Source organism: Bos grunniens, chromosome 29, assembly GCF_055505025.1.
Source record: "Bos grunniens cultivar Pamir isolate PY7600 chromosome 29, Bosgru_T2T1.0, whole genome shotgun sequence".
In the NCBI taxonomy this organism is placed as follows: Eukaryota; Metazoa; Chordata; class Mammalia; order Artiodactyla; family Bovidae; genus Bos; species Bos grunniens.
In genome coordinates this window covers 24,734,319-24,794,688 of record NC_141193.1, presented here as the reverse complement: position 1 = coordinate 24,794,688, position 60,370 = coordinate 24,734,319, and the positions used below count along the sequence as shown (strand labels likewise).

The 60,370-nt window shown below is 44.8% G+C and overlaps 4 protein-coding genes across 6 annotated transcripts; 2 read left to right on the top strand and 2 right to left on the bottom strand.

Moving 5' to 3' along the window:
* Positions 1 to 6,911: 6,911 nt before the first annotated feature.
* On the bottom strand, positions 6,912 to 18,105 carry LOC147342402 (serum amyloid A protein). 3 transcript variants are annotated; one of them, XM_086385110.1, is made up of 5 exons: positions 17,930 to 18,105; positions 10,207 to 10,368; positions 9,543 to 9,634; positions 7,581 to 7,719; positions 6,912 to 7,195 (listed from the first exon to the last, which is right to left on the bottom strand). In XM_086385110.1, exons 2-5 carry the CDS (start codon positions 10,227 to 10,229, stop codon positions 7,030 to 7,032), a joined length of 420 nt encoding a protein of 139 aa, XP_086241236.1. In that variant the 5' UTR covers positions 10,230 to 10,368; positions 17,930 to 18,105; the 3' UTR covers positions 6,912 to 7,029. The 3 variants fall into 3 exon arrangements, with proteins under 3 accessions (XP_086241236.1, XP_086241237.1, XP_086241238.1); XM_086385111.1 differs by having other exon boundaries at positions 10,207 to 10,452; positions 17,930 to 18,103; XM_086385112.1 differs by lacking the exons at positions 10,207 to 10,368; positions 17,930 to 18,105 and adding an exon at positions 10,039 to 10,071.
* A 7,066-nt stretch (positions 18,106 to 25,171) lies between these two features.
* Positions 25,172 to 28,464, top strand: LOC147342401 (serum amyloid A protein-like). The gene is made up of 4 exons (XM_086385109.1): positions 25,172 to 25,323; positions 25,728 to 25,819; positions 27,649 to 27,787; positions 28,181 to 28,464. Exons 1-4 carry the CDS (start codon positions 25,187 to 25,189, stop codon positions 28,344 to 28,346), a joined length of 534 nt encoding a protein of 177 aa, XP_086241235.1. The 5' UTR covers positions 25,172 to 25,186; the 3' UTR covers positions 28,347 to 28,464.
* A 4,580-nt stretch (positions 28,465 to 33,044) lies between these two features.
* LOC147342400 (mas-related G protein-coupled receptor member X2-like) lies at positions 33,045 to 38,099 on the bottom strand. Its single transcript, XM_086384135.1, has 5 exons — positions 38,061 to 38,099; positions 33,969 to 34,129; positions 33,588 to 33,780; positions 33,466 to 33,531; positions 33,045 to 33,248 (listed from the first exon to the last, which is right to left on the bottom strand). The coding sequence occupies exons 1-5, from the start codon at positions 38,097 to 38,099 to the stop codon at positions 33,045 to 33,047; spliced, it is 663 nt and encodes a 220-aa protein (XP_086240261.1).
* A 2,858-nt stretch (positions 38,100 to 40,957) lies between these two features.
* LOC147342399 (serum amyloid A-4 protein) lies at positions 40,958 to 48,611 on the top strand. The gene is made up of 4 exons (XM_086385108.1): positions 40,958 to 41,107; positions 41,528 to 41,622; positions 47,786 to 47,924; positions 48,308 to 48,611. Exons 1-4 carry the CDS (start codon positions 40,971 to 40,973, stop codon positions 48,465 to 48,467), a joined length of 531 nt encoding a protein of 176 aa, XP_086241234.1. The 5' UTR covers positions 40,958 to 40,970; the 3' UTR covers positions 48,468 to 48,611.
* The last annotated feature ends 11,759 nt before the right edge of the window (positions 48,612 to 60,370 follow it).

Sequence of the window (60,370 nt, the reverse complement as noted above, 5' to 3'; positions counted from 1 at the left end):
TCTATTTCCCATGAAGTGATGGGACTGGATGCCATGATCTTCGTTTTCTGAATGTTGAGCTTTAAGTCAACTTTTTCACTCTCCACTTTCACTTTCATCAAGAGGCTTTTGAGTTCCTCTTCACTTTCTGCCATAAGGGTGGTGTCATCTGCATATCTGAGGTTATTGATATTTCTCCCGGCAATCTTGATTCCAGCTTGTGTTTCTTCCAGTCCAGCATTTCTCATGATGTACTCTGCATATAAGTTAAATAAACAGGGTGACAATATACAGCCTTGACGTACTCCCTTTCCTATTTGGAACCAGCCTGTTGTTCCATGTCCAGTTCTAATTGTTGCTTCCTGACCTGCATACAGATTTCTCAAGAGGCAGATCAGGTGGTCTGGTATTGCCATCTCTTTCAGAATTTTCCACAGTTTATTGTGATCCACACAGTCAAAGGCTTTGGCATAGTCAATAAAGCAGAAATAGATGTTTTTCTGGAACTCTCTTGCTTTTTCCATGATCCAGCGGATGTTGGCAATTTGATCTCTGGTTCCTCTGCCTTTCCTTTTTTTTTTTAAATGTAATTTTATTTTTTAACTTTACAATATTGTACTGGTTTTGCCATATATCAAAATGAATCTGCCACAGGTATACATGTGTTCCCCATCCTGAACCCTCCTCCCTCCCCATACCATCCCTCTGGGTCGTCCCAGTGCACCAGCCCCAAGCATCCAGTATCGTGCATCGAACCTGGACTGGCGACTCGTTTCATATATGATATTATACATATTTCAATGCCATTCTCCCAAATCATCCCACCCTCTCCCTCTCCCACAGAGTCCAAAAGACTGTTCTATACATCTGTGTCTCTTTTGCTGTCTCATATAGGGTTATTGTTACCATCTTTCTAAATTCCATATATATGCATTAGTATACTGTATTGGTGTTTTTCTTTCTGGCTTACTTCACTCTGTAGAATAGGCTCCAGTTTCATCCACCTCATTAGAACTGATTCAAATGTATTCTTTTTAATGGCTGATTAATACTCCATTGTGTATATGTACCACAGCTTTCTTATCCATTCATCTGCTGATGGACATCTAGGTTGCTTCCATGTCCTGGCTATTATAAACAGTGCTGCGATGAACATTGGGGTACACGTGTGTCTTTCAATTCTGGTTTCCTCAGTGTGTATGCCCAGCAGTGGGATTGCTGGATCATAAGGCAGTTCTATTTCCAGTTTTTTAAGGAATCTCCACACTGTTCTCCATAGTGGCTGTACTAGTTTGCATTCCCACCAACAGTGTAAGAGGGTTCCCTTTTCTCCACACCCTCTCCAGCATTTATTGCTTGTAGACTTTTGGATCGCAGCCATTCTGACTGCCTCTGCCTTTTCTAAAACCAGCTTTAACATCAGGAAGTTCATGGTTCACCTATTGCTGAAGCCTGGCTTGGAGAATTGTGAGCATTACTTTACTAGCATGTGAGATGAGTGCAATTGTGCAGTAATTTGAGCATTCTTTGGCATTGCCTTTCTTTGGAATTGGAATGAAAACTGACCTTTTCCAGTCCTGTGGCCACTGCTGAGTTTTCCAAATTTGCTGGCATATTGAGTGCAGCACTTTCATAGCATCATCTTTCAGGATTTGGACTAGCTCAACTGGAATTCCATCACCTCCACTAGCTTTGTTCGTAGTGATGATTTCTAAGGCCCACTTGACTTCACATTCCAGGATGTCTGGCTCTAGATAAGTGATCATATCATCGTGATTATCTGGGTTCTGAAGATCTTTTTTGTATAGTTCTTCTGTGTATTCTTGCCACCTCTTCTTGATATCTTCTGCTTCTGTTAGGTCCATACCATTTCTGTCCTTTATCAAGCCCATCTTTGCATGAAATGTCCCCTTGGTATCTCTAATTTTCTTGAAGAGATCTCTAGTCTTTCCCATTCTGTTGTTTTCCTCTATTTCTTTGCATTGATCACTGAGGAAGGCTTTCTTATCTCTCCTTGCTATTCTTTGGAACCCTGCATACAGATACTTATATCTTTCCTTTTTTCCTTTGCTTTTCGCTTGTCTTCTTTTCACAGCTATTTGTAAGGCCTCCCCAGACAGCCATTTTGCTGTTTTGCATTTCTTTTCCATGGGGATGGTCTTGATCCCTGTCTCCTGTACAATGTCATGAACCTCATTCCATAGTTCATCAGGCTCTCTATCTATCAGATCTAGGCCCTTAAATCTATTTCTCATTTCCACTGTAGAATCATAAGGGATTTGATTTAGGTCATACCTGAATGGTCTAGTAGTTTTCTCTACTTTCTTCAATTTAGGTCTGAATTTGGTAATAAGGAGTTCATGATCTGAGCCACAGTCAGCTCCTGGTCTTGTTTTTGTTGACTGTATAGAGTTTCTCTATCTTTGGCTGCAAAGAATATAATCAATCTGATTTCGGTGTTGACCATCTGGTGATGTCCATGTGTAGAGTCTTCTCTTGTGTTGTTGGAAGAGGGTGTTTGCTATGACCAGTGCATCTTCTTGGCAAAACTCTATTAGTCTTTGCCCTGCTTCATAAGTGTAAAATAAACATATAAAGTGATAAGAAAACGTTGTGTCTGAACATTGTGCCTGAATCTAAATGGTAACATCTTTTTTCTTGGTGATGTGTAAATAATAATGCATCTTTCAATCTAGAGGTCCTAGACTCAGAGACATGCAGTGTGACCCTTTTCCCTTCCTCTATTCTCACAGAGTAGGAGAAGGCAATGGCACCCCACTCCAGTACTCTCGCCTGGAAAATCCCATGGACAGAGGAGCCTGGTAGGCTGCAGTCCATGGGGTGGCTAAGAGTCGGACACAACTGAGCGACTTCACTTTCACTTTTCACTTTCATGCATTGGAGAAGGAAATGGCAACCCACTCCAGTGTTCTTGCCTGGAGAATCTCAGGGATGGGGGAGCCTGGTGGGCTGCCATCTGTGGGGTCGCAGAGAGTCGGATACGACTGAAGTGACTTAGCAGCAGCAGCAGCAGTCTCACAGAATGTTCTCTGCTAACTTGCCCCTTTGTTAGTCAACAAAATACTTTGGAAATTCAAAATATTCTTTCCTTTCTCCCAAGGCTTCTCTTCAGCTACTACAGTGACTAATAGTTTATTTGCATATGGGTTTCTAATTTTTATTTCTATGAGTGTGAAAAGCATTGCTAGAGAAAATTAAATATTTTCTATGATGGAGTAAAATTATATCATTTTGACTGGTAGCTTAGTATGATATTGGTGCAGATTTAGCAGTCACCTCAGTGTGAGCCATTACCACATTTTGCAGATCCAAACCACATCTATACTTTGTACAACCCCCAACCCCCCTCACAGTTCTGACCACTTCTGAACAGCACCTCTTTTCAGACTACATTCATTCATTTCACCAGATATTCATAAAGCAACTACTATCTGTGAGGCACTGTGGATACAAGGATGAGACACATGCCTTTGGCTTTGGATTTCCTACCTACTTGCTCTAAAAACAGACAAGAAAATGGGCAGACACCCTGGAGTGTAATGAGTCCCAGGGATAGTCACCTGTAATAACAGCAGGTACAAATGGCTTCTCACAAGTTCCATGTCCTCCTCTCCCATGTGCTGCTTCCCCCACCCCAGTATCTTCACCTTCCTTCCTCCCTCAGAGCCAGAGAGGTTTCTGCTCCCCTGGGGGTCCACCATCCCTTGTGGGCTTGATCCTCTGCCTCCCGCTTCTCCTGACTCTACTGTAACTTCTTTATCTTCAGTGTCTCCCTCTTCCTTAGCTCCTTTCTGTTTCTAAAGCTAGCCTCACCTTCTTTGAAAGAAAACTTTTTACTAATAAACAATACATGAATTCAATTATTCATTTATTAATTTCCAATAAGTACTCGTTGAAATTCCATTATGTGCCAGGACTGGATATTCAGATATAAACAAGGAAGAAATGGTCACTTCTTTCACTGATTCTATAATAGAAGGGAGGAAGATGGACTGAAACAAACAAACAAACAAAAAATTCAGAAGAATAAGCCAAAAATTTAGTACAGGAATCCCACATATTGAAATTGGCAAAAAGTACAGAATAACCAGAGTAGATCGGCCAGGATGACCAGGAAGGCCTCTCTCAAGAAAGAGTGATCTCAGGAGAGACAGGTGAGAAACACCCAGTCATGTGAAGACCAAGCAGAAGAGTGTTCTGAGCAGAGAAAATGTCATATGCAAAGGTCCTGTGCCAAATAAAAGCTTGGCTTGTTGGTGAGATGGAAGGATGGGGAGCCTGGGAGGGTGTGGCATGAGATGATACTGGAGGGTGGCCAGGGACAGCTCACACTGGATTACATTCTGAGGGAAATGGGAACCCAGGGAAGAATTTAAGCAGGGGAGAGACATGATCTGAATATAATTTGTACACTAGACTGAGAGGTAGGGTAAATACATGCTCTCTTTTACCCAGGACGGTTTCAGTTTATTCCTGCCATCCATGTATAATCATCAACAAGGCCCTTTTCCTCAGTGGAAAGTGACTTGGTTTAGATGAAAAATTGTACAGTCAACTTAAGCAGAGTGGGAAGCCATGAAGATGGGGAGACTAGATAGACAGCTGTTGCAGAAACCCAGGTGAGAAATGGTGTGGCCAGGAACATGGAGATGCATATGAAAGCAGGCTGACGGACTAGAGATGAATTTTGGAAGTTGAATCACAGGACTTGTTAGTGGACTGGATGTGGGGTAAAGGGAAGGGAAGCATCAAGGACATGCCTCAATTTCTGGGCTGAGCAACAGAGGGAATAATCGGATCATTTACTTAAATGGAGGGGCCTGAGTGTGAAGAATTCTGGTGGGGGAGATGGGAGCTCCCTTTGGAATACATTGAGTGTGAAATCTCTGGAAGTCATCAAATCAGAGATGTCTAGAGGGAAATCAGATATATAAGCATGGAGCTCGGAAATGAGGTTCTCAGGAGGAGAAATAATTTTCAGAGCCATCAACATATAGATACTGTTTTCTTCCAAAAAGGAGGGAGAGGACAATTGTGCTGAGCGTGGCTCAGAGTCCTTCTGATACAGGAAGGGAAACACATCGATTGTCTTGGCACCTGAGAGGTCAGCGGTGACCAGAGCTGTTTTGCTGAGCGGTGGGGACAGAGGTCAGACTGGTGGGGTTCTAGTGTGAGACAGAAGAGGGAGCAGAACATGCAAGTGGGCAGACTCTCAGGTTTGACGATAAAGAAGAAGAGGAAAAGGTGCCAGAGTGAAATGAAGAGTGACATGGATTGAAGTCAGGGTTTTCAATGTGGGAATTTATTCAGGAAGCAGTTACTGAGGGTAAGGACTCTGCGAGGCAATGTTCACATGATGAGAACAAGCTGTGGTGTGTCTGTAACCAGTCAGGCATCTCTTGGGCACAAGGGCTCTCACTCTGGAGATCCGGGGAGGAGAGAGTTCCCGCCTCTGAACCTCTCGGTCTTGACAACACATCCCTGCTCTCCTGGAGTCAGCCACACCAGCCTGCAGTCCTGGCTGCTCACCTACTACAGGTGTGACCTGGAGCAAGGTCCAGATCACTTACCTCCAAGCCTCATTTCTTCAACTGAGACCTGCAAAGCCTTTGTGGTAAATCAAATAACGCACACAGAGTTAGAACATTTACAATGAAAGAAAATGACGGCCTCTATAATTACTATGCCTCAGCTTCCCACATCCCAGAGTTTGGCTCGCCATTGGTCTGTGCTTCTGAGGAGGCTTCTCTTAAACTGCATTGGAAGTGTGTATCCATATAGCTGACATTCACTCTAGAAGTGAAAATAGTATTTTGTTTGACCCAAATATAGTGAGGATAAAGGTAAGGGAAACTCATCTGAGAATGATTTCTTAGGTTAAATGAGCTGAGACCAGTTAACAGTTGAGTCAGGGGTAGGCTCTGGTGTTGATGAGAAATAACTGGAGTCTAAGATGCAGTTTCCAGGACAGGTGTCATGGGACTCGTCTTCCCAAAGCAAATGTGCCTTCTTGATTTGGGAAGAGATCCCTGGGGATAAGGCCCGGCGTGAGGTGGGTCAGGATGCAACTGGCTGGGCAGTGGAGAGTCGGGACACAGAGAGGCCTGAGGCAGCAACACAGTGACTGGGGCGGAAGAAGTGGGGATGGGGCTGCCCAGGCGTGTGCCAGAGTCAGGCCCCGGCCACTGAGGAGCGCAGCATGATGGCCAGTGCTCTCCCAGCACAGGCTTACTCAGGAGGAGAAATGGGGTCCTGAGAGTCCCAGGGCTCAACGGGCTCATGTGGGCACAGGGCAGGGTCCAGGTCGCCAGGGATTCCTGGGGCCCTGTGGTCACAGGCTTGTCCTCCACAGAGCTTTAACTGTCCATATGGTGCCAGCAGGCCTTTCTCCCGAGTCTGACTCGAAGACTCCAGCTTCCATCAACATGTTCAGTTCCACAAACATTTATTGGGCACCTCTGGGTACCTGTCTCAGTTCCTGGGGAGACAGAGTTCTGTCTCACTCTTTCCCTGTTTGGAGGGAAGTGATGTGTGACTCATAGCTTAGTCCCAAGAGAATTCTACAGTCCCACCTTCTAGGACAGTGTCCCTTGACCCCACACAGAGAGCTCTGATGACAAACTTAGGGGACTAGACTTGGGGACAGAGAAGGGGACAGGACACAACTGCAGGGAGTGAGAAGGACTGACTGAGAAGGGCCTGGAAATGGCCCCCGTGTAACCAGAGGGGCCTGGGGAGGGAGTGGGTCTGATTAGGGAAGGCTGGAGAGGGCGTCTGTCCTGAATGATGCTGAGATTCTATCCCAGAACCAAACACACAAGCACAGGCTCAGCCTTCACGTTGGTGTCCGGCCATCAGTCCTGGAACTAACAGGCTGTCCTTATACCAAAGAATGACACACAGTCTCAGTATTCCATCTCTTGAGCATTTATTAGATCTGCTGCCTTCTGAGGACAGAGAACTCTCTAGGTCAGCATCCCTGCCCTTGGGGACTCACTTCGCCATCCCCTGAGCAGAGAGAGAGGCAGCTCAGTACTTGTCAGGCAGGCCAGCAGGTCTGAAGTGGTTGGGGTCTTTGCCGCTCCGGCCCCATTCGTTGGCAGCCTGGTCGGCCCTCGAGTCCTCCTGACCCTGGCCACTGGTCGTACCCTTAAACAGAGGGTCTGTGAATCTCTGAATATTTTCTCTGGCATCACTGGAAAGGAGGAGGGCAGGGAGGGGATTAATCCAGGACTATGAGCCACAGCCTCACCCCTCCCATCTCTCCTCTTTCCAAGGGATCAATGACTCTGAGAGGAGCCAAGGAAAGAGGGGCTACAACCCTGAGGCTCCCTGGGCTCAGCCCACCTCAGCCCTGTGCTGAGTGAACAGCACCCATAGAGGGAGGGTAGTCACCTGTCTCACCAAGTTGCTCTGCTCTTCAGCCCCTCAGACCTCACACTGGACACAGAGCAGGAGGGTGGGTAAGAGAAGGAGGGCCCACAGACTACAGGAAAGTTCTCCAGGGCTTGGCCCCTCCAGGTTGTCCTAGGCAGCCAAGCTCTGCTCACCCATCCCTGCATCCCCAGGGACCCTGGTACCTGATCACTTTAGCAGCCCAGGCACCCCCAGGTCCCCTTCGGGCAGCGTCATAGTTTCCGCGGGCGTGGAAGTATTTGTCTGCACCCTTGTAGTTGGCTTCTCTCATGTCAGAGTAGGCTCGCCACATGTCTTTAGCCCCTGGAAAGCAAAGCATATGGAGTAAGGATTATCAGGGGAGAGAAAACGGTGACACTGCTTACAGAAGAATCAAGGAATGAAACATCTTCCACTGACTCGGTTTCAGCCTGTGGTCATAGCACCACGGATGCCGTATGAGAAGAGCATTCCTTATGCCCAGTTGCCTGCTCCTGGTACTGGAATGAGAGTCATTGGGGTGGGGTAGGGGAGGGGCTACAGTTGTGGGACCTGTTTGTCTGACCCCTGTGATGCTGTCTCTGCTGCATGTCAATGAGGGCTCTACCTGATATGTTTAAGGACAGAGAGAGTTATTACAGGACAGGATTCCTCAACAGCATTCTATTGAAATTTGAGACCAGGTACATTGTTGCTGTTCAGGGCTGTCCTGGATATTATAACATGTCTAACAGCATCCTTGACCTCTCAAACTATTCCCCAGTGTGACAACCGAAAATGCACCCAAACATCACCAAACGTCCCCAGGACACAAAGTTGCCCTGGGTCCAGAACCACTGTTGTAGACAAAGCTGCATAGGATAAGCTCCAGGGCACGTGGGTGAGTGAGGAGGTGACATGCGAGACAGATTCTGAGAAAGGGGCAGACATACAGCTCCTCTGCTCTGACACCTAAGAAATGTGTTTCTGCCTCATGAAAGGATCAACTGTGACTTGATTCCCCTGCCTGTTAGGTGAGTGAACGGAATCCTGAGAACTCTCCAGTGGACGGTACTGATGATGTGGGCTGCTTGAGGCAGTGGGTCTTTTCCTCAGCCTGGCTGCACTTTCCAATCATCTGGGGAGACATTGAAAGTCCCCTGAGCCCTCACAGCCCAAGCCAATCACCTCCCCATCTCTGGGCTGGTCTCAGGCAGCAATAGTTTTCATGGCCCCCCAGGTGACTCCAAACTGCAGCCAAGATTGCTCAGCCCTCGGCTTGAGGAAGTGGTGCTGGGAGAAGTCTACTCGGTGAGAGCCTTGGCCTCAAACACAGCTGGGTTCCCACCTCTGTCCTGCCACCTGCTGACGGGCACTCAGTCCCTGGGCGATGGACTCGGATGCTCTAAGCCTCGGTTTTCTCCCCTTTCGGTGGAGGAAGATGCCCCCTCAAGGAGGTTTTCTGCAGGTAAGTAGGTGACCAACTGTCCCAGCTTGACCAGAACTGCCCCTGTCTTCGTGGAACTGGCCCAGTTAGTGCTGCTAGTGTCCTGGAAAACTCCCCAGCCCTGGGCAGAGCAAGAGAGTTGGTCACTTGATTTGTGTGAAAGGGCTGAGTTCCTGGTGGAGGCTTTCATATGATATTAGGTGCCCCCCCCACCCCACACATACACACACCTTTATTTTTTGTAAGTTTAACAGCTCGGAAAGGGTAGGAAATAGACTAAAGCAGGGACGGTGTCACTGAGTATAGGAAGGACCGACAAGGTGTTCTGAAGGTCTCTGAATTGTCCAACTAGGAAATGGAAGGAAGGAAGAGAGGAAGGGAGGGAGGGAGGAGCAGGGATGGAAACAGGAGAGGAGAACAGATGGACCGCTTTCACCCTACTTCGTGCAATTGGTCTGAGGGAAAGTTCATTCCGTTTCAGACTTGTTTTGTGTCTTCCACTCAAACTGCTATTTCAGCTGGAAATGATGCGCGTTCTTTCTCTAGTACCTGATGGACATAAATCCTGTGCTTTTCAAACTCTCTGAAAAAAACTCCCCCAAAACCTGGCACATTCTACCACATATGGGAACACCTCCTAGGACCGCAGCTCCAACCCTCAGGGGTGTTTAGGGTGAAGCCTAGAGGCCCAAGAATGCCATTGCCCCTCCATTGGCCTTACCTTCATAAGCCTCACCAAGGAAGGACATCCACTGGCTGTGGACTCCCAGCACCAAGGAGCAGAGAATGAGGCCTGTGAAGAGCTTCATTGTGCTGAAAGGAAAGGAGAGGGTCAGGGAGACACGGACAAGCCTCGCACCCCCTCTGCCTGGGGTTTGTATGTCGAGGAGAGCCTGGCTGTTCGTCTCTACTAGACTCTCAGTGGTCCTACTAGGACACACTGCAATAGGACCTTACTCGCAGCCTCAGGCCCTCAATTCTGAACCCATCAGCCCTGAACCCAAGACTGTCTAAGAGGTCACCCAGATGGCTTTGATGGAAGAAGAGGACCGTTGGGTCCAAGCTGTGTCTTACTAAAGCAGCCTGTCGTAATCAAAAAGCATTTCCCTTGCGCCACTCTGCCAGCACTGACCGTGTATTGGAGAAATAGAAATCAGAAGAGTTATGTTTTAAAGCAAATGTTTTCAAAGAAATGGCTCCTTGAAGTGGTTTCTTACCTGATCCCCAGTGGATCAGAGCGGCTGGTCCCTGCCTGCTGTGGAGTGGTGGCTATATTTATACTGAGCCATCCCTGGGAGGTCGGGCATGAGGAGAACAGCTGGACTGGTGCCTGGGGAAAGTCCCTGCAGGTCATTTCTCTTACATATCTGCAAAGGGTGACTTACTGGACACCGATGGTTGTCCTCATCCACAGGTCATTTCCCTGGTTGTGCAAGCCTGAGGAAATGAGGGAGGCCTGATCTGCCTGGTATCTGCTGTCAGGGGTAGAAGCGCTGAGGCAGGGTCATCTGGACATGAAGGGCGTGGAGCTCCAGGATGGAGGCCCCCTGGCGGTTGGAAGGTATGTGATTAGAGGATGCTCTTCCAGCCTAGACCTTGTTATTTTCCTGGTCATTCCCTCAGCACGGTCCCTGATGAGCCAGACAGAAGGTGTGTCAGAAATTAAACCCTTTGAGCTCATGTCCAAAGCCCTTGAGCCTCAAAACGGACAGATCAGCCCCACCAAATCGCATGGGTGGTCTGGGCTCCTTCCACCACCCTGAGTGCCTGTGCTGAGCTCTTGGCTCCAAGGCGATTGAAATCACTCTCAGCCTCGAAGACAAGAGGTATATTATCTAAGCTGGATCCGAGATAGGGGCAATCCTGGTAGAGAGGAGTTTGTGCTTCCCCAAGCCAATCCTGGAGATGCCTCGGAGTGGGAGTGAGAGTGTTTGGTGCAAGGGGCTAGTATGTAATCTCTAAGAAGCCCATAACAGGACACAGAGGGAGGTAGCAGCGGTTACGGAACGTGGCAGCCCAACTGGGGAAGGGCCAGGCTCCCTGTCTGGGGTTGGTGGAGGACAGCTCTTTGCTGCATTTTCCTGGCTGGGGCTTGGGGTGTCACCGTCTGCCCTCTTGTCACTGTGAGTCAAAAATATCAGCAGTGTCATCCTGGCCGATGAGGCCTGTACGTGTATGAACAGAGCCTTCAGCTCTCAAAAGAAAATGTTGCTTGTGCTTCATCCTTACCAGAAACATTCTCTAAAGAGAATTCTGGAGACTGTAGCTCAGTCAAGTTGACATTGTTCTATGTTGTCTAAAGACAGAGCAAACAAACAAAACCTGAAACCAAAGGAAGTTGACTCTTTTTTTCTTTGCTGGATTGTTTTGAAAGAAAGTGAAAGTGAAGTCGCTCAGTCGTGTCTGATGCTTTGCGACCCCATGGACTGTAGCCTTCCAGGCTCCTCTGTCCATGGATTCTCCAGACAAGAGTTCTGGAGCGGGTTGCCATTTCCTTCTCCAGGGGATCTTCCCAACCCAGGGATCGAGCCTGGGTCGCCCGCATTGCAGGCAGCTGCTTTACCATCTTAGCCACGAGGGGTTTTTTTGAACTGGCCAGCAAATACTACTTTTTTTGACTTTCAACTCTCTGCCTGTTTAGTTAAATGTTATCTTGTAATTGTTTGCTAATATAAGTGAAAGACAGAGTCTTAAACTTGGTTTGAATTAAAAAATCTAGCATCTGGGAGAAGAGAGACATGCCAAGATTTTCTTTTGACTTCACAAAGATTTCTTATATGTATTTATACCACTTAGGACCAAAGATTGTCAATGACATCCATAATAATGTTATCAGGGCAACAAATCATCAGTTAAGACAACACAGCTGACTTCTTTTTTGGAGATTAAAAAGTACAGGAAACGCAAACAATTTAAAAGTCCAGTTGCCTTATGTGACTATTTTTAAAAACCTCTTCCAAGGACCAATTTAAACTTAAATTAACAGAAACCATGTCTGTCTCATCATGTTTATACCTATAGTGCTTATCACGCTCTTTGGTGAATAACAGGTACTCTTTCATGACTTTATTCATTTTACAGGTACTTTCTGAGTTGTTCCTATATGTGCTGGATGTCCCTAGCCCCATAATGTTTATACTGTAGTAATCAGTAAATCGGAGAAGGCAATGGCACCCCACTCCAGTACTCTTACCTGGAAAATCCCATGGACGGAGGAGACTGGTAGGCTGCCATCTATGGGATCGCACAGAGTCGCACACGACTGAGCGACTTCACTTTCACTTTTCACTTTCATGCATTGGAGAAGGAAATGGCAACCCACTCCAGTGTTCTTGCCTGGAGAATCCCAGGGACGGGGGAGCCTGGTGGGCTGCCGTCCATGGGGTCGCACAGAGTCGGACATGACTAAAGCGACTTAGCAGCAGCAGCAATCAGTAAATATGTATATAATACAAATAGTGACATCTCTCATTATTTAAATCTAATCCATCCCTGACAGTGTGTTGGTTGGAAAGCAGTAGTTTTTTGGAGGGTCAGGGGTAGTAAAATTTTGAATATCAAGTATCTTAATTATTTTACAAGAGAAAACATATTAATCTTTTAAATAAATAAAAATTAACTAAAAATAGCTAATTTTTTACAGATAATATCAGAAATATTTGAAAATCTGTTTAACAATCTATCAAGGATACCTATACAATAGAAGGCAAAACAGCAATTGCCTAATTATTTAAAAATTAAAGAGCCCATTAGTGGGTGTCTTGTGCGAAATCTACACTAATACTTTAGAAACTTGGACATGAATCCTGTTTTCTTTGTGTATTGTGACAAATATGCCTATAAATTGTAAAAATTAAAAGATTTGTTAAAGATTATATAAATAATTTTGCATAATAAAGTATACAGGAATGTTGGTGACAGAATAAGTGGAAAAAAAATACACATCTAAGATTCATTTCTTTCCAAATCCAAGGAGCTGGGTGACAGTCTTTTCTACCTGCACTGGAAATTCTGTATATAGACGGTTGTAAACAATGGTCTGAAGTTATAGACGATGCAATTATTGAAACACACACAGGCATGTCAAATGGATGTTTGTTTATATTGCCTTCACTTTCTATCACCCTCATAATACGAAACTATGCTAGCAGTAAAATTTTTGAATGGATATTAATGTTTAATGTGACTTGATCACTCACTGGAAATGGGTGTCACTGTTTTCTTCAGGATCCAAGTTTGGCCTTAGATAGTGATATGAACACACACCACACACATTATATGCCGGAGAGACAGCCAAGTATCTGGGAATAAATGCAGGTAGATCAGTGTGTTCAGTGGTGGAAGCTTGTGGAAGTTTATTTCCAAACACTTCCATTTTTCAGTGAAATAGGGAGCAAAGTCATCAACTAAGAGGAGAATGGAGGACGAGGTATTGAAAGTTCAGGATAGAGGTCTAGGAGATGTCTAGGAGACTGCACAGGGAACGAGCTAGGAAGTGTAGTGGATTGCAAGGCAGCTCGAGGTTAATGACCATGAATTGAAAGTGAGACTTGTCACCGTGGTTGTGTGTTTTTCTCTGAGCACATTCAGTTGCCAAAGTACAGACCTGAAGTAAGTGGGGAGTGGGATATCACCACTCATTAAATACTTGCTGAGTTACTGAATGAATTAATGCATGCAAATGTCAAAGGAGGAATCACTTGAAGATGAGGGAGTGGGCCTTACTGGTGGTCCAGGGGTTAAGACTCCGTGTTTCCACTTCAGGGGAGCATGGGATCAATCTCTGGTTGGGGAACTAAGGTCCCGCTGCTGCTAAGTCACTTCAGCTGTGTCCGACTCTGTGTGACCCCATAGATGGCTCTGCCCATGCATGATCAAAGAATAAAATAAAGATTAGGGAGGGTTAAAGGATAGAGGGAGAGCATTAAAAAGGGAGGGTGACTGAAAGTGAAAGATGGGCATAACATATACGCCAAGATCCAAGACTCCGTTAGGACCACTAAGGATGTGGTTGCCCTGGTGTAGTAGAAGCAGATCTTTCTCTGATAATGAAAGGAAAGGAGAGAGGATGAGGAAGATGTATTTTGAGATGGAGGACAGAGAACTGAGGAAAACCAGGAACACCTTTCCTTTACCCATCGCTCATCACTCTCTGCCTATTTGCATTTCTGAGTTTGGCAGCAGAGCACAAAACCTAGGGGTAGGGACCTAGGTCTGCCTTCCTGGCCATCTGCTGTATCTCTAACACTTAGTGCAGCACCACCCCCATAACAAGTTTGTTTTTATTGACTAAATCAATGAGTTTATGAAAGAGGAGACTGGTAGAGGTCATGTGAAGGTGGAGTTTGGAAATTAGGAAGAATGGAAAAGCTTTGAAACAATGATATACATGGTATAGGATCAGTCATTTAGAGATGAATATGGACATTGTGTATATGTAGTGAAATCCCAGCCTACTTGAATGGCTGAACTTACTGTCAAAATATATATCCAGAAAGCAAACACTCTCCAGCTTCATCCTATTATTCTGCACCATCAACTGGATTATTGTGATGAAACCCTAACTGGCTTCCATATTTCCACCCTTGTTCTTCAATATAGCAACCAGACTTAAAAAACAAGACCAATCATGTCTCTCTCTGCTCAAGAGGATCTTGGTTTCACCCACAGCTGAAGCCAAAGCCCTGCAATGGCTTTCTGCTCTGTCTCACTCACACCTCATGACTTAGGTCTCTCCTCTCACTTGCTTCCCTCTGTCCACCACACTGGTCTTTTAATCTTTAAGCCCTCCAGGCACATTTCACCCTAAGGGCTTGGTTCTTTTCATCTGAACATTCTTTCTCCCGGATATTTGCATATTGGGATTTTGGCAAGAGCAAGATCTTAGATTTCAGGATGTGGGAAGGTTCAGTACAATCAATGTCATTAAGAGTGTTGGCAGCAATAAAAAGGAATGCATTTGAGTCAGTTCTAATGAGGTGAATGAACCTAGAGCCTATTATACAGAGTGAAGTAAGTCAGAAAGAAAAAAACAAATATCATATATTGACACATATATATGGAATCTAGAAGGATGGTACTGATGAATCTGTTCACAGAGCAGCAATGGAGACTCAGACACGGAGAACAGACTTATGGACAAGGGTGGGGAAGAAGAGGGAGAGGGCGAGATAAATGGAGAGAGTAGCATAGAAGTAAATACATCAACATATGTAAATAGATAGCCAATGGGAATTTGCTGTGTGACTCAGGGAACTCAAACTGGGGCTCTGTAATAACCTAGGGGGTGGGGATGGGCAGGAGGTGGGAGGGAGACTCAAGAGGGGGGGACATAGGTACACCTATGGTTAATTCATGTCGATGAATGACAGAAATCAAAGCAATATTGCAAACCAATCATCAATCAATTAAAAATAAATAAAAAAAATTTTTAAAGAGTATTGGCAGCAAATATGTAGAAATGGGCATTGTGAGTGACATGAGATCTATCAGCAAATATGATGGAGCCATACTTTGTCCCCAAACATTGCTAATCAGATTGTCTATTTCAGAAGCATCCTGTGAGCATTTTAAGTATGCAGATTCCTGGGCCAGAATCTTGAAGGTTCTGATTCAGCAAGTTTGGGGTAGACTTTAGGAATGCCTATGTCAAATCTCCCTGTTTTGGAAATCACTTATGTAGATAACATTGGTAAAGCTGGAGAGAGAGTAGGAAAGACTAGGACTTAGGAGAAAACACTCCAAAGTACATGGGGCGTAAAATCTGTGGAAATGACAGTGAAGGAGAAAAAAGGATGGAGCCCCTTCTTTCCAATTCTATTGTTCAGGATTGCAGGAGGTGTGCCCCATGGAAGATGGTGACAATAAAGCAGAATCGACATGGGGAAGGCAAGTTTCAGGATTTTGTAATGGGGAAAGGAAACAGGCAAAAATAAAGGGGAGTACTCTCCACAGAGCCTTCTTGCCCAGGGCTCAGAGGAAGGGTAGGAAGAGTGTAAAGAGGTCTGAGGCTCTTTGCTCAAGGAGCGCATAGTTTTTGTGATGTGAAAACAGGGATGGGAGAACAGGGGTAAAGGAAATAGCAGTTTAGACAACTGTTTAGTGACAGCAGGCCAGGATCATTTACTGCTTTGGGCTGATGGAGGTGCCGTGCCATGGAAGGCAGATACTTATGAGCTCATAGGAAACCACCTCCCATCGCCCCCCAAAGTGCAAAAGGACTGTAAAATGAAACAATGGGGATGCCTTTCTGATCTCCCCCTCCTCCTATTAACAGAAGTTCTAGAGCAGGGTTTCCCCATCCTCTGGGATCTAATGCCTCATCATCTGAGGTGGAGCTGATGTAACAAAAATAGAAATAAAGTGCATGATAAATGTAATACGCTTGAATTATCCTGAAACCACCACCACCCTGCCCTGGTCCACGGAAAAATTGTCTTTCATGAAACTGGTCCCTGGTGCCAAAAAGATGGGGGACCATTGTTCTAGAGAGAATGGAGCAACAGAGGAGGAAGATAGAAAAGAGAGATCAGTGAGGGTAGGTAAGGTATACTCCCAACACATGAAACACTTATAAGTAAGAAGCTGGTCTTTCAAACTGACACACAGTATTCAAGCTTGGTGTCCATAGGTCTGATCGGCCAGGTGTTTCTACCTTTTGAGATCTCTGATTACTGGGAAGGGGATCCCAATTTTCTCCTTAGGACAAGGGTGCTTTGTTTATCTATGAATTCATCTTTTTTAGAGTCACAGTCAATTCATTCTTTCTCACATGTATACCAGATCTCCTGGGAATGTCTCTCCTTTACTCATTAAGAAAAAATCCACTTCCATAGAAATAAACTTATCTACAAAACAGAAATAGAGTTACAGATGTAGAAAACAAACTTATGGTTACCACGGGGTAGAGGTGCATGCGTGCTTAGTCGCTCAGTCGTGTCCGACTCTGTGACCCTGCAGACTGTAGCCCACCAGGTTCCTCCGTCCATGGGATTCTCCAGACAAGAATACTGGAGTGGGTTGCCATTTGCTACCCCAGGGGATCTTTCCAACCCAGGGATCGAACCCAGGTCTGCCACGTTGCAGGTGGGTTCTTTACTGTCTAAGCCACCAGGGAAGCCCAAGAATACTGGAGTGGATAGTCTGTCCCTTCTCCAGGGGGTCTTCCTGACCTCGGAATCAAAATAGGGTCTCCTGTCCTGCAGGCAGATTCTTTACCAGCTGAGCTACTAGGGAAGCCCAGGGATAGAGGTGGGGAGGGATAAATTGGGAGACTGGGACTGACATATAAACACTACTGTATATGAAATGGATAACTAATAAGGACTTATTAATAGCACGGGCTTGCCAGGTGGCGCTCGTGGTAAAGAACCCTCCCGCCAATGCAGGAGACATAAGAGATGTGGTTAGATCCTTGGGTCAGTAAGATCCCCTGGAGGAGAGCAGAGCAACCCACTCTAGTATTCTTGTCTGGAGAATCCCATGGACAGAGGAGCATAGTGGGCTACAGTCCATGGGGTCATAAAGCATCAGACATGATTCAAGGTACTTCGCACACACACACACACACACGTAACACAGGGAACTCACCTCAGTACTCTGTAATGACCTATATGGGGAAAGAATCTTTTAAAGAGTGGATGTATGTGTGACTGATTCACTTTACTGTACACCTGAAACTAACACAACATTGTAAATCACCTATCCTCCAATAAATTATTTAAAAATGAAACAGTCCACTTCCAAACTTCTTTCTATGGAGAAGCTTTGTGTATGTGTGTGTGTGTGTGTGTGTGTGAAGTCGCTCAGTCGTGTCCAACTCTTTGCGACCCCGTGGACTGTAGCCCGCCAGGATCCTCTGTCCATGGGATTCTCCAGGCAAGAATACTGGAGTGGGTTGCCATTTCCTTCTCCATGGGATCTTCCCAACCCAGGGATCGAACCTGGGTCTCTCTCCTGCATTGCAGGCAGACGCTTTATCCTCTGAGCCACCAGGGAAGCCATAGAGAAGCTTTAGAGACTATAAATGGCTCACTCAAGTACCAAAACCAAGTATACACACAATGCCTTGGTCAATGCTCTTTCTACTCCAGCCCCTTGCCCCCATACCTGAGCAGTGCTCTCTTCTGAGGAGTGGTGTACCTCTTAAAAATATGAAAGATAAGTTACAGTAATTCCAGGCTGGATGATTTGGTTTGGGAGAACACCACTGGACACAGCGACCTCAGCTTCAGACAGCAGAAACCAGAACTTTGCCCTTTCTATTTCCCATGCTTATCTCTGATAGAAAGTCTCATTACAAAACACCAGTATACCTTCCCAGTACAGATTGTGACACAGAGTTCCCATCACAGACCCTAAAACCCAGCCACCTGGGCTTGGAAGCAGCATTAAGAGCCAAGCCGTGGATTTGGGCACACCTAGAATGACTTCTACTCTGTCAGATACTCATACTGTGGAAGAGTGTTTACTGACCTGGAGAAGCATAATTAACATCTAAGGGGAAAAAAGTGAAATAGAATATGATCCCATGTTTGTTAAAAGACATTCTCTCAGTGTGAAACAGAACCTAGGAATTTGCACATCAAACAATATCTGTGCTTCTAGGTAGTGGTAAATGTTCATCTTATTCTGGGTTTTTAGAATTTCTACAATGGCATGTTCATTCTTTTATTCATTCATCCAACCTTCAATGCAACAGCCACTACGCTAGATGTTGGGCACATGTTGCAGGGAGAGGGGACAAGAAATAACCAGATCCAGGCTATGCCTTCATGAAAATGAGACTTGTAATTGGGGGAAATGATTATACATGCATAGAGAGAAAGCTCTTATTTATTTGATTATAAAATCAGTTAGATTCCAATTAATAAAAGGGAAAGATTATGTACAAAAAGTATAGTGAAAGAAAAGGGAAGGCAAGGTGTCACTAATCACCATAAAATTATCTCCTCCCAAGGAACAACAGTCCTCAGATGCTAACTTCATTACTCATTCCCATCCTGTCTGCCTTAAAATTCATAAAATGAAGAATAGTTCAGCTGCTAGAGGAAACTGCCCCTTTATTTCCTCCAGCCAGCGGGCTCTCCATTACTGCAGTAGGGAAGATGGGGGAAATTATTTTCTTCCTGTTTCTTCTACTTAGCAAGCTCACCATTACACATGTAAAAAGACCACCGATTTAATTAAGGATATGGACTCCTAATTCTGTTTGGTGTGCGTCCCTTCTTGCCAAGCCCACAAACTCTCATGAAGAGAGAACACGTTCCTACTAGCATAGAATCTGCTTTTTCCAGGCACCAGGAACTTCCCATTCGAACCTGTCTGTACTTAATTCTGAGTCTCTTCCCCCAAAGGCTGCTGCTGGCTGAGGCTATTGCTCTTCTGAAGCCTCCTGGTCTCTAACTGATGGAATGGGTCAAGATAAAGGATAGGTATTGAGGAACATGCTGGGATTATGTCACCAGCCCACCATCAGCAACAGGCCACGCTGAGAGTCAGCAACTGATGCTGTCTCTTCATACAACGTACAAAAAAGGCTCTGATTGTGTTTTAAGATACTTTATTTTCTTTCTTTTTAAACACTTGCAAAAGGGAGTACTGAGTTACCGACAATTCAAAACCCCAAATCTCTTATGGAATTGTGCAGTACTGGTGAAATCAAGAACTCATTTGGGGAGGGGAAATTTTGATGTTGTTGTTTTTATTGAAGTAGAGTTGATTTACAATATTGCACTAATTTCTGGTATATAGCAACATGATTCTGTTATATACCAACATGATTCTGTTATATACATATATATATATATTTTATGCATATATATACAATCTTTTTTGTATTCTTTTCCATTATGGTTTATTATGGGATATTGAATATGGTTCCCTGTGCTATACAGTAGGACCTTGTTGTTTATTTTATATATAGTAGTTGTTGTTGTTTATTCACCAAGTTATGTCCAACTCTGCTACCTCGTGGACTATACACTGCCAGGCTCCTCCGTCCATGGGACTCCCCAAGCAATTATTCTGGAGTGGGTTGCCATTTCCTTCTCCAGGGGATCTTCCTTACCACTGAGCCAACAGGGAAACCCCAAATATAGCAGTGTGTATCTGCTAATCCCAAACTCCTAATTTATCCCTTCCCCCCACCCCTCTTTCTCCTTTGGTAACTAGGTTTCTTTTCTATATCTGTGAGTCCATTTATATTTTGTAAATAAATTCATTTGTGTCATAGTTTAGATTTCACACATAAGTGATGAGAGGGGAAATTTTTTAAGTCCCAATAATTCATCTTATTTTTAGTTTAAGTTTCAAGTGTTTAACACTAAGTACATCTTATGAATCATATTAAACCTTCTGTACTTGCTAGTCTCTTCAAATATCTAGGTTATTAAACATGTTTTTCAATTTTATAAAATAGAAAAATTTTAATTCTAGATGAACAATAAAAATGTTATTTCAAAAAGAGACTCCTTTCTCTTCTATATTCATTGCCAGGAAAATCTAACATGACATATACTGATTATGATTGAACAAAGTCGAACTTTTACATTTACTGGAAGAATCTGCCACAATATGATTAATTAGCAAAATACTTGTTTAGCTCCCTGTGTCCTAAATATCCTGGAACTCCCTGGTTTCCCTTAGTCTTTCTTCTGGAAACATGATTTACAACACAGTGGTTCAATAAACAAAAAAGTACATCCAGTTCCAAGTGATTGGCTCTGAAATTTACTTTGGACCAAGTTGATTCTCAGCCTAAACAGAGACTCACATCTCTCTTGCACAAAGTGTCTTTTCATACCCGCAGCAGTGCATGCTTGGTAGACTTGCTAGATGGGCACACTGCCCAAAGTAGAGCCCCTACTTTTCCGAAGCCCCCGGCCTGCTTCAGGAGCTCCAGGCTCCTACGCCAAGAACCAGCCCCTATGCCAAGAGTCAGCTGAAAGTGTTCAAACTAGCCAACAGTTACTCCCAGGGATGAGGAACTTGCAGCAAGGAGACTCCAGGTCGGAAGAGAAGCTGGGACAGGTGTCACTCAAAGAAAGACTAGGGGCAATGATGACGTGAGCTTCTGCTTGGCATACCTGCCCCTCTTGGCACACAGAGGTGCCCACCTCCAGGATGTGTACCCTTGAAAAAGGCCTGGAATTAGCAGCATTTGGACAAGGGAGAGGGTCTCAAGATCAAGGAAAAATAGCCCATGGCTTCCTGTGGTCCAGTTGGCTACAGCATCTGCCAAATCTGGTTCCCAACTTCCCCTAGGACTGTCCCTTTCCCCACCTCTAATCCTGTGGGAGTCCTCAGACAGACAGGGAATCATCACTGAGGCAAGGAAATACTTTGTGTTTGCTCAGACCTTCACCCTAACCCCATCCCATCTCCAGTGAGACCTGACTTCCTTTAAGGCCTCAGGGCTAACATCTCATCCTCTTTCAACCAGGCTTCCTGCCTGGCTGACTCAAGAGGTTTCCCTTTCCACTGATAATGTGTGCAGGGTTTTTTGTTATTTTTTTTCTTTTTTTTTCCTATTTTCAACATTTTGGCCCTTTTTCCTGTTTGAAATACTTGTAACAGTAAGTTTTTTGTTTTAAAACATAGATTTTATTATTATTATTCAGGTATGGTTTATTGTTGTTCAGTCATGTCCAACTCTTTGCAACCCCATGGACTGCAGCATGCCAGGCTTCCCTGTCCTTCACCATCTCCCAGAGTTTGCTCAAACTCATGTCCGTTGAGTCAGTGATGCCATCCAACTATCTCATCTTCTGTCATCCCCTTCTCCTCCTGACTTCAATCTTTCCCAGCATCAGGATCTTTTCTAATGAGTTGGCTCTTCGCATCAAGTGGCCAAAGTATTGGAGCTTCAGCTTCAGCAGCAGTCCTTCCAATGAATATTTGGGTATGGTAAGGCCAACAGATCAGAAGGCAGCTGCCACTAAAAAGAGTGTGTTACAGATCCCTGAAGAAGGGGGCACACCACGCCAAGTGGGAAGAAGGTGACCACATGAGAAAGCTCCCAGAGGTCAGGGGACAGAAAGAGTGGGGGAAAGCATGAGCAAATGGCTTTATTGTGGTTTCTGTGGGAAGAACAGTGAAGCAGGGTGAGCAGGGTTAGCTAGTTTGAACACCTCCAGCTGGCTCTTGGCATAGGGGCTGGTTTCTGGTTGTCTACTACCTGGCTCTGGAGCAATTAGGGCAGGTAGACAGACACCCAGAGTGTGAGAGCCCCTTAAAGGAGGTGGTTGAGGTATGACTGACTTGGTTGGTTTCCATAGAAAAGGCTCACTCACAGGTTAGTTTACTATTACAGGTTACTTTACTGATCTCTAAGAATTGGCTACCTCTGGAAAAAGCAGTCCCTCCAGGGTCACAGAGTCCCCAGAATGTGAAAGCATCAAAAACACAGATACAGAACAGAATAATGCAATTAACACAACTTCTGAGGCACCCTTGGAATGACTCAGGCCTCCTGCTGCTATCAAATGAGCCAGACTGTATGAGGCCCTTGCCAGTGGATGTTGGAGCCTTGCTTGGCTTGCTTTGTCATGTTAAAATCCCTGGAATCTCGCTTCTTTGACCTAACTGTCTCTAGTCTCAGTCAACCCAGCAGTCCATTCTTCCCTCTCTGCAGAGTGGTCAAGAATCTAGTGACCTCTCCATGGCAGGTTCTGCTATGTTCTAGAGTTCTCATCAGATAAGTACAAGTGCCTCCTTTTTTCTCAACTTTTACACATTTTTGCCCCCAGCCTGCCTCTCCACAATCACAACCCAGACAGTACACTCTCTAACTCCTCCACCTCCTGCTTGTATCCATCCCAGGGAAACCTTCACTCCCCAGTGTGTTCCATTCACTATTCACACTCCTCTTTCCCTGGCCTGCTCCCTACCTCAAGTAACAAACCTGTTCCTGGACACCACAGAGTGCTGGCCACACTGCTCGCACTGGTGCAGGGAGGATGAAAGAGCATGCCTACTGGGTCCTCACCTTCTCGGTCCCATCTCGCGTGAATCATCCCCAGGTGTGGCCCAACACCATTTTAACATTCCCCTTAGGATGGTGAAGCAGGGGATGGTGCACACACTTCTCCGTGGGCACCCATTACTTGATGTGAAATTATTTCATCCAGACCCGGGGGGAGAAGGATCTTTAAAGCTGTGAGGATTCCCTTCCCTGATGCTTATTTTGAACATAACTGGCACTACAAACAGCTCTCAGTTCTCACGGCCCCAGGGATGCCCTCTGACCTGAAGACACAGACACAGCATTCAGAATTGTCTCCCCACTTGGGCTAAATCTCAAGCTCATGCAACTCAGAGACTAGGGCATGTCCCCTCTTGGCTCTTATTTTTTAATTGGCATCATTATTCATGGTCCTTCATTCATCCATAAAGAATAAATCTGTTGGGTTCCTAAAAAAATTCCCCTGGGAATTTTTGATTAGCACTGAACTGAATTTATATATTAACCCAAGGAGAACTGACATCTTTACTAACATCCTCTCCATGAACATGACATTCCCACATCTCCACTTTTTATCCCTTAACAAACTTAAATTTGTTCTATAAATATTGGTGTATTTTTAAAGCTTTTTGCCTAGATAGTTAATGCTTTGATGCTATTTTGTGTTGTATTTTTTAGCTGTTAAAAATTAGTGTAGAGAAATACAATTGATTTTTTTATGTGAAACATGGCAATCTCACTGAATTCTCTGAAAGGTTTTGTTATGCACACGTGTTCAGTCATATTCAAGTCTTTGCAACCCCATGGACTGTGGCCCACCAGCCTCCTCTGTCCACTTTATGCTGATGGATTTTCTATGTAAAAGGTTGTATCATCTTGAAATAATGATGGTTTCATTTCTTCTCTTTCATTTCTTACCCTCCTCCTGTTTCTTGTCTTAGCAATGGGTCCTCCAGGAGAATGTGAAATTAGTTGATCTGAAGAGGAATCCATGTCTTATCCTTGGCCTTCTTGAGAATGCACCTGAAGGTTTTTTTTTTACACATAATATTTGCTGTAGAGCAATGATTCTCAAACTGTTTGGCCTTAAGGTCCCATCATACTCTTAAAAATTATTGAAGACCTCAAAGAACTTTTATTTATGGAAACTCTATCAGGATTTATCACACTAGAATGAAAAAAATGTTAAAGAATATTGAAACACAATAATATATCATTCATGATATTATGAAGTTTTATGAAAACTTCATAAAAAGTTAATTTATGAAAAACTATTTGCAGAGTGTCTAATAAATGGTCAAATAAGTAAAGATAATAATAAATCCATTATGTTAACATAAATAATATATTTTAATGAAAACAATCTTTTTCCAAAACAAAAAAATGATAACAAATATAGTAAGTTTACATTAAAAATTAAAAAAAAATCTGACTTAATCAAAGATATCTGGGTTCTCACATCTGACCCTGCACTCAATCTGTCATAATACATTATTTGGATTGAAGTATGAACCCAAGTAAGGTGAAAAAAATTCAACCTTACACAGAAACATAGATGGAAAAGGGCAGAGCATTTTAACAGAGTTTTAAGATAATTCAAGCTATTCTTTGATATGATACCAAAACTTGACAAGTGGTAGTTTCTTAAAGGTCAGTTGAATGCAGAAATCTAAAAGTGTATCAATAAACATTTCACACCCAGTACATTCATGAGAAAATGAGAATGAAAAAGGAAAAGATTATTACTGTTGAATATTATTGTGAAAATAGTTCTGATATCATAGACTCCCCCTGAAAGGGTCGTAAGAGATCCTCAGGTTTGCAGAGAAAACACTGTGACAACTGCTGCTATAGATTATTGACTTAACCTTTATCAAGTTGAAAAGGTTCTCTTATTTTATTATACTTAAAAAAAATCATTAGTAAGTGTTGACTGTTATGAAACGCATGGCTGAGAGACTGAGAGGGCTTTCTGTGCCCTGGAACTGACAGCTCAGCACTGGTGCACGGAGCAGTGGAAGGAGCTCAGGGCACCCATGAGGTTCCCTGGGGCTGGTCTGTCGGTTTTGAAGCTCAAGGGCTTTGGACATGAGCTCAAAGGATTTAGTTTCTAGCAGGGACCATCCTGAGGAAATGACCAGGAAAGCAAGGTGCAGGCTGGAGGCGTCATCCCTAACCACACACCTTCCAGCAGCCTGGAGGCCGCCATCTTGGAGCGCTGCAGCCCAGGGTCCCTGCCTCAGTCTCTCCACTGCTGACAGGACAGCCGTCTTCCCCATAGTGGTCACCAGGCAGATCAGGCCTCCATCATTTCCTCAGGCTTGCACAACCAGGGAAATGACCTGTGGATGAGGACAGCCATTGGTGTCCGGTAAGTCACCCTTTGCAGATATGTAGGAGAAATGACCTGCAGGGACTCTCCCCGGGCGCCAGACCAGCTGTTCTCCTCACCCCTGTCCCTCCCAGGGATGGCTCAGAATAAATACAGCCACCTCTCCGCAGCAGGCACGGACCAGTGCTCTCCTCCACTGGGGATCAGGTGAGGAACCACTTCAAGGAGCCATTTCTTTGAAAACTCTTACTTTAAAACATAATTTTTCTGATTTCTCTTTCCCCTATATATGGTCAGTCCTGGCAGACTGGTTCATGGGAAATGCTTTTTGATTAACAAAAGGCTGCTTTAGTAAGACACAGCTTGGACCCAACGGTCCTCTTCTTCCATCAAAGCTATCTGGTTGACCTCTTAGACAGTCTTGGGTTCAGGGCTGGTGGATTCAGAATTGAGGGTGTGAGGCTGCGAGTAAGGTCCTACTGCAGTGTGCCTAGTAGGACCACTGAGAGTCTAGTAGAGATGAACAGCCAGGCTCTCCTCGACATACAAACCCCAGGCAGAGGGGGTGCGAGGCTTGTCCGTGTCTCCCTGACCCTCTCCTCTCCTTTCAGCACAATGAAGCTCTTCACAGGCCTCATTCTCTGCTCCTTGGTGCTGGGAGTCCACAGCCAGTGGATGTCCTTCCTTGGTGAGGCTTATGAAGGTAAGGCCAATGGAGGGGCAATGGCATTCTTGGGCCTCTAGGCTTCACCCTAAACACCCCTGAGGGTTGGAGCTGCGGTCCTAGGAGGTGTTCCCATATGTGGTAGAATGTGCCAGGTGTTGGGGGAGTTTTTTTCAGAGAGTTTGAAAAGCACAGGATTTATGTCCATCAGGTACTAGAGAAAGAACGCGCATCATTTCCAGCTGAAATAGCAGTTTGAGTGGAAGGCACAAAAGAATTCTGAAATGGAACGAACTTTCCCTCAGACCAATTGCACGAAGTAGGGTGAAAGCGGTCCATCTGTTCTCCTCTCCTGTCTTTCCATCCCTGCCCCTCCCTCCCTCCCTTCCTCTCTTCCTTCCTTCCATTTCCTAGTTGGACAATTCAGAGACCTTCAGAACACCTTGTCGGTCCTTCCTATACTCAGTGACACCGTCCCTGCTTTAGTCTATTTCCTACCCTTTCCTAGCTGTTAAACTTACAAAAAATAAAGGTGTGTGTATGTGTGGGATGGGGGGGGGCACCTAATATCATATGAAAGCCTCCACCAGGAACTCAGCCCTTTCACACAAATCAAGTGACCCACTCTCTTGCTCTGCCCAGGGCTGGGGAGTTTTCCAGGACACTAGCAGCACTAACTGGGCCAGTTCCACGAAGACAGGGGCAGTTCTGGTCAAGCTGGGACAGTTGGTCACCTACTTACCTGCAGAAAACCTCCTTGAGGGGGCATCTTCCTCCACCAAAAGGGGAGAAAACCGAGGCTTAGAGCATCCGAGTCCATCGCCCAGGGACTGAGTGCCCGTCAGCAGGTGGCAGGACAGAGGTGGGAACCCAGCTGTGTTTGAGGCCAAGGCTCTCACCGAGTAGACTTCTCCCAGCACCACTTCCTCAAGCTGGGGGCTGAGCAATCTTGGCTGCAGTTTGGAGTCACCTGGGGGGCCATGAAAACTATTGCTGCCTGAGACCAGCCCAGAGATGGGGAGGTGATTGGCTTGGGCTGTGAGGGCTCAGGGGACTTTCAGTGTCTCCCCAGATGATTGGAAAGTGCAGCCAGGCTGAGGAAAAGACCCACTGCCTCAAGCAGCCCACATCATCAGTACCGTCCACTGGAGAGTTCTCAGGATTCCGTTCACTCACCTAACAGGCAGGGGAATCAAGTCACAGTTGATCCTTTCTTGAGGCAGAAACACATTTCTTAGGTGTCAGAGCAGAGGAGCTGTATGTCTGCCCCTTTCTCAGAATCTGTCTCGCATGTCACCTCCTCACTCACCCACGTGCCCTGGAGCTTATCCTATGCAGCTTTGTCTACAACAGTGGTTCTGGACCCAGGGCAACTTTGTGTCCTGGGGACGTTTGGTGATGTTTGGGTGCATTTTCGGTTGTCACACTGGGGAATAGTTTGAGAGGTCAAGGATGCTGTTAGACATGTTATAATATCCAGGACAGCCCTGAACAGCAACAATGTACCTGGTCTCAAATTTCAATAGAATGCTGTTGAGGAATCCTGTCCTGTAATAACTCTCTCTGTCCTTAAACATATCAGGTAGAGCCCTCATTGACATGCAGCAGAGACAGCATCACAGGGGTCAGACAAACAGGTCCCACAACTGTAGCCCCTCCCCTACCCCACCCCAATGACTCTCATTCCAGTACCAGGAGCAGGCAACTGGGCATAAGGAATGCTCTTCTCACCCTACGGCATCCGTGGTGCTATGACCACAGGCTGAAACCGAGTTGGTGGAAGATGTTTCATTCCTTGATTCTTCTGTAAGCTGTGTTACCGTTTTCTCTCCCCTGATAATCCTTACTCCACGTGCTTTGCTTTCCAGGGGCTAAAGACATGTGGAGAGCCTACTCTGACATGAGAGAAGCCAACTACAAGGGTGCAGACAAATACTTCCACGCCCGCGGAAACTATGACGCTGCCCAAAGAGGACCGGGGGGTGCCTGGGCTGCTAAAGTGATCAGGTACCAAGGTCCCTGGGGATGCAGGGACGGGTGAGCAGAGCTTGGCTGCTTAGGACAACCTGGAGAGGCTAAGCCTTGGAGAACTTTCCAGTAAGGCTGTGGGCCCTCCTACTATTAAATACCCTCCAGTGCCCAGTGTGAGGTCTGAGGGGCTGAAGAGCAGAGCAAGGCTGGTGAGACCGGCGACTCTCCACCCTCCCTCTATGGGTGCTGTTCACCCAACATACAGGGGATTGTGCTGAGGTGGTAGTGCCTGGGGACCTCAGGGTTGTAGCCCCTCTTTCCTTGGCTCCTCTCAGAGTCATTGATCCCTTGGAAAGAGGAGAGATGGGAGGGGTGAGGCTGTGGCTCATAGTCCTGGATTAATCCCCTCCCTGCCCTCCTCCTTTCCAGTGATGCCAGAGAAAATATTCAGAGATTCACAGACCCTCTGTTTAAGGGTACGACCAGTGGCCAGGGTCAGGAGGACTCGAGGGCCGACCAGGCTGCCAACGAATGGGGCCGGAGCGGCAAAGACCCCAACCACTTCAGACCTGCTGGCCTGCCTGACAAGTACTGAGCTGCCTCTCCCTCTGCTCAGGAGATGGGGATGTGAGTCCCCAAGGGCAGGGACGCTGACCTAGAGAGTTCTCTGTCCTCAGAAGGCAGCAGATCTAATAAATGCTCAAGAGATGGAATACTGAGACTGTGTGTCATTCTTGGTATAAGGACATCCTGTTAGTTCCAGGACTGATGGCCGGACACCAACATGAAGGCTGAGCTTGTGCCTTCAGACGTGTGTTTGGTTCTGGCACACAATCTCAGCATCATTCAGGACAGACGCCCTCTCCAGCCTTCCCTAATCAGACCCGCTCCCTCTCCAGGCCCCTCTGGTGACACGGGGGCCATTTCCAGGCCATTCTCAGTCAGGCCTTCTCACTCCCTGCAGTTGTGTCCTGTCCCCTTCACTGTCATGGGGTCTAGTCCCCTGGCCTGTCCTCGGTGCTCTCTGTGTGGGGCATGGACACAGCCCTAGGAGGAGTGGACAGTGGAATCCTGCTCCAGAAACTGCCACCTTGATCTCCTGTTCATTTCTCAGCAGCTCTTAGAAACCCATCTATGAACCAGCTTCTTTCTGTGCCATTCGGAACTCCCTCCAGCACTGTTTCCTGCTAGTTTATATTTTCTGGTCTTATTTGAAGCCTAAATGAAGACATCGAGCCTCCTCGCTTGTGAATGTTTCCTCATAGCTTCTTATTTTAACTAGCTTACTTGCAGAAATATTAGTGGGCAGAGAGCAGGACAGAGAGTCTACTTCTGTAAGTGAGTGTCCAGAAACCAGTTAGTGATTTATAAGGGGAAATTTTCAAACAAGGTATTATTAACTGGTTGTAGGATTAACTACTAAGAGATTAAGAAATACAGAAAGCTGAGGTTTTGATCTTGTTGGGAAGCCTGTAGCCCATGGGAAGGCTGATAAAGATTGCTGGTGTCCCAATCCAAAGCTGACAAGTAAGATGTCCCCCCTGTACCCATGAAGCTTGGTATGGAACCACTCAGGGGTGCAGTTGAACTCACTGGGCATGCAGCTGCGGTTTCCTGTGAACTCACCTTAAGGCAGCACACATGGGGCAGGGTTAGAAGGCCTCTGAGCTCCCTGGAAGCCAGCCGTGGAAAGGGCAGTGCTTCGGACTGAATGTGTCCCCCCTCCCCAATTTCTATGTTGAAGCCCAACTCCTAATGGAGCTGTTCAGATCAAAGAAGTAAATAAGGTTAAATGAGGTCATAAGTGTGGAAGCCTGGGCTGGAAGGATTAGGATCCTTATAATGTTAGAGACGTCAGAGAGCTAGCTTTCTCTTTCTCCTGTAAAGACACAACAAGATGGTGTCCATCCACTGACCAAGAAGAGAGCTCCCACCAGGGACCAAGTTGGTTTGCAATTTGGTCCTGGACTTTCCAGCCTGCAGATGTGTGAGGAATGAAGTTCTCTGGTTGAAGCCACCTAGTCTGTGGTATTAATGTATTGTTAGGGAGACAGAATGTTGCTGAACACCTTGGGAATCCAGCTGTGAGGCCACAGCAATTGCTGGGAAACTTCAGTGGCTGGGAATAACATAAAACTCCAGAGTGCCAGTGGGTGTCCTGTGCGTGAGGAGCTGGATGGAAGGAAGGACACGGGACCTGGAAGAGATGGCGGTAAATCCTACTTGTCCCTCCAGAGCCCTCTACTGACAGATTAACATCAGGCCCAGTTGGCATGGGAGAAATGTTGCCTCAAACTGGAAACAATCCAAATGCCCATCAAATGAAGAGTGGGTAAACAAACTGTGACATGTCTGTACAATGGACTTCTATTCAGCAATAAAGGGGACAGAATAAACACGACTGTTTCTCAAATTATATTGAGAAGAAGACTTCCACAAGAGTGTATACTTTATACGAAGTTCATGAACAGGTTAAAAAAACTGATATTTAATGATAAAGAAGAGTAGTTGCCTCTGGAGGCAGAGGGGATAGCCTGGGAGGGGCTGAGAGGGAGTTTCTGAAATGATGGAAACCTTCAAAATCTCTTGAGGATGTGGGTTACATAGGTGATTGATTTGCCAAACTCATTGACAGGTGAATTAAGACGTGTGAAATTCATTGTATGGAAGTTGTACTTTTCTCTCAGTCCATTCAATCTGCTATAACAAAATATCATTAATCGAGTGCCTTATAATCAACAGAAATTTATTCCTCACAGTTCATGAGGATGTGAAGGCCAAGATCAAGGTGCTAGAAGGTTGTGTCTGGTGAGACTCTACTTCCTTGTTCATAGATGGCCGTCTTATTCCTGTCTTCTCATGTGGCAGGAAGGCAAGGGAGCTCTCTGGGGTCTGTATTATAAGGGCACTAATCCCACTCATTAAGGCTCCACTCTCGTGACCTAATCACCTCCCAAACTCTCTACCTTCAAATACCATCACATTAGGAATTAGGGTTAAACCTATGGGTTTTAGGGGGACAGAAACTATAGCAACAACTTAAACATAACAATTATTAAATAGAAAATGCATCCCCAGTAAATAAATGTCATATATTATAATAATTAAAAATGCGGATGTATAACTAAATTAGTAAAATATATATTGTGAAGCATTTAGGAATATAAAAGTAAATCTTATATGGCCTTGCCCTAAAGGGACATGTCGTCTATCTATAATCAGTGGAAAATTGCAATGAGGGAGGAGAGGGAGCATCCCGTCAAAGTAGGTTAAAGGCACAGAGCAGGCAGAAGTCTTGTACTTGGGGCTTTAAGAGGGCAAGGAAAGGAAACTGCATGAACTTTTTCATGAAGCATACATTCTGTAGTTGATTTTTCTGATGAAATCAGTAAAGTAATAAACTTAAAGATAAGTGATCTAAATCTGTTAAATAGAGATTTATCACAGGCTTGAACTAAAAATTCACTGACTTATTTATTTACTAAATCCTTTATTCAATAATTATTTAACAAATATTTGCTGTGTTTACTCTATGACAGGCCCTGGGTGAAGCTAGAATATTTCTTGTCAAAATTAGGGATGATTCCCTTTTTGGGGAGTAGATTGAATTTTGAGCTTCCCTGGTAGCTCAGGGGTTAAAGCGTCTCCCTGTGAAGTGAGAGACCCGGGTTCGATCCCTGGGTTGGGAAGATCCCCTGGAAAAGGAAATGGCCACCCACTCCAGTACTCTTGCCTGGAAAATCCCATGGACAGAGGAGCCTGGTGGGCTACAGTCCATGGGGCCGTAAAGAGTCGGACACGACTGAGCGACTTCACTTTCACTTTTACTTTCAGACTGAATTTTAATTCTTTTAGTTGTTTTGAGATGGAAATTGTGGGACATTTAAGGAAAGAGTTGTCAGAAACATTTAAATTTGTCCTTTTGGTTGAATGCAGTGGCCAAACGTATTTACACTTTTCCTGTACTGCTTTCCACCTTCTGCTTGAAGTGGATTTCTTCAAAAGTGGAAGCAGTCCTGGACCCCAGAATTGGCAAAGTTCCCCTGCGGATGGGGGGAAGGCCCCTGGATAAGGTAATCCTTCAGACACTGCACTTGGTTTAACAGGCATTGTCCCACTTAATCATTATCAGGATGATTGCTGTCTTAAGAAAATTGACCACACTGATAGGGCCAAAGTTGGTATACAAACCACGTCTCTATGACCTCAAAGCAGAGTCTATCCTCTGCCCTGTGATTATATCATCAACAGGCCTTGTGAGCAAAAGTCATGGAAGGGGACAACACCCATGTAAGAAGACTGTGATGACCCAGACCATTCTGAAATACAGATTGCAGTTACCCCTGTAGGCAAAGGTGAGGTGCAAAGGTTAGATGGAATAGTTGGTAGGAGAAGGTATATGTTCACAGCAACAGCAGCCATGTGACCAGTTGGAAAGGATTGTCTATTGTGAGTATTTCTGTAATGTGAATGTTTATATACATATATATTTCACAAATATTTTTCTTCTTCTCATCTATTCCTTTATCATCATACAGAATATGTACTGCTGCTGCTGCTGCTGCTAAGTGGCTTCAGTCGTGTCTGACCCTGTGCGACCCCATAGACGGCAGCCCACCAGGCTCCCCCATCCCTGGGATTCTCCAGGCAAGAACACTGGAGTGGGTTGCCATTTCCTTCTCCAATGCATGAAAGTGAAAAGTGAAAGTGAAGTTGCTCAGTCGTGTCCGACCCTCAGCGATCCCATGGACTGCAGCCTACCAGGCTCCTCTGTCCATGTACTAACAACAGTTAACTGTATAGCTCAGTGTTTAAGTTATAGGATTTCAAAAAGGGAGAATAACTCACTAGAAAAAGAATAAGCATAATATATTAGAAAAGCAAAAAGAGACTTTATCCTCTTTGTGGAAAAAGGTTGGTATGTTTCAGATGTATATGGAATAAGTACATCATGTACGGGAAGCTTGACTTTGCTATTGTCTTTATTCGGAATTAGCTATGGGTTAGGGAGGTGGTTACTGATGCTGAGTTGACAGGGAGTGGACTGTGATGGGTCTGAAGTTGATGTGTCAGTTTGGTTAGGCTAAATAATGTTTCCCACAACTCCTTTCTCTTTATGCTTCTACGTAAAGTGGGCATCAAGAGCCAGTTTGCACAAGATGCGGCGGTTGGAAAGGAAGCAGCAGTCCTGCTGTGTCTATGTGTGGAAGGTCGGTGCTGGGGGACCAGGACGTTCATGAGCGTTGTGGCTTCTCTCTCGGTTCATCTCATTGGCACAAGGCAGCTGCTCGGCCTACAGCTGCTCCACCTTCCCCTGACACTCCTGCGGCTTCTCTGACTCCTGGACCAGGTGGTGGTCAGCTCCATAGGAAGGGAGCCAACCTCTGCAGACCAGCAAAACCGCAGGTGCTGAGAGAGACTGACACAAGTTCTGGCTGGTTCTCATGGGCTTTATGTCACGCTCCTGAGTTCTGGCTTGTCCTGTGGGCTTCAAGCTCTAGCATCAGACAAACAGGCAACAGCCTTACAGAGACAGTCTAACCAGAACCTACAACTGTGTCCGATCAAATATATGTACATATTTACACAGTGATACAGAGAATCTTCTGTAAGTACTACTTCTCTGACTGAACCCTGGTTAATACCGAATCGCTACATGGAACTACTGACACTGCCCTGGTTTCCTGAGGAAGGCTCCCTCCGCTTTTCTTCACCTCAGCTGTGTCGTCCAAAACCCTCAGAAAAGCCAACTTGAGGGCCAGCCGCCCCTGCCTCTGATGCTTAAAGGAGTCAACAAAAAAGCAAATGATAGAGCTGGCACTGCTATAAACAGGACCATCCCTGTCTTAAAATAATGTAAGAACATGTTGAAATCCTCCTGAAATTGGTACAGCAGAAAACTTTGGATGCCAAAATGCAGGCTGCTGAGGAGGAAGACCAGCACTCTGAGTAGGATGACCACGCACAGCCTGGTCAGCTGCAGCTGCTGGGACTCACAGAGGATTCTGACCAGCAGGGCCAGGCTGGAGCTAGCAAGAACCACCAATAAGAAAATCAGTTACCCAGCAATGATGAAATCAAATACTGGACACCAATCAGTCAAAATCCCTAAAAGGAAGCCACAATATTTCTCTTCCAGAAGATTCAGCAGCAGACACAGGGCCCAGGGCTGGCACATTTGAGAGCTGATGTGTGTCTTGAGCACCAGCAGTGGTACCAGATGGGGCCCAGGATGGACAAGCAGCACTCAGGGCTAATGGTGCTGAGCAAGGTCAGGCCCTTGAGGTAGGCGAAGGTCAGCACAGCGGTGAAGCAGTTGGCGATGGAGCTGGAGACAGAGTGGAAGGAAGTGAGGAGTGTCTCCAGGAAATGTGCAGTCTGGAAGGTGAGGGAGAGGAAACCAGCCCTGCCTGGTTGAGGATGTAGAGGAGAAGGCTTTCCTGTGCACACAGAAGCCCAGGAGCCAGGGCACAATGGTGTTTCATGCCAGGACCAGGGCGGATATGAGGGCAGCAAGGTCAGGGTCGGGATCTGCATGTCTAGGGTTTGATGAAGGGCCTGGTCACTTCCATTCGTTGCTGTGGTTTTGGTCCCCTAGGCTGGGATGACTGGATCCAAGCTCAGAAACCCTACACTGTGCCCCTGGGAACACAAACAAGACGTGAGCACCTGCTGTGTGATCATTTACTCTCAAGGCCACCCTGCTAGGTGGGAGTGACTGTCCCTGTGTCACAGAGGAGAGAACCAGAGGTTTGCAGAGATTAAGGTACTTACTGAAATCTGTATAGCCATGGAAACCTGGAACTTGGATTCAAATCCAGTTCTCTCTGAGTCAAATGCCTGGGCTTTCTCTACTATAACACGAACCCTCCATTGACATGGGAGTGTTATGGAGCCCCACCTCCACCAGAACTCACTGCCCAGAGGTTATGCAAAGTCCCCAGAATTTCCTGAAGAGGACAGGTAAATGTCTGGGATAGAATCTGAGAGCCCAGGAGAGGGCCTTGGGTCAGATCATTACTTCTGTCCTGGGCCAGAAGTTTCCTCCCCGGTGCATGAAGTCAAGAGGACGTAGAGTGACTGCAGGCCACCCTCATGACTGAGAGAGGCCCATCCACTGGGGAGAAAGAAGACTGTGCTTTAGGGACATGAGACGTATGTGATCTCTTGCTAGGAGAGGTTCGAGGGTGGCCAGGCCAGGTGGGTCAGCAGTGGCTCAGTGTGTCAGCTCCATGAAGACAGGGGAGCTTTTTATATTCCCACAGTGTGTTCTCAATAAGTATTCATTCAGTGTGTGAATGAATAAATGAATGCTGCTGCTAGTGCTGCTAGGTCACTTCAGTCGTGTCCGACTCTGTGTGACCCCATAGATGGCAGCCCACCAGGCTCCCCCATCCCTGGGATCTCCAGGCAAGAGCATTGGAGTGGGTTGCCATTTCCTTCTCCAATGCAGGAAAGTGAAAAGTGAAAGTGAAGTCGCTCAGTCGTGTCCGACTCTCAGCAATCTCATGGACTGCAGCCCACCAGGCTCCCCGTCCCTGGGATCTCCAGGCAAGAACACTGGAGTGGGTTGCCATTTCCTTCTCCAGTGCAGGAAAGTGGAAAGTGAAAGTGAAGTCGCTCAGTCATGTCCTACTCTCAGCGATCTCATGGACTGCAGCCCACCAGGCTCCCCGTTGCCATTTCCTTCTCCAATGCAGGAAAGTGGAAAGTGGAAAGTGAAAGTGAATTTGCTCAGTCGTGTCTGACTCTTAGCGACCCCATGGACTTGCAGCCTACCAGGCTCCTCTGTCCATGGGATTTTCCAGGCAAGAGTACTGGAGTGGGGTGCCATTGCCTTTTCTGAATAAATGAATGGAGGAGCCCAATGAAGTTGAGGATTTGGAATATAAGTTAGTATAGATGTACAAATAAAGGCATTAGGACACACATTTGTAACATGATGAAGATCTCATTCCTGTGGAGAGCTGTGTGTGTTTAGAATGACATTCTGCCCAAATAACCTACATTGATCACTGAGGTGCCTTCGAAGTGAGGACTCTACAAGGCTTTGTTGAGCACCTAGAATCATTTCAGTGCATAATTTAGGGGTAGGATTTAGGGCTGAGCTGCATACAGTGGAGGAAGAGTAAATGAGGCAAGGTCAGAGGGCCACTAAAAAGAGGAATTTCAAGTTTGGCGATGTCTGGGGGGACTGGGAAGTGGGGTGCAGGGTATGAGCAGCAGAAACCCACTCCATTTTCTATCCTGGGGGATCACTGGGAGAGTTTGGTTTGCTGAGTGAGCTTTTGTGCAGGATGAGTCTGTGAGTCTATGAGGGGAAGTAAAAAAGCTGCAGGGCTTGGAATGTAGAGACGCTGCTGCAGAATTCACTCAGAGAAAGAGCACTAGCTCACCTCTGGGGGTGGGAGAGCTGATTGAGAGTTTATCAGGTATGGTCTCCTTTACTCCTCTGAAGAGCCCTATTGAGGTAAGAACTAATATTGTTCCCATTTTACAGAGGATGGAATGAAGCACAATAAAGACAAATGTTTTGCTCCTGGTCTCACACAGGGTGAATCTGAACCCAATAGGGCTCCTTAGGGTCTACAATTTTGATCAGCCCTCCAGACCCACCACTGCTGTGGTGCTGATTACATGTGGATGTGCGGAAAAGCAGAGCAGTGACTCCCAAAGTAAATCCATGGTGGCACTCAATATTGTGGCCTGAAAAAACCAAAACCAAAACTAAAAATGACTAATATAAGCAAACTCCAAAACACAGAGGTAGAGAAGCCCGTCAAACAGAGAACACAAGATGTGAGTGGAACTCATTTAGGAACAGACAGCAGAATGCAGAAGCCCTTTCTTGCTTCACAAAGGCTCTGGAATCCAGAGGACTCACAGGGGCAGGAGACCTCCAAGCGGGAAGAGGACATGTCCTCTGCTATGGCCCAGAGAGAAATCAAGGGCAGAATCATCCGTGTTTCCCTCTCTTAGAGAAGCAAGATCCCACAGCCCTGACACTGACCATGGAAGGATGTTGGTGGGGAACCAGAACCTAAGCCATCCCTGCTTAGGGCACTTAACGGTTTGTGAATCTATTTTCTTTGGTATGAGACATATACATGTATATAGTCCAAACTGGAAGCTCCATAAGGACTAAGTCTCTCCCGTTGTTGTTCACTATTGTATCCCTGGCATCTAGCATGTTCCTTAAAGATTGTCTGTTGTCATAGCCTCATTTCATAGAGGAAGAAGCTGAGACCTAAGGGGTCAAAGGATGTTCCTGGGATGTCACTGCAAAGAGCAGGCCCAACACCACCCCGTCTCCTGCAGCCCTGTCCTAGGCTTTCCTACTGTTCCCTGCTTCACCATTCATTATTTGTGAGGAGCGCCCGAGAAAAATCTTCATGTAAGGATTTTCTTCAAATACGCCCCCAATACCTGTTCTCCTCTTCTGTTACACACTCTCTGGCCAACTGCTCCTTCCTTGGTCCCTTTAAGCCTCGAGGTGGAAATGTTTCACGACTGCTTGCCTTAGGGGGCTTCTCCATGCATTGTCACTTTCCCTAACCCCTGCCTGTCTCTGCAATTAGCCCCCTCATGCAACACTCCTCAATTATTCCAGTTTGGGCTGTTTCCTCCTGGGACTCTGCCAGATCCACAACAGAAGAAAACTTTGAAAAGCCAGGAAACAATGGGATCTGGGTACCAGCAGTCCAGCTCCAGGAAGCAATGCCTGTGTGTGACCTTGTTCCCTAAATTAACATAAGAGGCAACATTCTCTCCAAGACAGCAGATCTGAATGGTTGGGATCAAGGGGAGAGTGGAGATGAATCAGAAGAGAGAAAGGTCCTGGTTGACCCCATTTGGATCTTCCACCATCGGAGCTGCCAGCGCGCAGAGATGCTAGTAGAGAGCTCCATGTCTCCTGCTTTTAGATGAAGGAAACACCATGACCCTCAGCATGTAGCATCGCAATGTGAAACTTAGAGCAAAACCCAGGACTGGCTTTGGAAATAAGACTGGTCTTGGGATACATCCTTATCTTTCTTCCATTCTTCTGGCCAGAGCGGGAGAGCTGACCTCCGCCTGTGCTGAAGGGGGAGAGCCTCTCAGGGACTGAGCGAAGCCAGAGGACTCATCTTTGTCCTCTAAACTGGAAGATGTGTTCAGGAGCTGGAGTGGAGACCAAGCAAGATTTTCAAGATGCTGGACAGACTTGTGATTTCCTGTAGAGGGCTTGTGAGCCATTCAGAGACCAGAGCTGTTTGAGATGTGATCCCTCATTGAGACCTTTCTCTGCATTTGCCCCACTTCCACTCACTTCATCCTGCCCCACCTGGTCCACTTTCCAGTGAGTCATTGCTGTTCTGGAACTTGTCATTGACAACTATGAGCCTGGGTAGCAATGTCAATCAATGTGAACATGCAAGGTGAGGATTTATAACTAGAGGATACAGTCTATCGTAGGATGATTGAAAGTTCACCATGGCCTGACCCCATTTTTTTGTTTTCTCTATCATAGCAGTAATGCATTGTTTCAGAATGATTGGGAAATGTATGCAAAGGGGAGTCTTCCCAAATCCCACTCTCTAGAGGCCACCATTTGTTGTACTTTCCATTCTTCTTACTACTTTCAAGTATCATTAACTTTGAATAGTTGAATTATATTGCTATTTTTAAATTTACCGATATTAACAACTGGATAATGAGGCTCCCTTTATGAAATGTGAAGAATGCAGCATACATAACATGTCTTTTTTCTTCCTCCAATTCACAATATTTGCTATTTTTTTAGACAAGATAGTCTGTGTGTCCAGTCTTTTCAGTCTTATGTCCTATGACTTCAATTCATCCTGTAGCCGTATTGAACTACTTATCATTTTTAAACATGTGATTTGAATTAGGAACTATTTCATACATTCAAATAAGTTCTTCCATGCATTCATTCAGCAAATATTTAGTAAGTACTTGTTGCGTCCCAGGCATTGTTTGAAACAGTGGATTTTTGGTGTGAAGAGCAATCAAAGTAAGATCCTGGCCTTTTGGAGCTTACACTCAAAGGCCTGGCTGAGCTCCCTCAGAATGTGAATAAAGGCTGAGAAGAGGTGAAGGTGAAGCAAAGGGTCTTCATCTGTTAGAAGTCTGGAGGAGGAGGAGCCAACAAAAACACTGAGGAGGAACAGCTTTTGTGGACGGAAGGAGACCAGGAGAGTGTGGCATTCCTGAATCCCAATGGACACAGTTATTGATCAGCCGTGTCAGATGCTCCCAAGTAGTGGAGAGAATGACCTTTGGATCAGCAGAATGGAATCCTTGCCAACCTCACCAAGGTGGCTGCAGTGAAGAGTGGTCCGAAGGACCAAGTGGAGTGGGTTTAAGAGAGAATATAGCTGTGGAATGGGACTCCTGGACACCCCAGACACCAGCTGAAACATCGCCACAGTCAAGGAGAGCACTGGGACAGGTGCATGAGCCACGAACATTGTTTAATCAATCAGCTGTGCTTCTGGATACAAAAATAAGTTTAAAAAATTATAGAAAGTAAATCCCAACTACTTCCTCTGAAAAGGAAGAATGATAAAGGCATTTAGTGCATTGAATAAAGCCTCAATAAATAGAATGAGACAGTACTGACCTAAACATAGAAAACTTGATTCTCACAACTCAGAATTAGACACAAGTGTATATGGTAATTTAGCTTTAAAAGTTGCCTGTCAAACTAATGGGTAAAACAGGGACTAGTCAACGGATGGGATTGAGACAACTGGGTGGCCATCTTGAAATTGAAAATATACTTTCCAAATGATGTTAGGTCAAGTTCCAAATGTACTAAATATTTTTAAATAAATAATAAAATATATAATTCATAGAGAACACACGGAAAAATTATTTTATAAATCAAAGCAGGGAAAGCCTCTCTAGCTATAGGACAAAATTCAGAAGAAACTAAAGAAAAGACTAAAAAAAAGACAAGAATATAAGGAAAATTTTGGTAAACATGAGCAACCATAATCAAAGGGTAAATAATAAGCTGGGAAAGTGTTTGTTACTCATAAAGTTCTAATTTTTTCTATATAAAAAAGTTCTTACAAATTGATAAAAAAATCCAACAAACCAATACAAATATTAAAATACAAGAAATGAATTCACATTTGCTAGAAAATACAAATGGTTCTTATACAGAGGAAAAACTGTGAAACCAAACTCATAACAATAGAAATGCAAATTAAATTACACTGAATTATATTTTATTTACCAAAATTTCAAAGACCAAAAAGTTTGATAGACGGTTGTTTGGGAGATGCTGTGGGACATTTCTGGTGGGACTGAAGATTTATAGAGCTACTGACAGAAGGCAATTTGCAACATATATAAATAAATGTAAAGAGCCACACTTTCCCCCTATAATTCCTTTTTTAGAAATTTATCATATATACATGTGTGTGCGTATATATATATACACGCACACACACAGAGTTAAAAGTTCATGGTTATTTGCATTAACAGAAGACTAGAAACATACAAAATGGCCATCAGTGTTGTATAAATTGTGGTCCATCCATACAATAGAATGCTGTGTAGCTATTTTTTTTTTAAAAAAGCAAAACCCATGGAGGACCTCCAAGATATATTAAGTTAAAAGAGTACAAAACAATGTATATTTGTATGAAAGGGATGTACACACACACACACACACACAGATCTTTTTGTTTTTTTTTGTTTTAATCTGTATCGAGGGTACTGCCTCGAGGGTACTGGTTTTAATCTGTATCGAGGATACAGTACAGTACCTTGATACAGTACAGGTTTCTACCCTACTTCATGCCGTTCCTTCTGTTCTCCCAGAATCATTAATCATTACCTCATATCATTGCTGGTGGAGTTGACAAATCTTGCTTGTCCTGTGTCCTCACATACCTTTGACAGAAATCCCAAGAGAGAAGTAAACATTTCCTTTGCTAATCATATTGATCACCTCTTAACAGCATAATACCGATGTGTAATCTTGTTGGGGGTGGGGGGAGATCCTTTTCCAAACAGGGATGAGAAGGGAGTAAAGTGGAGAAGAACCCATGTCCTCCCACACTTGATTCTTCAAATACAACTCTCTTCTGTTCAAATACAACTAAAAATAGAATAAGTCAATTAGGAAAAACTGCCAGAACACAAATGTCTTTAATGACTCATTTGAAAAAAGCTGCTTGAGAATAAGGAAATGCTATTATTCAATATGCTAATTTGTTTACACAGAAGAATTGAGCAAGAGGGACATCACCAGTGCACACTGGATTTAAGACCTCTCTGCCCACTAACACCAAAGCCAGGAGAGATACCAACTACTGAATTTCAGCTGGAGAAAGGACACAGGTGAGACTCTCTTCTGGGGAGTAATTCTGTTGTTTTTCTATTTGGAGAGCCTTTTCTCCCATAATTGATAAATTTCAGTTGGGGAGAAGTGTTTTCTACTCATTATTGGGTCTGCTGGGCAGAGCAGGACCTCAGGAAAGGTTATGAATCTACTTTATTCTTCTTTACTGGATGACAGATTGGCCACGAACAAATAAAACACTGGTAGAACCCTCTTAGTCTTTCTAGAGATCTGGACTGAGAATTAAGGGTTTATGCTTCTTCCTAAAACCTACTTCAAGTTTTCCTATAGTAATAATTCTAAAAAGAGTAAATGGGAATTGGGAACTAAGCTATCTTTGAAATTCAAAATCGCAAAACATATGTCTATCTTATATATCATAGTTGTGCATCTCTGACCTTCTCTTTCTTTCACATCAGCACAATGAAGCTTTTAATAGGCATTCTTTTCTGTACCTTGATCATGGGAGTCACCGGTGACAGCTGGTATTCATTCTTCAAGGAGGCTGTGCAAGGTAAGAGCCCCAGAGGATGAAGGGCACACCCAGCTGACCCCAGGATTCACTCTGAGCAGAGGCCACACACCACACACCTGTCAGATGTGGCTACTCCTTTGAAAAACCACAAATGGGTGAGAGCTGGAGGGTTTCTCCTTCCATGCTGGTCTGACTCAGCACCCACCACGGGCTTCTCCAGACCCCAGGTCAAAGATGCTTTGAACCCAGCCTGTCCTTGATGGTAGTGGGCAGCGAGTAGGACTTCCAAGGCAGCCAGGACTTCCAAGGGGTGAGCTCCTTGTCGCTGTTTAGTTGCTAAGTCATCTCCAACTCTTTTGCAACCGCATGGACTGCAGCCTGCCAGGTTCCCCTGTCCATGGGATTTCCTGGGCAAGAATACTTGTGGGGACTCATAACTCAAATTTTTCCAGTCTTGAAGTTTACCTGTGAACTTGGTATGTCCCCAAGGGTGGAATGTCCAGGGAAAGGGTGACCTGAATAAACGTCATGCCCTACTCTGGGGAGAGAGGGTGCCTGGGAAAGAGAAGACCTGTGCTTGGAAGGAAGATCCCATTCTGTACCCAAGCAAACGGCCAATGGTTGCAAGGCAGAGCTCATGGAAATCAAGCCCTAAAGCCTATCCACACAATAAAAAGAGCAAATTCCCACTGATCTGCCGTGTTAGGACTGAGATAAAGCCAGGAAGCAAACCTAATCTGCCATTCTTTTATAATTATTCTTAAAGATTTATTGGTTTACTTATTTTGGCTGTGATGTGTCTTTGTTGCTGTACAGGCTTTCTCTAGCTGTGGTGAGGGGTGGGGGGCTCCTCTTTGCTGCAGTGTGCAGGTTTTCTCGTGGTGGTGGCTTCTCTTGTTGCAGAGTGCAGGCTGTAGGTGCGTAGGCTGTAGGTGCGCAGGCTGTAGGTGCATAGGCTGTAGGTGTATAGGCTGTAGGTGTGTAGGCTGTAGGTGCGTAGGCTGTAGGTGCATAGGCTGTAGGTGCGTAGGCTGTAGGTGCGTAGGCTGTAGGTGTGTAGGCTGTAGGTGCGTATGCTTCGGTAATTGTGACACAGGGGCTTAGTTGCTCTGAGGTATGTGGGATCTCCCCGGACCAGGGATACTTGTGGGGACTATGTGTCCCCTGCATTGGCAGGCAGATTCCTAACCACTGGACCACCAGGGAAGCCCCCAACCTGCCATTCTTGATGGGAAATGAAGCTTATTGGCTACTTGTTAAAACAAGAAAATGATGTGGTCAATTGTTGCAATACTTTGATCTGCATGTATTGTTCTTAATTTTGTTTTATTTTCAGTATTTCTTCTTCAGTGCTCTTCCTTTTTTATGTACATCTGAGTTTCTGACCTGTACTATTTTCCTTCTCTCTGAAGAACATCTTTTAGCATTTCTTTCAAGGCAGGTCTATTGCCAACAAATTTCCTTAATTTTTTGAGAAAGTCTTTCTTTCTCCTTCACTTTTAAAGTGTAACTTCACAGGGTACAGAATTTTAGGTTGGTGGTTTTTCTCTCAGCACTAAATATTTCGCTCTATTCTCTTTTGTTTGCATGAGTTCTAAGGAGAAGTCATGTAATTCTTGTCTTTGTTCTTCTATAGGTATCTTTTGTTTTCTTTTGACTTCTTTCAGAATTTTTTAAAAAAAATCATTGATTTTCTGTATATGCCCAAGTGTAGATTTTTTGCAGGGGAGGTTTTAAGGGTTTCTTTTTTTCATTCTGCTTGGTGTTTTCTGAGCTTCCTGGGTCTGTGGTTCATGTCTGACATTAATTTGGGGACTTCTAGGTCATTATCATTTCAAATATTTCCTGTCTTCCTTTCTCTGTTTCTTTCCTTCTGGTTATCCCACACACATATGTTATACCTTTTGTCGTTGTGTCTTAATACTCTAAGAGATCAAAAGATTTCTTTTTAAGACACCATGGTGCTTGTGTATTCTGTCCTGGTTTTGGCAATCTTCATTCTCTGCCCTTTGATTTTTGAGTATTCTAATGAGATATCTTCTGTCGTGGAGATTCTTTTCTCAACCGTGTCTATTCTGCCAATAAGCCAACAGAATGCATTCCTTATTTCTGTTATGGTGTTTTTTTAATTAAAAAAATTTTTTTTACTTTACAATATTGTATTGGTTCTGCCACACATCAACATGAATCTGTCACAGACGTACACATGTTCCCCATCCTGAACCCCCCTCCCACCTCCCTCCCTGTACCATCCCTCCGAGTCATCCCAGTGCACCAGCCCCAAGCATCCTGTATCGAACCTGAACTGGCGATTCATTTCATATATGATATTATACATGTTTCAGTGCCATTCTCCCAAATCATCCCAACTTCTCCCTCTCCCATAGAGTCCAAAAGACTGTTCTATACACCTGTGTCTCTTTTGCTGTCTCGCATACAGGGTTATCGTTACCATCTTTCTAAATTTCATATATATGCGTTAGTATACTGTATTGGTGTTTTTCTTTCTGGCTTACTTCACTCTGTATAATAGGCTCCAGTTTCATCCACCTCATTAGAACTGATTCAAATGTCTTCTTTTTAATGGCTGAGTAATACCCCATTGTGTATATGTACCACAGCTTTCTTATCCATTCCTCTGCTGATGGACATCTAGGTTGCTTCCATGTTTTTTTCATCTCTAGCATTAGTTTTTTCTTTCTTAGCAATTCTATCTCTCTGCTTACATTACCCATCCATTCTTGCATGTTGACTACTTTGTCTTTTGATCTCTTAGAGTATTAATCATAGGTGTTTTAAATTCCCAGTCTGGTAATTCCAACATCCCTACCAGGCCTGGTTCCGATGCCTTCCATGGCTCTTTTAACTGTGTTGTTTGCCTTTTGGTATGCTTTGTAATTTTTTCTTAAGAACCAGACTTGATGTACATGATAGAAGGAACTGCTCTAAATAGGCTGCCTTTAGTCATCTGGAGATTGGGGAAGCATTACTGTGTGCCATGTGCTAAGTTGCTTCAGTCGTGTCTGATTCTTTGCAACCCCATGGACTGTAGCCTGCAGGCTCCTCTGTCCATGGATTCTAATAGGCAAGAACACTGGAGTGGGTTGCCATGCCCTCCTCCAGGGATCTTCCCAACTCAGGGATCGACCCCTGTCTCTTATGTCCCCTGCATTGTCAGGTGGGTTCTTTACCACTAGCACCGCCTGGGAAGCCCAGTCCTATGATGAGATCTCAGTAGTTTTTGACGAGCCCGTGGCTCTGGACTGTGAACCTCACAGGTATTTCTGGCTTTTTCTACCCTTCAACTGGGGCAGGATGGCAGGAGTGGGCTGGAGCTGGTTATTTCCTTTCCCCAGGTCACTTAGATTCTGATAATACAGAGTTTTCTGAGGGAGGCCTACTGAGAACAGAGAACTCTGGCATGTTTCAAAATGGTTCCTTTTCCTCTCCTGTGAGCAGCAGCCCAAGGGAAATTTTTTAAAATATAAATTTATTTATTTTAATTGGAGGCTAATTACTTTACAGTATTGTAGTGGTTTTGCCATACATTGACATGGATCCACTATGGGTGTACTTGTGTTCGCCATCCTGAACCCCCCTCCCACCTCCCTCCCCAGCCCATCCCTCAGGGTCATCCCAGTGCACCAGCCCTGAGCACTCTGTCTCATGCATTGAACCTGGACTGGTGATCCATTTCACATATAATATACTTGTTTCAATGCCATTCTTCCAAATCATTCCACCCTTGCCCTTTCCCACAGAGTCCAAAAGACTGTTCTATACATCTGTGTCTCTTTTGCTGTCTCGCATACACAGTTATCATTACCATCTTTCTAGATTCCATATATATGCGTTAGTATACTGTATTGGTGTTTTTCTCTTCTGGCTTACTTCGTTCTGTATAATAGGCTCCAGTTTCATCCACCTCATTAGAACTGATTCAAATATATTCTTTTTAATGGCTGAGTAACACTCCATTGTGTATATGTACCACAGCTTTCTTATCCATTCGTCTGCTGATGGACATCTAGGTTGCTTCCATGTCCTGGATATTATAAACAATGTTGTGATGAACATTGGGGTACACATGTCTCTTTCAATTCTGGTTTCCTTGGTGTGTATGCCCATCAGTGGGATTGCTGGGTCATATGGCAGTTCTATTTCCAGTTTTTTAAGGAATCCCCACACTGTTCTCCATAGTGGCTGTACTAGTTTGCATTCCCACCAACAGTGTAAGAGGGTTCCCTTTTCTCCACACCCTCTCCAGCATTTATTGCTTGTAGACTTTTGGATTGCAGCCATTCTGACTGGCGTGAAATGGTTGGAAATTTTTAAACAATATTTTCTGTGAGAATCTGGTTGAGCTCTTGAAGGTAACTGTCACAATATTATGGGGCCCAATAATAGCTGGGCCCCCCAGGAGGTTTTAGTCTCAGAGTTGTCTCCACAGAACCTCCTGCAACTTGTCAGTTCTGGTTTGGGTCTTTCTACCTTCAGCACAGGTTCGCTCACCGGTTTCTGCTCCTGAGTTTCTGGTCCAAAAGGCCTCCTTTCTCTATGTCGGTCTGTTTGTCTCTCCAGCCTTGGAAGCAATGCTATGCCCTGTGTCCTCCCCCTCTTATGGATCCAAGAAGAGTTGCTGCATTTTCAATCTGTTCAGCTTTTTAATTGTTACAATGGAGTGCTGACATTTAAGATCCTTATGCAGGACTGGAGGTGATGCTATTAATTTTGCAACTGAATTCTTTATAATTTTTGTCTTGATATTTGACAAATTCAGTCTTTCTGATTTTGAACTCATGTGCTATTCTTTCTTTTTCATTGTATTCTCTGAATACCAGGTTTTTTTAAAAAAAGATTTCCATTAAAATTTTTTTTATTTATTTTTATTGAAGTATAGTCGATTTATAGTGTTTCAGGTATATAGCAAAGTGATTCAGTAGTGTGTGTGTGTATATATATTCCTTTTCAGATTCTTTTCCATTATAGGTTTTACAGTATATTGAATATAGTCCCCTGTGCTATATAGTGGGACTTCCCATGTGGCTCAGTGGTAAAGAATCCACCTGCCAATGCAGGAGACACAAGAGACGCAGGTTCTATCCCTGGCTCGGGAAGATCCCCTGGAGGAGGAAGTGGCAACCCTCTCCAGTATTCTTGCCTGGGAAACCCCATGGACGGAGGAGCCTGATGGGCTACAGTTCACAGGGCTACAGTCCATAGGGTCACAAAGAGTCGGACACTACTGAACACACACGCAGGTACTGCATGGTAGGTCCTTGTTCTTCACCTGTTTTATTTGAATATCAGTTTTTAAAAGTTATTTACTTATTTTGGTTGCGCCGGGCCTTCACTGTTGCATGAGGGCTTTCTCTACAGCGAGTGGGGGCTACTCTTCATTGCAGAGCACAGGCTTCTCATTGCGGCAGCTTCTCTTGTTGCTGAGCACAGGCTCCAGGCACACAGACTCAGGAGCTGTGGCTTGTGGGCTCTAGAGCGTGGGCTCAGTAGTTCAGGCATGTGGTGTGTGTAGTTGCTCCGTGGCATGTGAAATCCTCCCAGACTAGAGATCAAACCCATGTCCCCTGTGTTGGCAGGTGGACTCCAATCCCTGCACCACCAGGGAAATCCTGAATATCAGTTTTTAAAAAGAGTTTTGGGGGGCCACTGCGAAGTTTCTCTGCACATAGTAAAGAATATTTTATTCCTTGCTGCTGCTGCTGCTGCTGCTGCTAAGTCGCTTTAGTCGTGTCCGACTCTGTGCGACCCCATGGACGGCAGCCCACCAGGCTCCCCTGTCCCTGGGATTCTCCAGGCAAGAATACTGGAGTGGGTTGCCATTTCCTTCTCCAATGCATGAAAGTGAAAAGTGAAAGTGAAGTCGCTCAGTCGTGTCTGCCTCTTAGCGACCCTAGACTGCAGCCTACCAGGCTCCTCCGTCCCTGGGATTCTCCAGGCAAGAACACTGGAGTGGGTTGCCATTTCCAGAGCACCACAGTCCCACCCAATTCAATCGAACTGTAAAGGGCTTGCCTTACAGTTACACCGGGATCCGATCCACAGTAAGGACTATGCATCTCAATCTAGGATTTCAAAGGATCACTTTGTCAAGAGTCAAAATCTGAAAAGTAGGGGAGAATTCTTATCCCCCGACTTCTCCAACATGTCCCCATGTTACTGTTGTTGTTTTGTCTCCTGACAGGGGCTTCGGACTTGTGGAGAGCCTACTGGGACATGAGAAACGCCAATGTCCAGAATTCAGGCAGATACTTCCGCGCTCGAGGGAACTACGAGGCTGCTCAAAGGGGCCCTGGCGGTGTCTGGGCTGCAAAAATAATCAGGTAACAGGGGGTCCTGAGGGCGCTGAGCGGCGCCTGTCTGTTTCCAGAGAGTCAGGGGGCTCTGTGGCCCATCTTCCTCCTGCCCCCGCTCTCGGCACCTGCATGGCCAGCAGAGCCAGGGCAGGATATGGGTGCGGAGGTGTCTCCCCTCACTGCCAAGGAGAAAGCGAGGAGTCACTAAAGAAGCCTGATTCAGGGTATTCGAAGAACCAGTAACCAGGGCTTTGCCCAATAGGGTGTGTATTTTAGCCCTCCTTCCTGAGGATGGGCTTTTCTAGCCTCCTCTCAAACACACTTCTCTGTCTGCAAGAGGAGAAAGGAGTCAGAGGACAAAGCTGTCTCAAGCGACCCAGCTGAAATTCTCCTGTCTCCCTTCCTTCCAGCAATGTCGGGGAGTACCTTCAAGGATTCTTATACCAGATTTACCTTGGAGACAGCTATGGGTTGGAGGACCAGGTGTCTAACCGGAGAGCTGAGGAATGGGGCCGGAGTGGCCAAGACCCAGATCACTTCAGACCTGCGGGCCTGCCGAAGAAATACTGATCCTGCTCCCTCTGTTCTGGAGGGACGAGGCTATGAGCCACACCACGCTTCTCCAAAAACAGGGAAATAGTGTCACTGAGCTCTGTCACCCCAGGAACTGAGACAGGTACCCAGAGGTGCCCAATAAATGTTTGTGGAACTGAACATGTTGATGGAAGCTGGAGTCTTCGAGTCAGACTCTGGGGAGAAAGGCCTGCTGGCACCATATGGACAGTTAAAGCTCTGGGGAGGACGAGCCTGTGACCGCAGGGCCCCAGGAATCCCTGGCGACCTGGACCCTGCCCTGTGCTCACACGACCCCATTGAGCCCCGGGACTCTCAGAACCCCATTTCTCCTCCTGAGTAAGCCTGCGCTGGGAGAGCACTGGCCATCACGCTGGGCTCCTCAGTGGCTGGGGCCTGACCCTGGCACACGCCTGGGCAGCCCCATCCCCACTTCTTCCGCCCCAGTCACTGTGTTGCTGCCTCAGGCCTCTCTGTGTCCCTACTCTCCACTGCCCAGCTGGTTGCATCCTGACCCACCTCACGCCAGGCCTTATCCCCAGGGATCTCTTCCCAAATCAAGAAGGCACATTTGCTTTGGGAAGACGAGTCCCATGACACCTGTCCTGGAAACTGCATCTTAGACTCCAGTTATTTCTCATCAACACCAGAGCCTACCCCTGACTCAACTGTTAACTGGTCTCAGCTCATTTTATCTAAGAAATCATTCTCAGATGAGTTTCCCTTACCTTTATCCTCACTATCTTTGGGTCAAACAAAATGCTATTTTCACTTCTAGGGTGAATGTCAGTTATGTGGATACACACTTCCAATGCAGTTTAAGACAAGCCTCCTCAGAAGCACGGACTGATGGCGAGCCAAACTCTGCTGGGGTGTGCGAAGCTGAGTCATTTTCTTTCATTGTAAATGTTCTAACTCTACACGTGTTATTTGATTTACCACAAAGGCTTTGCAGGTCTCAGTTGAAGAAATGAGGCTTGGAGATAAGTGATCTGGACCTTGCTCCAGGTCACACCTGTAGTAGGTGAGCAGCCAGGACTGCAGGCTGGTGTGTCTGACTCCAGGAGAGCAGGGATGTGTTTTTAAGACCGAGAGTTTCAGAGGCGGGGACTCTCTCCTCCACGGATCTCCAGCATGAGAGCCCTTGTGCCCAAGAGATGCCTGACTGGTTACAGACACACCATAGCTTGTTCTCCTCATGCGAACAGTGCCTTGCAGACTCCTTACCCTTGGTATCTGCTTCCTTAATAAATTCCCACATTGAAAACCCAGACTTCAGTCCACATTAGTTCTCACTCTTGAGCATTTTTCTCTTCCTTTTGTCTTCAAACTTGAAAGTGTGCTCACCTGCATGTTCTGCTTCCTCACTTCTGACTCACACTAGAACCCACACCAGCCTGACCTCTGTCCCCACCGCTCAGCAAAACAGCTCTGGTCACCGCTGACCTCCATGGTGCTAACTGACAAGTTCCTTTTTCATATTAGGAAGGCTCTGAGACATGCTCAGCACAGTTGTCTTCTCCCTCCTTTCTGGTAGGTTCTCTCTTGGCTTTTGTTTACCCTCCTTTTGTTTCCCTTTAATTTCCTTTATCTCCTTAGCTGAGTCTTTTCATCTCCCCAAACCCTAAGGGTGCTTCAGACTTGGTTCTGGATTCTTACTTTTTTTTTTCACTTTTTGTGTCTATATTCTCCCCAACAAGTGTACCAAATAGTATCTATATGCTGATGGCTCTGAAAGGATACCTCCCTGCTCAGAACCTGATTTCCCAGATCTGTGTTTATAGACACCTCTGCTTGGATGGCTTCCAGAGATCTCACACTTGGTGTGTCCCAAAGGGAACTCTCATCTGCCTCCAGAACTCTTCACCCTCAGGCCTCTCCATTTCAGTAGATGACATCATTGTTCCTTCTGTTGCTCAGCCCAGAAATTGAGGCATGTCCTTGATGCTTCTCTTCCCTTTACCCCACACCCAGTCCACTAACAAGTCCTGTGATTCAACTTCCAAAATTCATCTCTAGTCCGTCAGCCTGCTCTCATATGCATCTCCATGCTCCTGGCCACACCATTTCTCACCTGGGTTTCTGCAACAGCTGTCTATCTAGTCTCCACATCTTCATGGTTTTCCCCTCTGCTTAAGTTGACTGTATAATTTTTCATCTAAACCAATTCACTTTCCACTGAGGAAAAGGGCCTTATTGATGACTATACATGGATGGCAGGAGTAAACTGAAACTGTCCTGGGTAAAAGAGAACCCTACCTCTCAGTCTAGCATACAAATTATATTCAGATCATGTCTCTTCCCTGCTTAAATTCTTCCCTGGGTTCCCATTTCCCTCAGAATGTAATCTAGTGTGAGCTGTCCCTGGCCACCCTCCAGCATCATCTCATGCCACACCCTCCCAGGCTCCCTGTCCCTTCATCTCACCAACAAGCCAAACTTTTATTTGGCACAGGACCTTTGCATATGACATTTTCTCTGCTCAGAACACTCTTCTGCTTGGTCTTCACCTGACTGTGTGTTTCTCACCTGTGGAGCTCTCCTGAGATCACTCTTTCTTGAGAGAGGCCTTCCTGGTCACCCTGGCTGATCTACTCTGGTTATTCTGTACTTTTTGCCAATTTCAACATGTGAAATTCTTTTACTAATTTTTTGGTTTATTCTTCTGACTTCTTTTGGACTTTGTTTTGGTCCACATTCATCCCTTTTTCTATAAAATCAGTGAGAGAAGTGACCATTTCTTTTTTGTTTATATCTGAATACCCAGTCCTTGCATATAATGGAATTTCAACAAGTGCTTATTGGAAATTAATAAATGAATACTTGAATTCATGTATTGTTTTATTAGTAAAATTTTTTCTTTCAAAGGAGGTCAGACTGGCTTTAAGAAACAGGAAGGAACTAAGAAAGAGGGAGAAGCTAAAGAAGGGACAGTAGAGTCAGAGGAAGCAGGAGGCAGGGGATCAAGCCACAAGGGATGGTGGACCCCCAGAGGAGCAGAAACTTCTCTTGCTCTGCGGAAGGAAGGAAGGTGAAGCGTAGGGCTGGGGAAGCAGCACATTTGAGATGCAGGACATGGGACCTGCGGGAATTTGATTGTAGCTCCTCTTGATGTAGGTGACTGTCCCCGAGATTCGTCACACTCCAGGGTATTTACCTGTTTTTTGTCTGTTTTTAAAGCAAGTACATAGAAAACGCAAGGCTAAAGGCATGTCTCTCCTCCTGTGTGTCATCCTTGCATCCACAGTGCCTGTCACAGTGCCTCAAACATAGTAGTTGCTTTATGAATATATGTTGAATGAATGAAGTCTGAGAAAAGGTAGGGTTCAAAAGAGGTCAGAACTGGTAGAGGGGTTTGAGAGCTGTAGAAAGTATGGATGTTGGATACAAATTTGGATGTGGAGAATGTGGTGATGAGTTACTTTGAAGTGACAGCTAAATCTGTACTGATAACATACTAAATACCAGCCAAAATGATATAATTTTACTTCATCATAAAAATAGTCATGTATGGATGTGAGAGTTGGACCATAAAGAAAGCTGAGTGCTGAAGAATTGATGCTTTTTAACTGTGGTGTTGGAGAAGACTCTTGAGAGTCCCTTGCACTGCATGAAGATCCAACCAGTCCATCCTAAAGGAAATCAGTCCTGAATATTCATTGGAAAGACTGATGCTGAAGCTGAAACTCCAATACTTTGGCCACCTGATGCTAAGAACTGACTCATTTGAAAAGACCTGGATGCCTGGAAAGATTAACGGTGGGAGGAGAAGGGGACGACAGAGGATGAGATGGTTGGATGGCATCACCGACTCAATGGACATGGGTTTGAATAAACTCTGGGAGTTGGTGACGGACAGGGAAGCCTGGTGTGCTGCAGTCCATGGGGTTGCAAAGAGCTGGACGTGACTGAGTGACTGAACTGAACTGAAAAATATTTTAATCTAGTGATGCTTTGCACAATCCCTCACAGATATGAAAATTAGGAATCCTACATGCAAGAAATTATTAGTCATTGCGGTAGCTGATGAGAAGTCTTGAAGAAGGAATAAATATTTTGAATGTCTGAAGTTCTGTGTTGACTATTGAGGGGCAAATTAGCAGAGAACACTGTGAGACTAAAGAAAGGCAAAAGCACACACTGGTTCTCTGATACTGAGACCCTTAGACTGAAAGCTGTGTTACTATTTGTATACCACCAAGAAAAATGTTACCATTTAAATTCAGACAGAATGTTTTCTTATCACCATGAATTTTTACTCTATACATTTTGAAGGGGTTCTTTTGGACTTAGATTTTAATCTTACTTCACTCTTGTGTATAAGCAAAAAGGAAAGTATACACAAAAACTAATCCTAAAGCAACGACAACCGTTTCATAAGTGCTTCCTAATAATTGGGGCTTCTCTTGTGGCTCAGCTGGTAAAGAATCTGCCTGCAATGGGGTAGACCTGGGTTCAGTCTCTGGGCTGAGAAGATCCCCTGGAGAAGGGAAAGGCTACCCACTCCAGTATTCTTGCCTGGAGAATTCCATGGACAGAGGACCCTGGTGGGCTACAGTCCATGGGGTCGCAAAGAGTTGGACACGACTGAGCGACTAAGCACAACACAGAAATTACCTGTGGGAGTGGGGTGGGGTTGGTGTAATCTCCCTTAGTCCTGTAGGGGTAGACGAGGGAGCGATTACAGATTCTGTGGGTGGGGGGCGGTGGGAGAAGGAGAGAGACAGAGACAGGGACACAGAGAAGCATGTGGAGAGGGGCACTTGACAGGAGTTGTGCCTTTGATTGAGGGGCGCAGCCAGTCTGTGGCAATCCCTCCCTGAAGAAGCCGTAGGACTGAGTCAAAAAAAAAAAACCAAAAAACAAAACCCTCCCCTCTCTCCCCAGCTCCTGGCCAGGTTCCCTGTTGTCCAAATCCAGCCAGGGCCAGAGAAAAGGGCTCAGGTGATATAGTCTGGACAGGCCAGGGTAGAAAGTGGGATGGTGAGTGAGTGACTGGTGGGGCAAACAAGAAATACCTACACAGCTAAAAAAGCTAATCTCATAACTGGAGGATTTAGGGTAATGAACTTGTGTCCAAGACTCTCTTGCAGTGTAATAGTGATGTGAGGACTGCCTGCCTAGCCTCCCCTCCTAGGTTCAAAGTCCAATGCTGACACATGTTCCCAGTGCTGCAGTGCAATCAGAGGGCAAGGTGCGAGGACGTGGAAAAGAGTGGCTGTTGTCTGGACAGCATCGCAACTAAGGCTAACTCTTACTATGCACAGATTCAAAACACTCTGGTTCTTCAAGAGTACGTATTATCTTAATATACCCAGTTTACAGAGGATTCTCAATTTAGGGGACTTTTAACAACAAGTGGATTTATTTTCCAAACTCTGCTTTCCACTAGGATTTTTCAAACGTTCATCTTGATCCTTATGATTTGGGTCATTTTTATTATAAGTCTCTGCAGCACTGTTTCAAGCTTCAGTATTCTATCTGCTTTAATGTTTTCCACCCCTCCCCTACTACCAACCTCGTTGTTGGCTAGATTTGTAGCTGGAGGCACTTGGAGGGTGAGGGTATAGACAGCTCTTTCTCTATTCCTCCTGTTCCAGCAATGTCGAGGTGTGCAGAGAAGGCCAGTTCTGAGGTGTCTTCCCACCACACCTCCCAGATCTTGCATAAGGGTGGGAAGAGCCATTTGGCCTCATTGTGGTTAGGTGTGCTTCTAAATGATGCTGATATTCTCTGTCCAGGTGAGGGTCTCCAGGAGGTGGTGGGCATGCTGGTGCTCCTGAGGTGAGTCCAGTTTCACACCACTCCTCAGCCATGGGGGACCTTCCCAGAGAGGAGCAGGTTATCCACAATGGGTTCTGATGATGGTGCACCTCATCACCATGGGTTCTAATGAGGTGTCACCTCACCTGGCCCAGCACTGCATTTTCTGTAACCTCACTGGTCTTTCCAGTAGATTCCAGTGGACCCCCCAGAATGACCAGGGGCCTCTTCTCTTCCTGCAGAGACGGCAGATGGGAAAAGACTCACCCCATCTCCTTCCTAGTCACAATCCACCACTGCCTTTTCAACTCTACTGGCACGGGTGCTCCATGTTTAGAAACTTCCAGAATATTCACAGCTCCTACACATGTAGACTCTCTCGAGAACTCGCCACACTGCCCTCTGCTTGGATAGGGGCATCAGAATGAGCTGGTAGTGTCCGCAGTGAGCACGCACCCGGCTGAGAGATGAACAGGCATTTTTGTTTTCTTCTTGGCACCCTGAATCAATTGCCAGAAATCGCCTGCCTCCGCAAATGCTGCACTCCCCGGGAGGCTGACAGCCCTGGCGTCTCCCCTCCCCTCCTCGGGCATCTCCTACGTGGACCAGGGGTGGGGTGGTGGAGGGGGCGGTGTTGACGGTGGAGCCAGCGCTGCTGCCTCTTCCTCGGCTTTGGGAGCTCACGAGGTCTGGCGCTGCTTGCTGGATGCCCTCTAAGGGGTGGGGTCCTCGGAGCCACTGTCCTCAGCTGTGGGTGATGGAAACGCAGCAGCACTCAGCAGCCTGTTTTCACACCCGGCTGCCAAGGGAGCCCTTGCACAATGCTCTAGTTTCCCAGGGTCACTTTTCGAAATCTGTGATTATGGGAAAGAAGAGCCAGGTCCTCTCTGAGAACAGTGTGTTCGGTTTACACACACATTTATTACATGTGGAGTCCTGTCAAACCACACTGTGTAAAACATGTTTGCAAAATCTCCCGTGAGTGACTCACTCGTATGTTTCCTGAAAGAACTGGGCAATGGACCAGAACTCAGGCTGCCCAGGGTGCCTCGTTCCTGAACCATCCGACCTGGGAGGAGCCAGTGCACTGAGACCTTCCTTTACTCTCTGCAGGGTGGACTTAGACCATCCAAAACAGTCTCACGTGGAGTCTGCAAAAACCTCGCTTCACCCTTCAGTAAAGATGCCTACAGAACTCCTTCCTCCTTCTGTTCACTCTTCAACTCCCACCTCATGGTCCCCCAGTAGGAGGCAGGAGCTGGGCCAGGCCTTGGGGATCTGAGACAGACAAGACCAGTGCTCTCACGTGAGGAACATTCCACTGGAGAGTTATGATTAAGCTAATCAGTATTTAAGAGAATTGAATTAAAATATATCGTACATTTATTTGTTTATTTGCCAAAACACGCAGTGTGAGCTCTATGACCTGAGGCTAAGAATCTCAAGGCTCCATCCTCACAGACTAGATCTGAATTTCAGCTTTGCCACTGTGACAGGTAAGGGTAGTAACATGCAAACATTATCATGGTGAGCTGTGAAATGAAAAAGCAGAACATAAAATGATAGTATTATACCACCCTGTTTCCTTTATGTGTTCATATGTCTACATCCACTTAGATAATAGACTGGAAACAAAGTTTCTACAGAGGTTCTTCCTGCCCCTCCCCCTCTCATCCAGGCTCAGGAAATTAGTATTGCTTTTATTTTTGTTTTTATGCTTATTTTTTATTGTTCAAGTTTCCTCGCTGAAGATGTTCATTCAGTAAGATTCATCAAGCCTGGCTGTGTCCAGGCTTTTCCTAGGCATTGAGTATGGTGGTGAAGAAAACCAGCAACTTACTTCCTATCCTCATGGGGGTGAGATAAGGAAAAACAGCAAATGTCCATTTACACTGTAGTTTACATATATATGCTTCTCTGTCTACACACACACACACCCACAACATCACTAAATGTGCAAACACATACACATAAATAATGCACATGAATTCATAAAGATTATGATAAGATAAAAATTGACAAATGTGTCAGAGTCACAAGTAAAAATTCATGATGGAAAATAATAGGGAAAGGACGTCGGTAATTTCATGTTCCATATTCTATCTGTTAATAATCCTACTGTGACTTTTTGTTTTCCCTATGATTTCTTTTTCTCTCAGGACTGTACCTCTTTTAGGGTTAAACACTGTAGTTTTAGCAGTTGGCCTAGGAAACTACAGGCCCTACTAATCTCTGGAGAAAGAATTTTCCCCAAGATAAGAAATAGAAAATGTTCCATCTCTTCTGCAACTGCAAGAACAGCAAATGGAAGAACAAAACCTGTATCGACAAAGCTTATTTCTAACAAAGGAGTTTTGTTTTGTTTAATGACAACAAAAGAGACATCAGAGATAGTCACTATGTCCCGTGACAGCAACCCTCTAATATTTTATTTATAATGTAGATATTAATTTATGTCTTTGAAGCAAAATTCTTTTCTGATGGAAGCTGTTAGACTGGAAAAGCAGATAGCTCGTTCATGCCAAGGCAAGAGCACAGAGCCATAGAAATCCTCCCCATTGCTGTAGGATCTGTGAGCTGGGCTGCCCCCCTGGACAGCAGAGTGACACTTCACTGTGAAACTAAGCCTATGCACGCCAGCTCTGTCCCTCCTGTGATACACATGGCATGGCGCAGGTATCATTTGTATTGATCTGACACTTAAAACATGACTGCTTGTCAGTTTACTTTTCTGGTTATTAATGACTTGTGCATCTCTTTCTGAGCTTATTTCTTATTGCGTGTTGTCTGTAAACTATTTTTTTTCTAACACTTCACCCATTTTTCTATTGGGGCTGCCATCTTTTCCTTACTGACTTATAGAAATTCCTTGTATTTTTGAAATATTAATCCCTTGCCATATTTTAAATATCATCTTTTCCCATTCTCTATCTACAATTATGTTCTTATTTTTGATGTAATCAAATTCACCCCTTCCTGATTTGGGGTTTGTGCCTTTGAAATTTGAGAATTTCTACACCATCTCTCGGAGAAGGCAATGGCACCCCACTCCAGTACTCTTGCCTGGAAAATCCCATGGACAGAGGAGCCTGGTAGGCTGCAGTCCATGGGGTTGCTAAGAGTCGGACACGAATGAGCGACTTCATTTTCTCTTTTCACTTTCATGCCTTGGAGAAGGAAATGGCAACCCACTCCAGTGTTCTTGCCTGGAGAATCCCAGGGACGGGGAAGCCCGGTGGGCTGCTGTCTATGGGGTCGCACAGAGTCGGACACGACTGAAGTGACTTAGCATAGCATAGCATACACCATCTCTAGATCACAAATATATTCTTTGATATTATTTTTTATTAACTTTACAGTTTATCTTATATTTACATATTTAACACTTCTGAAGTCAACTTATGTATGTGTACTAGGCAAGGGCCTAATTTTCTAGGCAAGAATACTGGAGTGGGTTGCCATTCCATTCTCCTGGGGATCTTCCCAACCCAGGGATCAAACCTGGGCTTCCTGCATTGCAGGCAGGTTCTTTACTTCTGAGCCACCAGGGAAGCCCTATTAGGTAAGGGCCCAGCTTTATTTTTCTCTTTGCAAAACTATCAAACCATCCTATCTTCAATGATTTGTGATGTCTTCTTGAACATATATTATACACGTGGCCCTAGCTCTCACTCTCTATTCTGTCCCATTGGTCAATGTGTCTTTAATTGAGCAAATACTATTTTTATTACTGTATTTTGCTGTTTATCTTAACACCTGGTATGGTAAGTTCCTCTTCTTAATATCTTCCTTTTTTGAGGCTGACTTTTAATGCATCGACTTTTATTTCTATATATGAATTTTAGAGTAATCATCTTCTGTTCCAGAAAAATTCAACTGAAATTTTCAGTATTACATGTGTGGATTAATCTGGGGTCGAATTAACATCCTTAATGTTAAGTCATCCCATCAGTGAGCTAGAAACTTCTCTCCATGTTTGAACCATCTTTTAAGGTGTTTGTTAGCGGTTTGACACCTTCTCCATTGCAGTTCTGTGAATTACTGATGAAAGTAATTGCTAGGAATTTTATAGTTTTGCTGTTACTATGAATAGTTTATTGTTTTCATCATGTTTCCTATTTGGGTATTTATACTATGGAAAACCTGTTGGTTTTTGGATCAAGTGTGGGCCATCTTATTAAATTTACATATTAATTAGAGTAGTTTGTTGATTTTGAGGTTCAGGCCTTGATGATTATAGTAATGGAAATGATGACATTTTTATCTCTGCCTTTCCAATCCTTGTATCTCTTCTTTCTTTTTATTTTCTGTGCCTTGGCCAGGGCTTCCAGAACTGTGTTAGACAATAGTGGTGACAATGGGCATTCTTTGCTCATCCCTGATTCTTCAAATGATGGGCTAAAAGTTTTTCCATTTTAAAATCTTTTATGTTATGAAATTAATTTAATTTTATTTCATCTTAATTTTATAAAATTAAGATGGTTTCCTTTAAAATGTAATTTTCTAAAGGATTTTTCTCTCTCTTTTAAAAAATTCTTATTATTGATTTATTATGTTATGTTAGTTTCTGTATACAGCAAAGTATGTCAATTAGATATATATCCACTATTTTTTACATTCTTTCCCCATATAGGTCATTGCAGAGTATTAAGAAGAGTTCCCTCTGCTATGCGGTAGGTCCTTATGTATCTATTTTATATATACTATTATGTGTTTGTCAATCTAAGTCTCCCAATTTATTCCTCCTCACCCCCTGCTTTATCCCCTGATTACTACAAGGTTTTTTCCCTACATCTGTGACTCTACCTTAAAGGATTTTTTATTTTTTTAATATAAATTTATTTATTTTAATTGGAGGCTAATTACTTTACAACATTGTATTGGTTTTGCCACACATCAACACGAATCCACCACAGATGTACACGTGTTCCCCATCCTGAACCCTCCTCCAATCTCCTTCCCCATATCATCCCTCTGGGTCATCCCGTGCACCAGCCCTGAGCATCCTGTATCATGCATCGAACCTGGACTGGTGATTTGTTTCACATACGATGTTATACATGTTTCAATGCCATTCTCCCAAATCATCCCACCCTCTCCCTCTCCCACAGAGTCCAAAAGACTGTTCTATACATCTGTGTCTCTTTTGCTGTCTGACATACAGGGTTATTGTTACCATCTTTCTAAATTCCATGTATATGCATTAGTATACTGTATTGGTGTTTTTCTTTCTGGCTTACTTCACTCTGTATAATAGGTTCCAGTTCCATCCACCTCATTAGAACTGATTCAAATGTCTTCTTTTTAATGGCCGAGTAATACTCCATTGTGTATATGTACCACAGCTTTCTTATCCATTCGCCTGCTGATGGACATCTAGGTTGCTTCCATGATCTGGCTATTATAAACAGTGCTGCAATGAACATTGGGGTACACGTGTCTCTTTCAGTTCTGGTTTCCTCAGTGTGTATGCCCAGCAGTGGGATTGCTGGGTCATATGGCAGTTCTGTTTCCAGTTTTTCAAGGAATCTCCACACTGTTCTCAATAGTGGCTGTACTTGTTTGCATTCCCACCAACAGTGTAAGAGGGTTCCCTTTTCTCCACACCCTCTCCAGCATTTATTGCTTGTAGACTTTTGGATAGCAGCTATTCTGACTGGCGTGAAATAGTACCTTATTTGGTACCATTTCTCTGATAATGAGTGATGTTGAGCATCTTTTTATGTGTTTGTTAGCCATCTGTATGTCTTCTTTGGAGAAATGTCTGTTTAGTTCTTTGGCCCGTTTTTTGATTGGGTCGTTTATTTTTCTGGAATTGAGCTGTAGGAGTTGCTTGTATATTTTTGAGATTAATTCTTTGTCAGTTGCTTCATTTGCTCTTATTTTCTCCCATTCTGAAGACTGCCTTTTCACCTTGCTTATAGTTTCCTTTGTTTGCAGAAGCTTTTAATTTTAATTAGGTCCCATTTGTTTATTTTTGCTTTTATTTCCAATATTCTGGGAGGTGGATCATAGAGGATCCTGCTGTGATTTATGTCAGAGAGCGTTTTGCCTATGTTCTCCTCTAGGAGTTTTATAGTTTCTGGTCTTACATTTAGATCTTTAATCCATTTTGAGTTTATTTTTGTGTATGGTGT

What these genes read in the sequence shown, in the direction of transcription:
- LOC147342402 (XM_086385110.1), bottom strand. Translation starts at nt 10,229, where the DNA reads ATGAGGACAACCATCGGTGTCCA. An exon ending in AGGACAACCATCGGTGTCCA is followed by an intron (nt 9,635 to 10,206) that starts GTAAGTCACCCT and finishes CTTTCCTTTCAG; the next exon opens with CACAATGAAGCTCTTCACAG. An exon ending in CCTTGGTGAGGCTTATGAAG is followed by an intron (nt 7,720 to 9,542) that starts GTAAGGCCAATG and finishes TTTGCTTTCCAG; the next exon opens with GGGCTAAAGACATGTGGCGA.
- LOC147342401 (XM_086385109.1), top strand. Translation starts at nt 25,187, where the DNA reads ATGACCTGCAGGGACTCTCCCCGGGCGCCAGACCAGCTGTTCTCCTCA. An exon ending in TCTCCTCCACTGGGGATCAG is followed by an intron (nt 25,324 to 25,727) that starts GTGAGGAACCAC and finishes CTCTCCTTTCAG; the next exon opens with CACAATGAAGCTCTTCACAG. An exon ending in TGGGCTGCTAAAGTGATCAG is followed by an intron (nt 27,788 to 28,180) that starts GTACCAAGGTCC and finishes CCTCCTTTCCAG; the next exon opens with TGATGCCAGAGAAAATATTC.
- LOC147342400 (XM_086384135.1), bottom strand. Translation starts at nt 38,099, where the DNA reads ATGACTCACTGGAAAGTGGACCAGGTGGGGCAGGATGAA. An exon ending in ACCAGGTGGGGCAGGATGAA is followed by an intron (nt 34,130 to 38,060) that starts GTGAGTGGAAGT and finishes CTCACCTTCCAG; the next exon opens with ACTGCACATTTCCTGGAGAC. An exon ending in ATTATTTTAAGACAGGGATG is followed by an intron (nt 33,532 to 33,587) that starts GTCCTGTTTATA and finishes GACTCCTTTAAG; the next exon opens with CATCAGAGGCAGGGGCGGCT.
- LOC147342399 (XM_086385108.1), top strand. Translation starts at nt 40,971, where the DNA reads ATGCTAATTTGTTTACACAGAAGAATTGAGCAAGAGGGACATCACCAG. An exon ending in CAGCTGGAGAAAGGACACAG is followed by an intron (nt 41,108 to 41,527) that starts GTGAGACTCTCT and finishes CTTTCACATCAG; the next exon opens with CACAATGAAGCTTTTAATAG. An exon ending in TGGGCTGCAAAAATAATCAG is followed by an intron (nt 47,925 to 48,307) that starts GTAACAGGGGGT and finishes CCTTCCTTCCAG; the next exon opens with CAATGTCGGGGAGTACCTTC.